General features: G+C 37.3%; 3 protein-coding genes, 1 long non-coding RNA gene and 2 pseudogenes across 4 annotated transcripts; 1 reads left to right on the forward strand and 5 right to left on the reverse strand.

The window, feature by feature from the left end:
* The first annotated feature begins 17,702 nt into the window (after nucleotides 1-17,702).
* On the forward strand, nucleotides 17,703-19,306 carry LOC146899553 (uncharacterized; annotated as a pseudogene).
* A 3,535-nt stretch (nucleotides 19,307-22,841) lies between these two features.
* LOC146899554 (uncharacterized) lies at nucleotides 22,842-39,411 on the reverse strand. Its single transcript, XR_015023944.1, has 2 exons — nucleotides 39,096-39,411; nucleotides 22,842-22,973 (listed from the first exon to the last, which is right to left on the reverse strand). It is a non-coding gene; the product is annotated as an uncharacterized LOC146899554 (long non-coding RNA).
* LOC146899555 (secreted RxLR effector protein 161 pseudogene) lies at nucleotides 29,789-30,592 on the reverse strand (annotated as a pseudogene).
* A 23,107-nt stretch (nucleotides 39,412-62,518) lies between the features above and the next one.
* Nucleotides 62,519-64,557, reverse strand: LOC146899556 (transcription factor PRE6-like). Its single transcript, XM_085735539.1, has 2 exons — nucleotides 63,942-64,557; nucleotides 62,519-62,951 (listed from the first exon to the last, which is right to left on the reverse strand). Exons 1-2 carry the CDS (start codon nucleotides 64,065-64,067, stop codon nucleotides 62,796-62,798), a joined length of 282 nt encoding a protein of 93 aa, XP_085591665.1. The 5' UTR covers nucleotides 64,068-64,557; the 3' UTR covers nucleotides 62,519-62,795.
* A 1,311-nt stretch (nucleotides 64,558-65,868) lies between these two features.
* Nucleotides 65,869-66,550, reverse strand: LOC146899557 (uncharacterized). The gene is made up of 2 exons (XM_085738627.1): nucleotides 66,523-66,550; nucleotides 65,869-66,299 (listed from the first exon to the last, which is right to left on the reverse strand). Exons 1-2 carry the CDS (start codon nucleotides 66,548-66,550, stop codon nucleotides 65,869-65,871), a joined length of 459 nt encoding a protein of 152 aa, XP_085594753.1.
* A 791-nt stretch (nucleotides 66,551-67,341) lies between these two features.
* Nucleotides 67,342-68,598, reverse strand: LOC146899558 (uncharacterized). Its single transcript, XM_085736808.1, has 2 exons — nucleotides 68,197-68,598; nucleotides 67,342-67,764 (listed from the first exon to the last, which is right to left on the reverse strand). The coding sequence occupies exons 1-2, from the start codon at nucleotides 68,596-68,598 to the stop codon at nucleotides 67,342-67,344; spliced, it is 825 nt and encodes a 274-aa protein (XP_085592934.1).
* Nucleotides 68,599-72,089: the final 3,491 nt, after the last annotated feature.

Below are 72,089 nucleotides of genomic sequence, written 5' to 3' on the forward strand. Positions count from 1 at the left end.
AGTTCATCATATAACATCGTATTCAAACATCAACAATTCATCATGCAATTTTGTAAAAACATAATAAATTATACATAACATATTTCCATGTCAAACCAAGGATACTAGAAAGATATCACAATTATCAACAACTTTCATGTTTATACCAAAGACCAATTTAAAACAGAGACGTGTGAAAAAGACGCAAAAACATGAAACAGAGAATGCTGTCACCGTACAATTTCGCTAAGACCTCCTCGGAGTATTTTCATCATAACTCAAAAACTAAAAGTCATTTTCACGTCAAACCAAAGCCACTGGAAAGCTAACAAAATTATCTAAAACTTTCATGTTTACAGGCCAATTCTGTACCGATCAATACCAGTTTTCGTTTCAAATTCGAAAAAGTTGTGCAGAAAGTCCATAAAAATTCACTGTGACCTACGTGCAGTAATTTGACCATAACTCAAGTTCTATAAATCATTTTGACATCAGACCAACGACATTAGAAAACTAACATCCATACCTACAACTTTCGTGTTTACACCTAAGACCAATTATGTACCAATCAATACCAGTTTCTATTTCAAAATTCGGGACAAAGATAAGAAAAAATCAGGAAAAAGAACTTATATTATTCAAACTTCACATTCATTCAAAATCATCACAATCAACAACAACAACTCAACATAATTCATACCCAATTCATAATATGACATTAACAACAACAATCATCAATAACCACAAATCAACAACAACATAACATAAATCATCAATATCACTCTTAACCCTAATTCTCCAATTCTCAAAAACTAAACCTACAACATGTTAAATGAAATTTCCAGAATCATAGACTCAAAATTATTGAATGATAGTCCCACCCTTACCTTAGATTGATTGATTGCAAGGATTCTACAGACTCTTCTTCTCTGGTTCTTCTCTTCTCTAGGTTTCTCCTCTTTCTCCCAAAAACAGTTGCACGTAATTCTTATTTTCTAACTCTGACTCTCCTCTTTATATAAACATTAACCTATTTATTTTCTCTTAATCCCAATTCTTCCCCAAAGCCTCTTTATTCTAAATAATTATATTTCTCCACTAAATATATTCTTCCACTAAATATATTTCTTTACTAAATAATAAAATAAAGCCACTCAATAAAATATCAACATATCACATAATTAAATAAATCATATAATTCGACTCTATCTCAAGAAAAATAATTAAATAACAAGGAGGGCGTTACACCTGGAGCATGGAGCAACCAGGCACATGCTCCTAGAGCATGGTTGTGTGCTCCAGGTGCTTTAAGGCGGTTTACTTCTGAGGCACATTGGCCTCGGGGATGCTATGTGCGCCCCAGTCATGCTGTCTTGCTGAAAAAGTCACGATTTTATGATGTTTTTGCCCCTAAGGCCCGCTGTTTTAGCCCAAGTTCATGTGGAAACATTCCCAATAAATACCGCATCCCTCATTCATAATTTCTCATTCAAAACTATAGCAGTTCAAGAGGAAAGCGGATTATAGGAGCTTTCAGGAGGAGTTTTTCTCTCCTCTTCAAGTTTTTACAGTAAGTTTTATTTCTTTTGTAATTAGTCGTTTAGTTACCATGAGTAAGTAAACCTTCTTAGGTTATGGTTTTAAGATGAACCTGTGTTTATTTTGTTGGATAATTATTTAATATTTATGTCGTTTATTTAGTTATTCTCGATTCTCTATTAAGTTTTATTTGGTTTAGTTTATTTGTATTTTGTTCGCTATTATTTTTGCCCCTACGGTAGATTATTGATGCTTGTATCTTGATGTTTATATCCGCCTATCTACTGAATTTAAGATGTGACTAGTAATTCTTGATTGAGGAAACAAGTACTGCAAGATCCAGACTGAACCTAGTAGAACCATTCTCCTTGACCCTTGGTAAGGTAGACGCTGATAGGGATGCCCGTTTGTAGAACTAACAAGAAGGAGAGTGTCTGAAATTCTAGCGCACTTGTTTTAAACGTTCTGTCAGATGTTTTAAACGTTTGTAATGTTCCAGTTAATGTTTCAACATCGAACGATAAAACAGAAATAAAAACAAGAAAAATAAAGGACAGGAAAATAAAGAACACAGTGAGTTTGTTGACCCAGTTCAGCACAACACGCTTACATCTGGGGGCTACCAAGCCAGGAAGGAAATCCACTTGTGTAGTCCTTATTCAATAGCTCTTAGCAAACTCCTCGTTTACATTATATGACCTAGGACCTACCCGTCTAGACTTCAACCTAGGAACTCCTAGATCTGAGATCCCATCTCACTATCCTAATGGTCAGTCACTGCCCTAGTGACCTATCAGACCTCAAACACAAAAGGTAGAAGTTACCTTCCAACACAAACAACCAAACCTTGTTTCACAACTTCGGTTTGATGCACAAGAGTATCAATACTCACAAAACCAGTCCTAAACAAGAATCTAACACGACACTAGAAAGAACACAGTAAAGATTCTAGACTTGCATCACAAACGATACAAGAACAGAATACATGAAGACTCAAACCCTAAAAATCACAAACGATACAAGAACAGAATACATAAAGACTCAAACCCTAAAAATCTAACTTTTAGAATGACGGCTTGAATGAATAATTAGGTCTTGAAGTCTTCCTTTTATACTGAAGCAGCTTGGGCTAAATAATTCATTGGGCTTCAGTAAACTTGCAGATCGGTTCAGCAAACTTGCAAAACAGAATCAGAAACAAATCTGAAAAGTCCTAATATGTCGGAACCTATTTAGAAACATTCCAAATCATAACAAATATTTCCTAAAATAAAATATCTATTTTAGAAATATTCCACAACTGATTCTCATAAGATATGCGCGTTACTTGGTCAGTAAGTAAAGGAAATATGGTTTCCTTAAAAGATAAACTACGCGTGTACAGAAAAGGCAAAAACCCAGGCACACTGAACCGTGCCAGGATGTTGGAACATTGTATCCAACATCTTACAGAGTTTCCTAACCACATGCTGGAACATTGGTTCCAACTTACAGAACAAGGATATTTGTTTTATCAACAATGCAGCCAACACAAATACCCAACAATCTCCCCCTTTGGCAAATTTTTGGCTAAAACAAATCAAGGCCAATACTTATGAAACAGAGGGATATAAAAGATACCATTCCTCCAAGAGCATGAGCAGACACACCAATGAAGAAACAGCTAGCACATAGAGTCCAAAGAGACACCATAGATACACTTCCTCAAGTCATCACGAACACATATTCAAGAAGAAGAAGTAGCAGACAGTATCACTCTAGAGAAAGCAAAAGTGTGCATACATAGAATACCTCACGTATCTTCAATCTTAGCTTAAGCTGGCAGAGGTATTACACTGGATCAGAGACATGCAGCAGCGGATCAGATCAGTAACATAGTCTCAAGAGCTGAGGAATAAATTCCTAAGCTACAACTAGGGAACCTAAGTTCTTGTACAGAAGATGAAGAAAGAACCAATTTCTCTCAAGAGCAGAGGAAAAATAAATTCAAATGCTACAGTCAAGGAAGATAACTTCCAACATAGAAGTGGAGAGAAGCAAGATCTCTTAAGAGCAGAGGAAAAACAAGTTTCCAATGCTACAAACATAGGATGTTCCAACATCCTTTAGCACATCAGATAGGAGTACCTGCCACACATAGAGGCAAGGGAAAAAAAAATTTCCCATACCTACAGAGTACTGTCACCCACCAACCATAGAAGCACAGAAACCTAAATTTCTATACTTACATGTGACAGACTAGGATGCCTTCAGATAACTATCACCAACAGCAACAGAAGTCAGGAAACACAAGTTCCCAAACTTACAAGTGATAGACGTAGATGTTTAAACCTTTGACTCAACATCCTTCACCCAACTTGGACTTAGCACAAGCACACATAGAAGTATCACTCCCCCTGAATATAATATCTTATGAGTGACTCTTTACAGGAATACTCCATTACTCCCCCCTGAATACATGCATACAGAAAATATGAACATTTAAAAGTTCCCAATGCATAGACATAAAAGATTCAGGATCTGGGCATAAGAAATCAAAGGAATATTCACAAACTAGCAAGCTTATCAGCAGATACATGCTAGCAGGCCTATCAAAGGTCACACAAAACAACTTTGACTTTAAGAAGTCATCCAGACAAATTCCATAATATAAGACAGTAGTAGGGAACCTGTACACTAGAATTCTAAGAAAAATAAATTCTCAGAATTACAACAAGATGTTGCAGCTGAAGTGCCAACATCTGCACAGAGTCTTATAGACATGTTCCAACCTTTGGAACATGTACAACTTCTGAGAGAAGATTCCCAGAAGTATCACAGAGATGTTTTAGCACAAGTGCTAACATCTACACTAGTCTTCATAGACATGTCCCAACATATCAGAGAATGTCAGCAAGGAACATGTACAAACCAAAATTACTGAGACAGATTCTCAGATTATCATGAAGACCTATCAAAACATCAAGATGTTGCGACATGAGAGCCAACATCTACACATAACCTGAAATAGTTGCAAAATAAATGCAAATAACATAGAACAGCAGTAATAACATACAGGCATACACAACAGACATATTATAGATACATGCAGAACACATATACAAATAAGGAGTATAAGCAAGGAAACATCAATTTTTCTCCCCCTTTTTAGCCACAAAATATGGCAAACAGAAAGTGTTCAGAGCATCAGGAGTACATCATTGTTTGTATACCCCACATTACAAAGACGTGCAAAAGTAGAAGTTTGTCAGCACGCCTCACATTGCAGATGATTAGGCTTCCTCATGTAGGCAAATTCCCAACTTGCCTCTTAGATGTTCAAATTGTTTAGTATCCAAAGCCTTAGTGAAGATATCTACCAGTTGCTCCTCTATGTCTACATGCTCAAGTGTCACAACCTTTTCTTCAACAAGATCTCTGATGAAATGATGTCGAATGTCAATGTGCTTTGTTCTGCTATGTTGAATAGAATTTTTTGAAATGTTGATAGCACTTAGGTTGTCACAGTATAAAGTCAGAACATCTTGTTCCACATTATACTCCTGCAGCATCTGCTTCATCCAAACAAGTTGAGAACAACTACTCCCAGCTGCTATGTATTCAACTTCAGCAGTAGATAAAGACACACAATTATGTTTCTTACTAAACCAGGAAATCAGATTATTTCCTAGGAAGAAACATCCTCCAGAGGTACTTTTCCTGTCATCAGCACTTCCAGCCCAGTCAGCATCACAGTATCCTATCAGCTTAGTATCTTCACAGGATGAGTACAAAATTCCATAGTCACTGGTGCTATTGATGTACTTCACTATTCTCTTCACCTGAGTAAGATGACTCATTTTAGGGTCAGCTTGATATCTTGCACACACACCTACAGCAAAGGTGATGTCTGGTCTGCTTGCAGTAAGGTATAGTAAACTTCCAATCATGCTTCTGTACATGCTTTGATCAACAGATATGCCTCCTTCATCCTTTGTCAGCTTCAAGTGAGTGGCAGCTGGAGTTCTTTTGTGACCACCATTATCCAAGCCAAATTTCTTCACAATGTTCTTGGCATATTTACTCTGAGAAATGAAGATTGTATCCTCCTTTTGTTTAACTTGAAGTCCAAGAAAATAGGTCAATTCACCAACTAAGCTCATTTCAAACTCTGACTGTATCTGATGAATAAAAAGTTGAACCATCTTGTTCGACATTCCACCAAAAACAATGTCATCAACATAAACCTGGGCAATCATCAGTCTCCCATTGTCATCCTTTACAAACAAAGTCTTGTCAGTACCTCCTTTCCTGTACCCTTGACTTACAAGGAATTGAGTGAGTCTTTCATACCAGGCCATAGGTGCCTGCTTTAATCCATACAAAGCTTTCTTCAATTTGTACACATGATTTGGAAAGCTAGGATCAATAAATCCTTTAGGTTGTTCAACATAGACTTCCTCATTCAAGTACCCATTCAGAAAGGCACTCTTGACATCCATCTGAAACAGCTTAAATTGAAGAATACAAGATACACCGAGCAGTAATCTTATAGACTCCAGTCTAGCCACAGGAGCAATTGTTTCATCAAAATCCAGACCTTCTATCTGGGTGTAGCCTTGAGCTACTAGTCTTGCCTTGTTTCTGGTCACAATCCCATGTTCATCAGACTTGTTCTTGAAGATCCACTTGGTGCCTATCACATTTACACCTTCAGGTCTTGGAACTAAATCCCACACTTCACTTCTTTTGAACTGATTCAGTTCCTCTTGCATTGCTTCAATCCAGAACTCATCTGTCAGAGCTTCTTTGACATTTTTAGGCTCAATCTTGGACACAAAGCAAGAGTTGGAAATGACTCCAACTGATCTTCTGGTTGAGACACCTTCATCAGGATTTCCAATAACAAGTTCTAATGGATGATTCTTCTGAACTCGTGTGGAAGGACCCTTCTTAGTGGACATTTGATCTGGCTCAGTATCATTATTTTCATCTTTCTCTGGTTCAGACTCAATCACCTGAGTAGGTGCATTAGTTTCCCTAGTAGGTGTTGCAACATCATCATCAACATCAGGAACCCTCTCTTTAGGCACATCATCAATCACTACATTGATTGATTCCATCACAGTTTCAGTTTTAGAATTGTAGACCCTGTAGGCTCTGCTGTTAGTAGAATACCCCAGAAAAATTCCCTCATCACTCTTAGGGTCCATCTTCCTTCTATAATCTCTATTAAACAAAATGTAGCATTTGCTACCAAACACATGAAAATATTTAACTGTAGGTTTTCTTCCCTTCCAAAGCTCATAGAGAGTCATTGTGGTACTAGTTCTCAGTGTTACCCTGTTGTGAATGTGGCAAGCTATGTTCATAGCTTCATCCCAGAAACGGTATGGTAAGTGTTTAGCATGAATCATGACTCTAGTAGACTCTTGTAAGGTCCTATTCTTTCTTTCTACCATACCATTTTGCTGAGGAGTTATAGGAGATGAAAATTCATGTTTAATACCCTCTTCAGCACAGAATTCACTAAGCCTAGAGTTCTCAAACTCGGTTCCATGATCACTCCTGATTCTAATAATACCACACCCCTTTTCTCTTTGTAGTTGTGTACATAATTCTTTAAACACATCAAAGGTGTCTGATTTCTCTCTAATAAAGTTAACCCAAGTGAATCTAGAAAAATCATCAACAACTACAAGAACATACCTTTTTCCACCAATGCTTTCAACTTGCATGGGTCCCATCAAATCCATGTGCAGAAGTTCAAGAACTTGAGAGGTAGCTTGATGTTCCAACCTTGGATGAGACATCCTCGTTTGTTTTCCAATCTGACATTCACCACATATGTTGCCTTCAACTATCTTCAGATATGGTAAACCTCTGATGGCTTCAGATATCATGACCTTCCTCATCCCTTTCAGATGCAAATGTCCCAACCTTTGATGCCACAGCTTGATCTCTTCCTCCTTGCTCAAGAGACATGTTGAGATGAAAGATTCTTCCTGAGATACCCACAAATAGCAATTGTCTTTGGATCTTGTACCTCTCATAAGAACTTCTCCTTTCTCATCTGAGATCTGACATTCTAGTTTGGTGAAGTTTACTCTCAGACCTAGATCACACAGCTGGCTAATGCTGATCAAGTTTGCAGTTAGTCCTCTGACTAGCAACACATCATCAAGTCTTGGTAACCTATGTTTTATCAGGTTTCCAATTCCCACAATCTTTCCTTTAGCTCCATCACCAAATGTGACATAACTGGTTACATAAGGTCTCATATTCTCCAGATAAGTCTCAACACCAGTCATGTGTCTTGAACAGCCACTATCAAAATACCAGTCTTCTTTAGATGAGGCTCTAAGGGATGTATGAGCAATCAGACCAGCCTTGGTGTTTCTGTGATTCCACCCATTCCTGGATAAATTCTTTTGAAAGTGCATGAAATCACCTTTCAGCTTGAAGCAGTAGGGTCTGATGTGTCCCTTTTCTCTACAGTGATCACAAACCCATATCTTTGATTTCTTCTTAGTAGGATGTTCCTCTGCATATTTGAACATTGACTCTGCTGACTTCATCCCAGTCTGTTCATTAATCTGGTTCAATTGAAAGTTCAATCTTGACAGTTCATCATTGAGTTCTGAGATATGAGCCAGATTATCAAATCTTTCATCCTGCAGTTGTGCAATCTCCCTTGCTTGCTCTTCAAGTTTCTGGGTTAGTTCACTGTTTTTGGCCATCAGGTCATGATAGGTCATAGCAAGCTCTTCATAAGACATCTCTTCCTCACAAGACTCAGTGTTTGACATTATTCGACCAGCTAAGGCAGAGACATGATTAGTAGATTTAGCTTTCACCTCATCATCTGAATCATCCCCATCTGACCAGGACACATCCAAACTTTTCTTCTATTTCTTTAGAAAAGTGGCACACTCTGTTCTGATATGACCATAACCTTCACATTCATGACATTGTACCTCTTTGGTTGGTTAACTGTCAATGTTGGGTCGGATGTTCTGCCCATTTGGTCTGGACCTTCTGTCAAATCTTTTGAAGATCCTCTTGAACTGTCTCCCAAGTAGTGCCAGAGACTCAGCCATGTCTTCATCATCTTCAAAATTTGGTTGTGCATCATCAGGACTCATACTGGAAGCAAAGACAATACCTTTCCCCTTTTTGACAGACTTGCTATTGACAGTTAATTCAAAATTTTGCAGGGATCCTATCAATTCATCAACCTTTAGAATAGATATGTCCTGAGCTTCTTCTATAGCTGTAACTTTCATGTCAAATCTCTTAGGTAGAGATCTAAGAATTTTCCTCACAAGCTTTTCATCAAAGATTTTCTCCCCAAGGGACTCAAAAGAATTTGCAATGTCCATGATGTTTAAGTGATAATCCTGAATGCTCTCATCTTCCAACATTTTCAGATTCTCAAATTTAGTGGTAAGAAGTTGGATTTTAGCACTTTTTACCTTAGTTGTGCCTTCATAAGCAGTTTTGAGAATCTCCCAAGCATCTTAGCCACAGTACATTGCTTGATCAGTCTGAACATATTTTTGTCCACACCATTGAACAGAGCATTCAAAGCTTTTAAGTTTCCAAGAGCCAGTTCATCTTCATCAGCACTCCATTCTTCTTCAGGTTTTAACACATCAGTCCTGTTGCCATCAGCATCAAGTTGTACAGGATGTTCCCAACCTCTCAGAACTGCCTTCCATGTTTTGCTGTCAATAGATTTGAGAAAGGCACTCATGCGTGATTTCCAGTAATCATAGTTGGAGCCATCCAATAGAGGGGGCCTGTTAACAAATCCACCTTCCTTGTCCATAGTGCTAGAATAGAACTCCCTGGAGCTCACCCTAAAACAGGCAGGGTGCCTGCTCTGATGCCAATTGAAATTCTAGCACACTTGTTTTAAACGTTCTGTCAGATGTTTTAAACGTTTGTAATGTTCCAGTTAATGTTTCAACATCGAACGATAAAACAGAAATAAAAACAAGAAAAATAAAGGACAAGAAAATAAAGAACACAGTGAGTTTGTTGACCCAGTTCAGCACAACACGCTTACATCTGGGGGCTACCAAGCCAGGAAGGAAATCCACTAGTGTAGTCCTTATTCAATAGCTCTCAGTAAACTCCTCATTTACACTATATGACCTAGGACCTACCCGTCTAGACTTTAACCTAGGAACTCCTAGATCTGAGATCCCATCTCACTATCCTAATGGTCAGTCACTGCCCCAGTGACCTATCAGACCTCAAACACAAAAGGTAGAAGTTACCTTCCAACACAAACAACCAAACCTTTTTTCACAACTTCGGTTTGATGCACAAGAGTATCAATACTCACAAAACCAGTCCTAAACAAGTATCTAACACGACACTAGAAAGAACACAGTAAAGATTCTAGACTTGCATCACAAACGATACAAGAACATAATACATGAAGACTCAAACCCTAAAAATCTAACTTTTAGAATGACGGCTTGAATGAATAATTAGGTCTTGAAGTCTTCCTTTTATACTGAAGCAGCTTGGGCTAAATAATTCATTGGGCTTCAGTAAACTTGCAGATCGGTTCAGCAAACCTGCAAAACAGAATCAGAAACAAATCTGGAAAGTCCTAATATGTCGGAACCTATTTAGAAACATTCCAAATCATAACAAATATTTCCTAAAATAAAATATCTATTTTAGAAATATTCCACAACTGATTCTCATAAGATATGCGCGTTACTTGGTCAGTAAGTAAAGGAAATATGGTTTCCTTAAAAGATAAACTACGCGTGTACAGAAAAGGCAAAAACCCAGGCACACTGAACCGTGCCAGGATGTTGGAACATTGTATCCAACATCTTACAGAGTTGCCTAACCACATGTTGGAACATTGGTTCCAACTTACAGAACAAGGATATTTGTTTTAGCAACAATGCAGCCAACTCAAATACCCAACAGTGTCCTATGAGATACCTAAGATCATATATGGGAAACCGCTTTAAGAACATTGGCCTTAATTGCCTTTGGAAATTTAGGAATGTCAATATAAAGTCTATGTTTCAATTACCTTTGAGGGAGTAAGACCCCACACGTAAGGATCACCGTGTGACCGGTAGGTGAAACTCAACATTGGAGGGATAGACCAAAATTAACTGAGAGGGTAAGACCCCGCACGTAAAGATCACCGTGCAATCAGTTGGTGCAACTTGACGAACCGATTAGGTTAGAACGTCCCAACGACCTCACATGTTTCAATTACCTTTGAGGGAGTAAGACCCCACACGTAAGGATCACCGTGTGACCGCTAGGTGAAACTCAACATTGGACGGATAGACCAAAATCAACTGAGAGAGTAAGACCACGCACGTAAAGATCACCGTGCAATCAGTAGGTGCAACTTGATGAACTGGTTAGGTTAGAACGTCCCAACGACTTCATCACTTGTATAATCTACTTAAGATAACTAAACGCGACGTGAATGTTATTTAATTCCAACAAATGAATAGGGGGATTCAAAGATTCCTAACAGCTGCTTACTTTTCTGGAACCAAAAACAAGTAACTTGCTATGTTGCAAATAGATAAAAATTGCAATCTCTATCCTTCAACTCTTTTATTTTAATTTTGTTAAACAAAATAAGTAACGCGAATTGTTTGGACGAAACGACAATCCATGTGGATACTATACTCTACTTACACTTTATTACTTGGTAGAAAAGCAATTAATTGTATAGACGTTTTATTTATCATATCTTTTAAAAGAGAACAAACCCTATATTGATATTAAAAATTTAAATGTAAGAAAAATATAAAGTTAAGTGTGCGAACAATTACAAAAGTAGAAAAATTATGATATAATGTATAAAATAAAAGGCTTAGGAAAAGTACTAAGAGAGAATAAGACAATCGAATATCATTATTTTTTGCCTTATTTTATTTTTTACCGCCATCTTAGAGTACAAAGTCATAATGAAAAATTATTCAAGATGTTTGTGTACTCTTTTAGGTATGGTAAAAAAACAAAATTATGTAAGCACATAATCTTCTTGGGTGTACACTGCTATGCATTTACAATTGGTTCTGTACATACACTTTGATTTTAAAGGAGGTCGACAATACAGTTTTACACAATCTGAATCTTTAAAGCATCTAAAATGCACTCCTGAAATGAAGAGAGAATAAGATAATGTAACCAAAATACGATAAAATATCGTGTGAAAACGATAAAACGGCATACCTTCAATATTCGTTGCAACAAGAAATAGAGAAAAAGAGGTAATAATAACATAAATAGACTTGAGAATTTCAGCCATATTCACCCCCTTGTCATATTGGAAATAGTTTTATCACTAAATAATTTATAAACCCATGCTCTTCATACATCAATTAAATATATTTTAGACCTTATAGAGATTTAAAAGTCATCCTAATATTATAATATTTATTAAATGTCTCGTAAGTATATTAATTTTTTTCTCAAGTTATCACACTTGGTGTTCACCAAGAAAAAAATTATCACTTTTGGTAAACGTGTCATATAAAAACTAACCACCAAAAGAAATCATATATTTTTTTTACTAAATTTCTATTATTTTATATAAAAAAAATTTTATACGAAAGGGAAAAATCACAAAAGATGACCAATATTGTTGTCAAACAGATATATGTATTAATGGAGTGTCTTTTGAACTGCTCAAAAGCCTACTCTCGCTGCAATAAAGAAGTGAGGAATTAAAATAGTGAGTTGTTATTGCTTCTTTCATCACCATTAAGTTGTTAGAACAAAATGAGTTTAAACAATGCCTCTTAAATTTTGATGGTAACAAAGTATTAAAAGTTCAATTGGATATGCTAATATTTGTTAAAGTGTGAAGGACCTTAGACTAAAATGTATATGTCTTAAAGCAAAGTATTGATTCTAGAAGAACAAATTGGAGCAGAGGAATTTTCAAGAGAAGGCAAGTTGCAAGTCAGAATCTGAAGAAGTTAGAGTCTGAAGACTATCTAGAAGCTGATTGTCAGAGTCTGAAGACCACCCAGAATATGAAGTTCATCAGAAGCTGAAGTGAAGACCATGAAGTCAGTTGTTATGATTATTTGAAGACACCAAGATGCAGGGGATTAGAAGACCGGAGCAACGATGATTCTGAAGAATTAGAAGGCTATGGATGCTTATTCTCAGAGAAAGGATAATGAAGGACAAATAGTACAATTGTACAACCACTACCTCCACTACTCAAACATTTCCTTCGTATAGTACAAGCTACAGTTGTGTCTCTACTAGATTGGAACAGTTAATTCCTTATCAAGGAATGGTTTTCAAATTATTCCTTCATAGAATATTAACCAAATCAAGAAACAAATTAATGATGTTTGATCAAGCTTCTCCAACGACTCTTTGATGCGCTGGAACCTCTACAACGTCTCTTTCCCACCTCTATATAAATGAATGAAGACTTGAAGATATGTAGAGACTTTGCAATATTTTTACGTGTGCCAAAACTCTGTCAAAATTATTGTGCATCAAAACACTTAGAATTTCTTATAAACTTTGATATCTTAGAAATCCTTAAGTTTTAGAGTATGAACTGTTTTGTATTGTGAACACAACTGATTGTATATCAAGTGTTCAACAAAAGGTGTAAGAGTTACGGTTGCATTGGTGAAAATGGGACCGAAAACGGAGCTACGAGCGGATTTTTACGCTCGAAAACGCGCAAGTGTGTTTTAATGACTGGTGCAAAACGCACGGTCTAGTACGGGATGTGCACAGACAGTGCGTTTTCTTCTGGATCGTGTGTTTTGATGTGCACAACTATGAACATGTTGTATGGTCCCGAAATTTCATTTTTTCGCATTTTAAGGCCCTGTTTGCACCTCTAAAATTCCCTAACCCTTATACCTACTCGAATAGGGTTTAAATGAGCTTTAATAAGTGGTTTAACATGGCTTAATCTTGAGGAAAAGTATGTTGGAACAAAATGTGTTTAACATTACCCTTTTGAGAGTTTTGTTGATAACAAGGTATTAAAAATTGACAATTGGGTATGCTAATATTTGTTCAAGTGTACATGACCATAGACAAAAATTTTATATCTTAAATAGGTTCTGGAAGAACAAAAGAGAGCTAAGGACTCAACAAAAAGGAAGCTTGAAGCATCTGAAGAGAAGTGCTCTTGAAATATAGTGCTCCTGAAATGATGACGTCATCAGAAGCAAGACTTAAAGCTTCAAAGGTTGTTCAATGGATTTAATCTCGTCTAAGCATTGCAGAAGACTAGAAGAGTGAAGCAACGACTATTTTGAAAGGATTTGAAGGCATTGGATGCTTGTTCTTTAAAGAGCGTTGAAAAAGTACAGTTGTACGAAGTGTACAACCACTAGCTCCACTACTCTATTTTTGTCTCTGCTACAGGACAAGAAAAAATAGCTCTGCCAACAACGATGTTCCTTCACAACTAGAATGGATTTGAAATTGATCCTTCATAGGACAATAACCATAACCTGCAAAAGATCATTGGTGATTGATCAAAGCTTCAAACGACTCTATTTTGATGTGCTGCCAATTTCACAACGTCTCTTTCACACCTCAATATAAAGGAGTGAAGACTTAGAGATTGGCAAGGACTCATCAACAATTTACAAGTGTCAAAACTCTGCTGGAATTGTTTTGCATTCAAAAGTTCACTTAGAATTTCTTAACAAAGATCATATCTTAGAAATTCTAAAGTCTTAAGAGTCTGTATCTGATTTGTATTGCGAACACCACTGATTGTATATCAAGTGTTCAACCTCAAACATTTTTCTTTGTAATTCTGTTTGATTAGAAGTCTCTTGCAGTTGTGCTTGAGCACTAGAAGTCTCTTGATTGTGTTCAGGAGCATAGGAAGTCTCTTGCAGTTGTGCTTGAGTAAGTTTGAAGTCTCTTGCTAGTTGTAGCAGTGAGCAGTTGTAATCAGATATTACATTTTAGTGAACTCTCCCTGGAAGTTCAAGGGGGACAGGACTACTTTCGGTTTGTGGAAGGAACCTGTATAATTGCTTTGTGACTTTCTTCTTTATCTCTCTCTGTTTTTATTCACTGTAAGTTAGTCCTGAACATCACTTCAGAAGTAGAACTCTATTTGCTTCTGATCATTGTTTTCAGCTTAGGAGAAAAACGAAGAAAAAGCTAACACAATTCAACCCCCCTTTCTTGTGTTTTTCTCACTTTCAATTGGTATCAAAGCTTTGGTCTGTTGTCTTAACACTTAACAGTGTAACAGAAAAAGATCTGAGAAAAACATGTATGGTGAATGCTCCAGTTCTAGATCTGGGAACAACAATGTTGTTCCATATGATTATGGTGACAACAAGAAATCTGACTCTGGAAAAGTTCCTAAGTTCAATGGAGATCCTGAAGAATTCTCTTGGTGGAAAACCAACTTCTACAGCTATGTCATGGGTTTAGATGAAGAACTATGGGACATACTTGAAGATGGTGTTGGTGACTTGGTCCTTGATGAAGAAGGAGCTGCTATTGATAGAAAGAAACATACTCCTGCTCAAAAGAAACTCTACAAGAAGCATCATATTATCAGAGGATCACTTGTCACTGCTATACCTAAAGCAGAGTATATGAATGAAGGATGATGAAACTATTAAGGAAATGTACTCAAGGTTTCAAACCCTAGTCTCTGGATTAAAAATACTGAAGAAGAGCTATGTTGCTTCTGATCATATTAGCAAGATACTAAGAAGCTTGCCTGCTAGATGGAGACTTAAGGTTACTGCTATTGAGGAAGCTAAAGATTTAAACACTTTAAGTGTTGAAGATCTTGTCAGCTCTCTCAAGGTTCATGAGATAAGTCTAAATGAACATGTGCCTGCTAATAAGAGTAAATCTATTGCTTTACCATCTAAAGGGAAGGCATCAAAAGCTCTTAAAGTTATTGAATCTGAAGAAGATTCACCTGATGGAGACTCTGATGAAGATCCTACTGAGAAGATGGCTATGCTCTCTAACAATCTTGAGTATCTGGCAAGGAAGAACATGAAGTTTCTGAGTAAGAGAGGTGGCTACAAGAGCTCCAAGAAAGAAGATCAGAAGGGTTGCTTCAACTGTAAGAAGCCTGGACATTTAATTGCTGATTGCTCTGATCTTCAGAAGGAGAAATCAAAGGATAAGTCAAAGAAATCAAGCTTCAACTCAAGGAAATTCAGAAAGCTGATTAAGAAGAGTTTAATGGCAACCTGGGAAGATTTGGACAGTGAATCTGTGTCTGAAAAGGAAGAAGCTGGAGATAAAGTAAACGTAGTTATGGGGTTAGTGGTTACTGTGACTTCAGAAGTAGAACCTGATTCAGATTCTGAAGATGAAAATGAGGAATATTCTAAAATTCCCAAAGAAGAACGTATTGAGTCTCTTAAAGAACTTCTTACACACTTTGAACTTAGAACCAATGATTTGAAAGATTTAAAAGAAAAATATTTTGATTTAATGAAACAACAAGAATCAACTCTATTGGATCTGAAAGCTTCTGAAGAAGGACTTAGAAGTTTTGACTTCATTTGTAAAACTTATGAAGAAAAGCTTAAGTTTCTTTGTCAGAAGCTACAAGAATAGTGTAATGGAAAGTCTTTAAGTAAACATGAAATTGCTCTTGAGGATTTTATTATATCCGGTATTGACAGAAGCAAAGTTGCTTCAATGATTTACAGCATTTACAGAAACAACGGTAAAGGGTTTGGATTTTCAGGAGGGAAACCTAATGAAATCAGTATTAAAACATGTTATGAATGCATCAAGGAAGGATTGAAAACCTTCTTTGTACCTGAAGGTGCTAAGTTTGAAACTGTAGTTTAGTCAGAACTTTAAGCATCCAGCTCTAAGGCTAAGATTACTTCAAAGCCAAAGAACTCTAAGCCAAAGGGGATGATAAACTCTGATTCTAAGAATTCATAGATCAAGATTCTGAAGAGATTAGAACCTGTTCCTCAGAGTCTGTTGAAACCTGAATCTAAAGTCCTGAAGTCTAAGTTTCAGAAGAACAAAACAGTTATTGCTCCTGGGGAATCTAAACCAAAAGGTGTTAAACCTAAGGTAATGATTAATCAGAAGTTATCAAACTTACAACACAAGGTACGAGAAGTGAAGAATAAAACTTCCAGTACTAACCTCAAAGGACCATAAAACATTGGGTACCTAAATATGAAATTGTCAATGCTACATGTAACACCCCGATTTTTAAATATTAATCCATTAATATTATTATAGGATAATATTAGTATTATTGATTGATAATATTATTATTATTATTATTATTATTATTATTATTATTATTATAATGTATTAGTTGCTAGATATTTTTAAATTAATTAGCTAGGTTACAGAAGTTATGAATAATGAGGAAGGGGTGTATGTAGTAAGTGTGTAGCGTTTATTGATATGGACGGAAGGTTGCATAAACAGCAAAGTTATATAGTTGTAGAAGGAATAAATAATCCAACTAGCGGTGCAAATAGAAAATCTGCTTAAGATTATGTGAGGAGGGCAAGGCCCATGTGGTGACTATATAAAGAGGAAAACATAGGAGAATTAGGGTTACAGATAACTTTTGTTGAACTTGAGAAAAGAAGAGAGGAGAAGAGGAAACCCTAGCCAAGGAGAAGAGAGCCAACGCTGCAGTTCCGGAGAATTCGAGGTAAGGGGGAGATTCCTTTCACTTTAGGGTATCTATTCTATGATGGGGGTTGTTTGAACTCTTTAAATATTAATGATGTTATGATGTGAATTTTGATGAGAAAATAACAATGAAGGTACATGATGATGACGTTGAAGGATTATATTTGAGGTAATCTAATTTAGGGTTTATGTGAATAGCAGAGTTAGTGGAAACGTTGGAAGTTACTTTTTAGTAACACCTGTCCCACTAACTTGGCAGTTACTCTGAGAAACTCTGACGTAGCTTATATGTACTGGTGTATAACGTAAGAGGGCAATGATGATTCTAAGTTTTGAATGTACTATCTCGCACGCCCCTATGTCATTAATGTTATGTTTGTTTGTCCCCTTCTGAATTGCAAACGTTTTACTCAAAACACTCAGACAAATCACACACTACTCACTTCACAACCTACACTTTCCTCTTTTCACTCTGTTTCTCTGCGAAGTAAGCTCGTCATCTTCAAACAAAACCCTAGAACCCTAAACTTTTATCGTCAACAATGGCATCCTTAAGCTCCATTCCAGAATCAAATATGCAAGAAGTAGTTCCAGAATCAACTACTCAAGAAACTCCTGCACATGAAATCAGAGGAAGAAGTATGTCTCTAGTGGAATGGGAACTCAATGTTCAGACTGAGAGTCCTGTAGATTTCATATCCTTGGCATATCATGGATGCGACATCAGAAGCTACTACGAAGCTCAAGGTCTGATGGATTACTTCACTATGTTGAATGGTCCAACTTACAAGAACCTAGTAAGGCATTTCTGGGTAAGAGCTCAGGTGTATGATCACAAAGCTTCTCAGGCAGAAATGGATGAGAAGGTTCTGATTGATCCCACTCTTACTGGGAAATCAAGGAAAGAAATGGGCTTGGTCCTTTCACGGTTACTGAAATTAGGTCAAGCATCATGGGAATTCCTTTCTTCATCTCTCAGGAAGTGATTGCAATTGTTTTCAGAAGACCATCAGGAGGAAGTTTCAAGGATGGTCTAGACAATAGCAAGAATAGTCCCTAGAATGAAGTTGTGAACAGGTCAATGTTCAATAGCAGGAAGAAAGGGGCTTACTGTGATTTGACAATGGAAAAGAAGCTGCTCCTGAAGATACAAAATGAAAATCTCCTACCAAAAGGTGGTGGTGGAGATCAACCTTCTTTGGAGCACAGAGTATTCCTTCATTACTTCATCACGAAGGAAAGTGCAAATGTGCCTAAGTATATCTTCAAGCACATGATCAAAGAGCTCAGGGAAAGCCATGATAACATAAGGTGCTGGATTCCTTATGGAAGGTTAATTTCAGAGATTCTTCATCAAGGAGGAATTCTGAAAGTACTTAAGGAGGTCAACATATTCACTGATGATCAGCTTGGCACTGAAATAGGCAAAGTAATCAATGGACAAACCCTCAGGAAGATGAAGCTGATAGAGAAGGGAGGTTTTAAGAAGCTGAGCACAAATCTGAAAGAATCAAATGTTGTATCTGCTCTAATGGATGAGTTTCCTCCAATCTGCAAGCAAGACCCCATTGATGTTCAGATGAACTACATTGTGGATCACTTTGAAAATACTGGTGAGACAATTAGGTTGTGTGATGTTCCAGACACCATGTATGGTGGTGCCTTGCCTGTGGCCAAGAGCAGAAAGACCAAAAGGAAAGCTCTTACAAAGGAAGAGTATCTAGATGATGCTTCTGAAGAACCTCAGAAGAAGAAAGCCAAGAAGGCCAAGAAGGAGAAAGTAACAGTTCAGGAGAACATAGTTGGCTCTGATGTGCCAACTCTCCTAGAAGAAGTTCAGGACTTAGATGCTGGTAAGGTCCTGAACAAAAGAACTAGAAGTGGCAAGACTGTTAGCACTTCTCAAACTTCTCAGCCATCATTACCTCAGAAGAAGAAGAAACATGCTATCAGGAAGCTAAAGATAGTAGAGTATGTATCTGAGGATGAAGAGCAGATTGGAGCTGCAACTAAGCTTGTCTCAAGAGAAGTCAAGAGCAAGAAAGCTGCAGAACAAGCTTCATTGCAGAAGGCTGATGAGATTGCTCAGGAGATGAGTGTTCATGCTGAACAACTCCTGAAGGATTCAAATGTTAAAGCAACCTAGATAGGAATTGAGCTCACTGAAAATCGTTAACAATTGGTAGTGGCTGGTGAGCTGTTGGAAGCTACTGAAGAAGTCTAGGAGGAGAGAGCTACTGGTTCAGAAGCTGATGCTTCAGGAGCTAATCAAGGTAATACTGTTTCTCCACATACTGCTAAGGTTATAGAAATAGATTCTAGTACTACCCTAGACTCCCACTCAACCTCTGTATCAAACTCCTCAATCTCTTCAGACATGGATGATGTTCCTCTGAACAAAATCTATGAAAAACTACATAAATCTTTATCCCCATCATTATCTACTAAGCTCAAGGAAAAGCCTGCTGATAACACTCCATATGAGCCCATGTATCCTTATGTTGATGATAGAATACATGACATGGCTCAAATGAGATTCAAGGTTTGTGAAAGACTGTTTGCTAACCATCCTTTCGAACCACCTATGATTGAACCTTTACGCTTTGTTCCTGCTGATGCAGATGTAATAGGTGAAAAAGTAGGTTCTGAGTCTGCAAACCATAATGTGTCCTCATCATCTCATCCTACTTCAGAACCATCTGTTTTAGAGAATCTGGTCAATCACTGCTCAGGTGAACTACCAGGTGTTGAACCTAACTCAGAAAAGGCCTCTGAAATAGCTTCTATGGAAGTTGTTTTAGAAGAAGCCCCTCAACAACAACCTGCACAAAGGCCACACTCTCCAAACCAATCTCAGCTAGAGTCTTTTCAATCTGAATCTGATGCTATCACTCAAGTATCAGAGGATCAAACTCAACATGTTCCTGAACCAGAAGTTACAATGGTAGCTGAACCAAGCTCAACCCATATTGGAGAAACTCTTAGTCCAGCCTTACCATTTGTATTGGAACGTGTTGATGATCCACCTTTTGTTTCCATCTCTACCCTGCTGTTGAAACAATCACATCGACCTCCACAACAACTGATTCAATATATATACCCTCTTCCTCAAACCTGGCCATTCAACCTTGTGCCCCTGCTAAAACAAATGTCCCTTCTCCACCCACCCTGTTTCTAGAATCTTATATATTAGCAGATGTGTGTGAGAACATATTTCAGGAGCTGAACAAGTTAGTTCAAGCAAGGAACAGTCTGGTCCATGAAGACAGCTATGAGAAGCAGTGGAAAAGATTAAAAGAGAGTAGACTTTGTCTTGACTGAGCTACAGAGAACTTGTCTTGATGCCCAAGACACTGCTCAAAACAAGTTTCAAGAGTGGCTGAAAGGGGTTGACATAAATTTGCAAGAAGTGAAAGTTCTGAGAACTTGGGTGCAAACTCCTTTATGCTTAAGAGGAAGAAATGCTACAGATTTCATTCCAACAGGAATTCATCCAAGAGAGCTGAATGCCAACTGGTTGACAAAGATGAATGTCAATCCAGTCTCCACAGAACTAGCCCTGCTGCAAAGGAATGCTGAATTGGAGAGTGAAAACAAGAAGCTGAAGAATGAGATTCTTAATCAGAAATTGATGCTGCTTGAGTACAAGGCAGCTTCAGAGGCTAAGCATGAAGAAGCCAGAATTAGAGAAGAGAACTTGATAAAAAGCAACAATGAGTTCAAGGAAGAAATGAGAAGACAATATGAGCTTACAAACAAGTTACTTCAAGAGTTGCTTCACAAACAAGTCAACCCTTAGTTGCACACCATATATTTTAGCTTGTTTAGTTCTCTCTTAAGTTTCTTTGTTTAACTACTTCTGAACAAGTTGTGCTTCTAACTTAATTTTGCATCTGATATAATTTTGCTTCTAAACAAGTTTTTGCGCTACTGATCAATTATTATGCTTCTGAACTTATGTTTATGTTTTTATAGAATATTTTCTCACTATCTTTTTTTCATCTCTTTCTTTTTGTCTTTAGTTTTTATACTTTTTGTTGATGACAAAAGGGGGAGTAGATGTATAGTATTTATAGGCTCTGAGCCCCATTAATTTAATTTTAAACAAGTTAAATTAATAGGACCTTCTTCTTATCTCTTAGTCTATTAATGTGAGATTATTCTGAGTGTTATTTCGTTCTTAAATGATGAATTTAATTAACAAGGATAGAATTAAGGGGGAGCTTACAAACCTCACCTTAAAGTACTATTAGACTCAGGGGAGCTTACAAACCTCAAACCCTTATAGTCAACTTGTTAATTAGATTAACAACAATTGCACATGTTAAATACTAATGTTTGTCATCATCAAAATGGGGAAGATTGTTGGAACAAAATGTGTTTAACATTACCCTTTTGAAAGTTTTGATGATAACAAGGTATTAAAAATTGTCAATTGGATATGCTAATATTTGTTCAATTGTCCAGAACCATAGACAAAAATTTTATATCTTAAATAGGTTCTGGAAGAACAAAAGAGAGCTAAGGAATCAACAAAAAGGAAGCTTGAAGCATCTGAAGAGAATTGCTCCTGAAGTGATGACATCATCAGAAGCAAGTTCATCAGAAGCATCTCATCAGAAGCTGAAGATCACCAGAAACTGAAGTTCACCAGGAGATGCAAGACTTAAAGCTTCAAAGGCTGTTCAATGGATTTAATCTCGTCTAAGCATTGCAAAAGACTAGAAGAGTGAAGCAACGACTATTTTGAAAGGATTTGAAGGCATTGGATGCATGTTCTTTAAATAGCGTTGACAAAGTACAGTTGTATGAAGTGTACAACCACTACCTCCACTACTCTGTTTTTGTCTCTGCTACAGGACAAGAAAAAACAGCTCTGCCTGCAACGATGTTCCTTCACAATTAGAATGGATTTGAAATTGATCCTTCATAGGACAATAACCATATCAGGCAAAAGATCATTGGTGATTGATCAAAGCTTCAAACGACTCTATTTTGATGTGCTGGCAATTTCACAATGTCTCTTTCACACCTCTATATAAAGGAGTGAAGACTTAGAGATTGGCAAGGACTCAACAACAATTTACAAGTGCCAAAACTCTGCTAAAATTATTCTGCATTCAAAAGTTCACTTAAAATTTCTTAACAAAGATCATATCTTAGAAATTCTAGAGTCTTAAGAGTCTGTATCTGATTTGTATTGTGAACACCACTGATTGTATATCACGTGTTCAACCTCAAACATTTTTCTTTGTAATTCTGTTTGATAAGAAGTATCTTGCAGATGTGCTTGAGCACTAGAAGTCTCTTGATTGTGTTCAGGAGCATAGGAAGTCTCTTGCAGTTGTGCTTGAGTAAGTTTGAAGTCTCTTGCTAGTTGTAGGAGTGAGCAGCTGTAATAAGATATTAAATTTTAGTGAACTCTCCTTGGAAGTGCAAGGGGGACAAAACTACTTCCGGTTTTTGGAAGGAACCTGTATAGTTGCTTTGTGTCTTTCTTCTTTCTCTCTCCCTATTTTTATCCGCTGTAAGTTAGTCCTGAAATTCTAGCGTACTTGTTTTATTAGGTTCTGTCAGATGTTTAAACGTTTGCGATGTTCTGATTAATGTTTCAACATCAAGCGATAAACAGATAACAAAACAAGAAAAATAAAGTGCAGAAAAATAAAGAACACAGGAAGTTTATTGACCTAGTTCAGCACAACACGCTTACATCTGGGGGCTACCAAGCCAGGAAGGAAATCCACTAGTGTAGTCCTTATTCAATAGCTCTCAGCAAACTCCTCGTTTACACTATATGACCTAGGACCTACCTGTCTAGACTTCAACCTAGGAACTCCTAGATCTGAGATCCCATCTCACTATCCTAATGGTCAGTCACTGCCCCAGTGACCTATCAGACCTCAAACACAATAAAATAGAAGTTAGCTTCCAACACAAACAACCAAACCTTGTTTCACAACTTCGGTTTGATGCACAAGAGTATCAATACTCACAAAACTAGTCCTAAACAAGTATCTAAACACGACACTAGCAAGAACACAGTAAAGATCCTAAATCTGCATCACAAACGATACAAGAGTAGAATACATGAAGACTCAAACCCTAAAAATCTAAACTTTTTAGCGTGACGGCTTGAATAAGCAATTAGGTCTTCAAGTCTTCCTTTTATACTGAAGCAGCTTGGGCTAAATAAATCATTGGGCTTCAGTAAACTTGCAGATCGGTTCAGCAAACCTGTAAAACAGAATCAGAAACAAATCTAGAAAGTCCTAATATGTCGGAACCTATATTAAAACATTCCAAATCGTAACAAATACTTCCTAAAATAAAATGTCTATTTTAGTAATATTCCACAGCTGATTCTAATAAGATATGCGCGTTACTTGGTCAGTAAGTAAAAGGAAATACGATTTCCTTAGAGGATAAACTGCACGCGTACAGATAAGGCAGAACCCAGGCACACCGAACCATGCCAGGATGTTGGAACATTGTATCCAACATCTCACAGAGCTACCTAACCACATGCTGGAACATTGGTTCCAACTTACAGAACAAGGATATTTGTTTTAGCAATAATTCAGCCAATACAAATACCCAACAATCTCCCCCTTTGGCAAATTTTTGGCTAAAACAAATTAAGCCCAATTCTTATGAAACTGAGGGATACAAAAATACCATTCCCCCAAGAGCATGAGCACACACCATTGAAGAAACAGCTAGCACACAGAATCTAAAGAGACACCATAGTTACACTTCCTCAAGTCATCACGAACACATATTCAAGAAGAAGAAGTAGCAGGTAGTATCACTCTAGAAAAAGCAAAAGTGTGAATACATAGAATACCTCACAGATCTTCAATCACAGCTTGAGCTGGCAGAGGTATTACACTGGATCAGAGACATGCAGCAGCGGATAGTCTCAAGAGCTAAGGAAAAAAATCCTGAGCTACACCTAGGGAACCTAAGTTCTTGTACAGATGATAAAGAGAGAACCAAATTCTCTCAAGAGCAGAGGAAAAATAAATTCCAATGCTACAGTCAAGGAAGATAACTTCCAACACAGAAGAGGAGAGATGCAAGCTCTCTCAAGAGCAGAGGAATAACAAGTTCCAATGCTACAGACATAGGATGTTCCAACATCCTTTAGCACATCAGACAGGAGTACCTGCCGCACATAGAGGCAAGGGAAAAAATAAATTTCCCATACCTATAGAGTACTGTCACCAAAAGACCATAGAAGCACAGGAACCTAAATTCCTATACTTACATGTGACAGACTAGAATGCCTTCAGAGAACTATCACCAATAGCATACAACAGTCAGGAAACACAAATTCCCAAACTTACAAGTGATAGATACAGATGTTTAAACTTCTGACTAAACATCCTTCACCCAGCTTGGTCAAAGCACAAGCACACATAGAAGTATCACTCCCCCTGAATATGAGATCTTATGAGTGACTACTTACAGGAATATTCCAATACTCTCCCTGAATATATGCATATAGAAAATCTGGACTTATAAAAGCTCCTAATGCATAGACAAATAAATTTCAGGATCTGGGCATAAGACATTCTAGGAATATTCACAACCTAGCAACTTTATCATCAGATACATGCTAGCAGACCAATCAAAGGTCACACATATAACACAGACATGTTCCATAAAATAAAGAATTTGCAAAGAACATGTACACTAGAATTCTAAGACAATACTCAGAATTACACCAAGATGTTGCAGCTGAAGTGCCAACATCTCCACATTGTCTATAGACATGTTCCAACCTTGGATAGAGCATTTGTCAGGAACATGTACAACATCTGAGAAAAACCAGAATCTCAGAAGCAGAGAGATGTTTTAGCACAAGTACTAACATCTACATTAGTCTTTATAGACATGTTCCAACATATCAGAGAATGTCAGCAAGGAACATGTACAAAAAAAATTGTTGAGAACAAATTCTCAGACTAACATGAAGACCTAACAAATCATCAAGATGTTGCGACATGAGAGCCAACATCTACACACATGCCTGAAATAGTTGCTGAATGCAACAACATATAATATGAATAATAAGCACTCAGGCATACACAAATAGGTATATTATAGATACATGCAAAGCAGCACATATACAGAAGGGAGTATAAGCAAGAAACATCAATTTTTCTCCCCCTTTTTAGCCACAAAATATGCCAAACAATATAGAGTACACAACACATTGTAATAATCCAAGGTTTGCATGCATTAACCAAAAAAAAATGTAACACATAATAGCTGGAAAACAAAATAGAGTGCTGAAGAGAATACGGTTACAGACCAATTACAAAACAAACAATCATTCAGCTGCCTCTGAGCTGCTTCCAGTGGCTTCTGCATCATCCAGATCCTCATCACCAGTATCAGCCTCTTCCTCATCCTCATTGACAGCCTCAGCATCATCATCATTCCCAGCATCTTCATTACCACCAGCATCTTCTTCATCATTCTCAGCACCTTCCATTTCCAAGGCATGGATCATTAGTTCAAACTGGGCCTTCCTTTCATCCAGCATGACACAAGTATCTTTCAGAGCAGCAATGATTTCTTTCTTAGTCATGGTCCCTGCAGCAGGGTTGGAGGTGGATGTTCTAACAAGATCTGGAGCATGATTGTCTCCAAAAAGTTTTTGATGAATGGTGAGAGGGGAGTCTCTTTTCTTTGGTAGATCAGAGGCAGTGACAAGACCAGGATGTTGGTCAAGAATAATACTACACAACAGTGAGGGAAAGGCTATAGGAAATCTGACAGCATCAGTTTTTGCATGTCTCACGGTTTGATCAAATATGTATCTACCAAAGTCCATCTTAACTTTAGTGCCCACTGCATATATAAATTTAGCCAAACCTGTTGCAATATCTGATGTGTGAGTTGTATGTACCCAATTTGTTGCTCCAATTCTGTTGAGAATAGCATACTTTACACTCAGCTTTCTAGACTAGATTTTTCCTCTCTTTGGCCAAGTTCTTACCTTGTTAGCAGTCACCTCCCTGCACACTTGATTGTCAGTTGCTTCCAGCTCAACTACCCCTTCTTCAGCACTCCCCAGAAACTTGTTGATGATGTTGGGTGAAAAGTTGACACATTTGCCTCTGACATATACTTTATGATATTCCCTTCTCAGAGGGTTGTCACAATCTTCCGGAATGTTTACCACAAACTCTTTAACCAGTTTCTCATAACACTCTCTAAGACTGCACACAGTTTTCATAAGTCCTGCTTCTTTGATTAGTTCCATTTCCTCTTTGATTTTAACAGTCTCTTCACTCAGTTCTCTTTCAACAGCCACCCTTCTGTGATAGATAAACTTCCATCTGAGTGCAGATTAGGGAAAATGGAATGAGACATTGTCAATAGGCACTTTTTCAACAGTCTGTGCCCCCTTTTTCCCAGCAGACTTCATTCTTCCAGCAGTGGTGATGTTTGGAACATCTTCCTCAACATCATGGTCTGACTCACTTGAGGAAACCACTTTTCTTTTCTTTGAACTTCCACCAGTAGTTTTCACATGAACCTTACTCCATCCCTTCTTAGGACCTATTCCAGTGGTTTTTGTTCTCCTGGGAGTTTCAGTTGCTGACGCAGTCACTTTCTTAGGAACAGTGGTGGAGGGTGTTACAGCCACCCCTTTGTTGCTTCTTAGCCTCTTTGCCATACTACCAGCAGGAGTTTCTTTTATAGGAATGTCTTCCTGATCCACTTCATCCACATCAACCACATTATCATCCTTCTCTTTGTCCTCAGATTCTTCTTCCTCCTCCACTTCTTTAGAGACCTCTTCTGACTTTTCTCCTTCTTTGCCATCCTTTTTAGAGTTACCAGAGTTTGCATCTGTTTCTGGCTCAATCTCTTCAGTAGGATCCATACTCTCACCATCAACAGTAGTCCCACCAACAGAGTTCTCAGGTTGGTCCAAGGATGTTTCAACATCCGGTCCAACATTCTCTCGATCATGATTTTTACCAACAGAATCATCAGTCGTTGCCTTGTTAGCATCATCAGTGTCCATATTTTCAGTGCTTTCTATAGCATCATTCAAGTCTTCTAATCCTAGTTTTCTACCAGTCTCAGAAGCATTTATAGTAAAGGTTTCAGCGAGATTACCTTCTGTGATGTCAGGGACAGATTTTTCTTCCCGCAGAGTTGGAACATCATCTGATTCCTTAAGTGTTTCTTTGCCCTTATTTTGCATCATTTCCCGCTCAGAGACATTGGCCTGAGAATCTCTTGATTCGCTTTTCTTGGCAGATTTCTTCTTGTCAGCAGATTTGGAAATGGCTTTCTTTTTGGTAGGGATGGGAGCAACGGTTGTGAGAGGCTCAATCCTCTTAGGAACAGAGGCTTCTTTGTTATGACGATCTGAAGTACTCCTCTTTGAGGGTGTCAGGTCTGATTTGAATTTCATGGTGAGTTGAAGTGGGTATGAAGATTTAGTTTGATAGGATGAAAGATGGTGAATAATCGACAGTGAAGAAATGCAAGCGGTTTCAAGTAGTTTTGAGAAAGAACATGACAGACTAGGGTTAAAAGGGAAATGATTGCACATTGTTGGGAGTTGAATGAGGAAGTGAAAGAAACTTCTTGAAAAGTCGTGGACCAATGAGAGGAGAGAGAACCAGAAATTACCAGCACACTTCTTGCACAATAACTGCTTTATTTTTAAAACTAGTGAATAGTCTGTTTTGCCCCTAATCATCTCTGTGTTTTCAAGGAGTTTTGTGTCCATAGAAAATAAGATGTCTTTGGTAGAAATAAGTTCCTTTACAGTTACATCCTGAATAAACTGATTTTGAATCTTTACATGACTATTTTCAGAGGAGAGCCTTCTCAAGTTGTTCAAATTTTCAAGGTATGAGAGGTCATGACTTTCGCAACTCATATGAGGTTTCAACTTTCTACTCAACATTGAGTCTTGTTCTGAGATTTGATTCTCTTCACGAGGAGCCCATATATAGCAATCATTCTCTGATCTAATTCCTCTCATTCGAACTTTTCCTACTTGATCAGTAACATGAAATTCAGTTTTGGTGAAGTTTACTTCTAATCCTTGGTCACAAAGTTGACTGATACTAATTAAATTGGACACAAGTCCCTTGACTAAGAGAACATTTTCAAGTTTGGGGAATTTCTTGTTGCACATATCTCCCTCACCCTGAATTTTTCCATTTCTCCCATCACCAAAAATGACATACCCCTTTTTTCAAGACCTTATATCCTTAACCAAGTTTCTTACCCCAATCATATGTTGAGAGTGAAGGAAAATCGAATAAAAGAATGGAGTAGAAGCAGCGGAATAATTTCGATTTTCTTTCCTTGGATCATTACGAAATTCAAACATGAATCAGTGATTCGATTGTTACCTTGAAGTGTGAAATCTGAAAGCTGAAAACTGGAAACTGGAATCTCGATCACAGCCAAGCAAGCAGCAAGCAGCAAAGCCTCTAGCAAGTCCACACGAACAGTGCTCCTCCAAAACTCGGTGCTAGCCAAGGAATCAGAAGCGCAGAGAAGAGGGTTGCTTCAAAACGTGTAACCAAAAACTTCAGCACTAGAGTTCTATTTATAGAACTTCTAGTGTGCTCTGCAAGTCAGAAGTCACTATTGGGCTTCAGTAAGCCCAACAACGAGTTTAGTAATTTTGCTAACTAATTAGCGTTATTTACTAAACGCACCCCTTATATAAGTCATACTTATATATTTCTCTTTTGACTGTTCTTTGTGTGTGACCCTATAGGTTCTAGTCACGTTGGCAATAATATTAAATCTAATATTTAATATTATAAACAATGAGCGGTATCTAGCAACACATCATTGCTACCCAAGTGACAAGAATGTCAAGTGATCTGACGAAACCTTTCCATGATAATACTCATGTGTACACTTACTCCTTTGTCTCGATATCTTTATTGATCCCAAGGCATAGATATTTTGTCACCCTTGTATAGATCAATATTTATATTTCTTGATTCCAAAATATACTGAATAACGAATAAGTCCAATATCTTATATTGACTTAGTTCGGCATGGCCATGCAGTTTTACAGTCATATTTCATCAAGAGGCCTAAAGATATATCTCCTGTTTATGAGGAGGGACAAATCCCATCTAGGACACTCATGTCCCTCAGCATGATTCATCAAGTACCCATCAACCAACGTTATGGTTATCCTGTTACAGACAACGTTAGAATGGCAACAAAGCACTTGAATCCACATCTAGGAATCATAGTGGTTTCAGGTCTAAGAGCGATATACATTATTATCATTGTGAGAATATCTTATGACAATATCATAACATACTATGTAGTATTCTCACGGTGGGTCAATCCAGTATAAATATTACTCCTAATACTTATACCTATGTATAGACTTAATATCTCATATCTATGACCCATGAGATGCGGTCATCAGTCTACATACATAATAGTCTCGATGCTTTATTATTATCCTTTATTCATATTAAAGCTTTGACTACGGATGCATTTAAGAATAGCGTTCTTTATGATAATGTAATCTCATGATTAAGTCACACTTAATTATATTATTACACGAACTATCTATTCTAAGGACTTTATTAACATTACATAAATATAATAAAGAGTGCCATATATTATTCAATAATAAAAGTCATGATACATAAGATAAGTTTAACATAAATTATTGGCCTCTAGGGCTTACACCAACAATCTCCCACTAGCACTAGAGCCAATCAGGCATAAACCTAATACCCATAGATCTAGTATGACCATCATGCTTCTGCTGGGCAAGAGCTTTAGTAAGTGGATCAGCAACATTCTCTAATGTTGGTACTTTGCATATTTTAACATCTCCTCTTTCGATAATCTCTCGAATAAGATGATAGCGCCTTTGTATGTGTTTGGATTTCTGGTGAGATCTAGGTTCTTTGGCTTGTGCGATTGCTCCATTGTTATCACATAGTAATTCAATGGGATCCACAATACTTGGAACTATTCCAAGATCAGAAATGAATTTCTTAATCCAAACAGCTTCCTTTGCGGCATTAGATGCAGCAATATACTCGGCTTCTGTTGTAGAATCAGCGACTGTTTCTTGCTTTGAACTCTTCCAGCTCACAGCACCGCCATTTAAGCAAAACACATATCCAGATTGCGATTTAAAGTCATCATGATCTGTCTGAAAACTAGCATCAGTGTAACCAATTACAGAGTGCTCTTCTTGACCTCCATAGATCAAGAAAGTATCCTTAGTTCTTCTCAAGTACTTAAGGATATTCTTGACAGCAATCCAATGATCATTGCCAGGATTAGACTGGTATCTGCTCGTAGCACTCAAAGAATACGAGACATCTGGTCGAGTACATAACATAGCATACATGATAGACCCAATTGCTGAAGCATATGGAATATCACGCATTCGATCTCTTTCTTCGTTAGTCGAAGGGGATTGAGTCTTTGATAGATTTATACCTGACGACATAGGGATGAATCCTTTCTTGGAATCATGCATATTGAAACGTCTCAGGACTTTATCTATATATGTACCCTGACTTAAGCCAAGCAATCTCTGTGATCTATCTCTATAGATCCTGATTCCTAATATATAGGAGGCTTCACCTAAGTCTTTCATAGAAAAGCATTTCCCTAACCAAGTTTTGATTCCTTGTAATGTAGGGATGTCATTTCCGATTAACAATATGTCATCCACATATAAAACCAGAAATGAAACTATGCTCCCACTAACCTTCTTGTAAACACAAGGCTCATCTTCATTTTTAATGAATCCATATTGTTGTACAGTTTCATCAAAACGAAGATTCCAACTTCTGGAAGCTTGCTTCAATCCGTAGATTGATCGCTGTAATTTGCATACTTTCTTGGGTGCTTTAGGATCACCAAATCCTTCAGGTTGTGTCATGTACACATCCTCAAGAAGATTTCCATTAAGGAAAGCAGTCTTGACATCCATTTGCCAGATTTCATAATCATGGTATGCAGCGATAGCAAGTAAGATCCGAATGGATTTAATCATTGCAACTGGTGAAAAGGTTTCATCATAGTCTACACCATGAATTTGTTTGAAACCTTTAGCAACCAATCGTGCTTTGTAGGTATTAACCTTTCCATCCATGTCGATTTTCTTTTTGAAAACCCACTTGCATCCTATAGGATTAATTCCTTCAGGTGCTTCAATCAAGTTCCAAACTTGATTTGTGTACATGGAATCCATTTCAGATTTCATGGCTTCAAGCCACTTCTCAGATTCAGGACCAGTAATGGCCTCTGTGTAAGTCACAGGCTCATCTTGGTCCATGAGCAATACATCACCCTCTTTTGATATGAGATACCCATATCTCTCGGGTTCTTGACGTATCCTGCTAGACCTACGTGGTTCTTGTGTTACTGGAATAGGAATTTCTGTCACAACAGTTTGTGTATCCTGTTCCTGTTCCTCCATCGGTATGTCTTCACTTTGTGGGTCTTGAACTTCTTCAAGATCTACTTTGCTCCCACTGATTCTTTTGGAGACAAAATCCTTTTCAAGAAAGACTCCATTTCTGGCAACAACAATTGTTCCCTCAGAAGGTTTGTAAAAGTAGTATCCTCTAGTTTCTTTAGGATATCCGACAAAGAAACATTTATCAGATCTTTGTTCAAGCTTAGTAGACATAAGTCGTTTTATATAAGCTTCACAACCCCAAATCTTTAAATGTCCCACATTGGGTTTTCGACCATTCCATATCTCATATGGTGTCTTTTCTACCGCTTTGGATGGAACTCGGTTAAGTGTATAAGCTGCAGTTAATAAGGCGTATCCCCATAAGGAGTTTGGAAGTTTAGCATGACTCATCATTGATCGGACCATGTCTAACAAGGTTCGATTTCTCCTTTCGGAAACACCATTCCATTGTGGAGTTCCAGGAGGTGTGAGTTGGGACAAGATCCCGCATTCTTTTAGATGATTGTCAAACTCTAAGCTCAAATACTCTCCACCTCGATCAGATCGAAGCATTTTGATTTTCTTGCCTAGTTGGTTTTCTACTTCATTTTGAAATTCCTTGAATAAAGTAAATGATTCAGATTTATGTTTCATTAGATACACATATCCAAATCTACTAAAGTCATCAGTGAATGTGATGAAGTAGTGAAAACCTCCTCTAGCAGTTATGTTTAGGGGTCCACACACATCAGTATGTATGAGACCTAAAAGATCACTAGCCCTTTCACCTTGACCGGTAAATGGAGCCTTTGTCATTTTCCCTAACAAACAAGATCGACATGTTTCATATGATTCAAAATCAAAAGAGTCCAAAATTCCATCTTTATGGAGTTTAGAAATGCGATTCTCATTTATATGGCCTAAACGACAATGCCAAAGGTAAGTCGGATTTAACTCATTTGGTTTCATCCTCTTAGCATTAATGTTATAGATAGGCATATCAAGATCTAGGATATAAAGTCCATTAATCAAAATTGCATTAGCATAAAGAATATTATCCAAATAAACGGAACAACATTTGTCCTTTATTGTAAAATAAAAACCAGCCTTGTCCAAACAAGAAATTGAAATAATATTCCTGCTAATGGCAGGTACATAATAGCAGTTTTCTAAATTAATTAAAAGACCACTAGGTAAGGTCAATACATAAGTTCCAACAGCTAAAGCAGCAACTTTTGCTCCATTTCCAACTCTAAGATCGACCTCGCCTTTTGCCAATGCTCTACTCGTTCTCAGGCCCTGCACATCAGTACAAATATGAGAACCACATCCAGTATCTAATACCCAAGATGTAGAAGTAGACATATTAATTTCTATAACAAAAATACCTGCAGAAGTAGTAGGAACATTTCCATTCTTCTTGTCTTCCAGATACTTTGGGCAGTTACGCTTCCAATGCCCCTGCTTGTTGCAGTAGAAGCACTTGCCCTCCTTAGCCACGCCTCCAGTAGGCTTCAAAGCTTTGGTATATGGCTTGGCAACAGATTTGCCTTTGCCATTTCCCTTAGACTTATTAGGCTTCTTATGGTGCTTTTTGGACTTGCCATTATTAACCATTAAAACGGCAGCAACCTTTCCCTTTCCCTTCATATTTTTCTCAGCAGTTCTCAACATAGCTGCAAGCTGTGGAAGTGTTTTGTCCATGTCATTCATGAGAAAGTTCTGGACAAAACTGCTGAAGCTTTCAGGCAACGATTGCAAGATAAGATCAACAACAAGTTCCTGCTCAAGGACAAATCCCAATCGAGCTAGGTTCTCAGAGTACCCAATCATTTTGAGCACATGAGGTCCTACGGGACTTCCTTCTGACAGCTTGGTAGAGAAAAGGGCCTTAGAGACATCAAACCTTTCATGCCTAGCCTGCTCTTCATAAAGAGTCCTTAGATGTCCGATCATATCGAACGCAGCCATCCCTTCATGCTGTTTTTGCAGCTCGGGAGTCATGGTGGCTAGCATGATGCAAGAGACTTCTACGGAATCATTGAGATGCTTGGTATGAGCATTTCTTTGAGCCGCAGGAGCTCCAGCAGGTGGTGCCTCAGGAACGGGTCCATCAAGCACATACATCTTTTTCTCGTGGGTGAGGACAATCCTCATGTTACGGTACCAGTCAATAAAATTTGTTTCAGTCAATTTTTCCTTTTCAATGAGTGATCGCAAAATGTTGTTTGAAGCGTTATTGGCCATCTACAATTTTTAAAATATACAAAATAAGTATCATGAAAATAACATATTTAATTTGGCCTTTAATTAAATACGCTCCCACTATTTTACTCAAATCAAATGACCTTCAAACATTTGACTCGGAAAATCCCGTTGGAAGATTTTCTAGTGGATTGAAATCCTTATTTCACCTTGCTTTAAGTCAACGGGGGCTGTACTTAAAACTCAGCTATTTAGGTAGGAACATTTCCAATTGTATCATATACAACTTTCAAATCAATTAGGTGAATAACTCTTTATTCAAATCTATCATATAGACATTACCCAATTATAGCTTCTAAATTTATTCTAATCTTATTAAAATTAATTTAGTTAAGTTAGACCCAAAAGAATAACACTTGGGTAAATTGGATTACCGCACCGCAACTTACTAGTATAAAATATGCGCTTCACGGAGGCAAAACCCACATATTCGATATTAGTCTTGAAGGGTGTTAAACTTTTGGAAAGCATTGAACTTAATATTTTGAATTGAAGGATTTTTATTAAATTTGATCTCACCTCACCACGGCTTATATATCACATATATTCGCACTCCAATCATAACATGCATAACAATTATACAATAATAAAAGTGACATGATTATGGCCTCCTAACGTTATGACTCTCTCAAGCCAATGAGAGAATCTAAACTAATCCTAGAAACGACCTTGCTTCTCCAAGCTGGACCTCCAGGACTATCCTAACGCCTTCAGCCCTATTACCTACTTGTATTCTATTTACATTACATAATAAGAAACTCGTTTTACATACGAGGGAGTGGATGAGAAGAGAATGTACAAATAGAATATGAGAGAGAGGCACGACACGCAGGCCGTATTTCAAAATCCAAACAAAATAAAATAAAAAGGACTAAGGCCATAATCATTCACACACATAATAATAACAAACACACTTTTATTATTATTAAGGTCTTTATAATTAAAATAAATTAAATTAAAATTTGACATATGATCACACTACGCAGATTAGTTGGGGGTTTAATTGAGTACCAAAATATATTAAATTGAGTACAAAAATATATTATATTAAGTACAAAAATATCTCATATTATGTACCAAAATATATTTTATTGAGTACCAAAATATATTATATTATGTACCAAAATATATTTCAGATCAAGTACTAAAATATATTAGATTGCATACCAAAATATCTCAGATTGTGTTCCAAAATATTCTAGATTGCGTATTTTGCATCAACACTTGACACGTTTCTGATTACCCTAATCCCGCATAACAATCTGATCTTATTAAACAAGTACTCTGATTGTTTATTCATATATCATGATCGAGTCTAGGATGCTTCACCAGAGTACATAGAATCGGTTACGAAGCTCCATACATCAGATCAATTAATATAAACAAATATCATCTGACTTATTTAAACTATGATCAAATCCAGTATATCACATACACTGTTGTTATACAGAATTTACCAATCATGCTTCTGTCGATATGTATAATCGAAAGGTTTGATGTTTCACCAGAAACGGTTTCTGAAACATCAAAGCAAATCGAAAAGCCATGCACATAGACGTGTTTGATATTATTATTAACTGCATTTTATGATCGATCAATTATGTTCCTGTCGATATGTATAATCGAAACGTCGATGTTTCACCAGAAACGGTTTCTGAAACATCGAATCAAATCGAAAAGCCATGCACAGAAAACATAATATAATACGATGCCAATTTTTAATTCTCTTTATTATTTAATTTCGTTCAATATGTTTAATCAAATTAAAACATAAAGCGGTAACAAAGCAATCCGATTCAAGGTTTCGTAATTGGCTCTGATACCACTGTAGGAAAATCGAATAAAAGAATGGAGTAGAAGCAGCGGAATAATTTCGATTTTCTTTCCTTGGATCATTACGAAATTCAAACATGAATCAGTGATTCGATTGTTACCTCGAAGTGTGAAATCTGAAAGCTGAAAACTGGAAACTGGAATCTCGATCACAGCCAAGCAAGCAGCAAAGCCTCTAGCAAGTCCACACGAACAGTGCTCCTCCAAAACTCGGTGCTAGCCAAGGAATCAGAAGTGCAGAGAAGAGGGTTGCTTCAAAACGTGTAACCAAAAACTTCAGCACTAGAGTTCTATTTATAGAACTTCTAGTGTGCTCTGCAAGTCAGAAGTCACTATTGGGCTTCAGTAAGCCCAACAACGAGTTTAGTAATTTTGCTAACTAATTAGCGTTATTTACTAAACGCACCCCTTATATAAGTCATACTTATATATTTCTCTTTTGACTGTTCTTTGTGTGTGACCCTATAGGTTCTAGTCACGTTGGCAATAATATTAAATCTAATATTTAATATTATAAACAATGAGCGGTATCTAGCAACACATCATTGCTACCCAAGTGACAAGAATGTCAAGTGATCTGACGAAACCTTTCCATGATAATACTCATGTGTACACTTACTCCTTTGTCTCGATATCTTTATTGATCCCAAGGCATAGATATTTTGTCACCCTTGTATAGATCAATATTTATATTTCTTGATTCCAAAATATACTGAATAACGAATAAGTCCAATATCTTATATTGACTTAGTTCGGCATGGCCATGCAGTTTTACAGTCATATTTCATCAAGAGGCCTAAAGATATATCTCATGTTTATGAGGAGGGACAAATCCCATCTAGGACACTCATGTCCCTCAGCATGATTCATCAAGTACCCATCAACCAACGTTATGGTTATCCTGTTACAGACAACGTTAGAATGGCAACAAAGCACTTGAGTCCACATCTAGGAATCATAGTGGTTTCAGGTCTAAGAGCGATATACATTATTATCATTGTGAGAATATCTTATGACAATATCATAACATACTATGTAGTATTCTCACGGTGGGTCAATCCAGTATAAATATTACTCCTAATACTTATACCTATGTATAGACTTAATATCTCATATCTATGACCCATGAGATGCGGTCATCAGTCTACATACATAATAGTCTCGATGCTTTATTATTATCCTTTATTCATATTAAAGCTTTGACTACGGATGCATTTAAGAATAGCGTTCTTTATGATAATGTAATCTCATGATTAAGTCACACTTAATTATATTATTACACGAACCATCTATTCTAAGGACTTTATTAACATTACATAAATATAATAAAGAGTGCCATATATTATTCAATAATAAAAGTCATGATACATAAGATAAGTTTAACATAAATTATTGGCCTCTAGGGCTTACACCAACAGAGAGCATCCACTGTCAAAGTACCAAGTGTCACTAAAAGATGTTCCCTGAGATGTGAGAACCATTAGTCCAATATTGTTGCATTTTGGTATCCATCTATAACTTGATGTATCAGGATAACCATACAACTTGTAACAAAATGGTCTTATATGACCTTTCTTCTTACAGTGATGACATATCCAATGTTTTGCCTTATTGTTCTTAGTATTTAGATGTTCTCCTGAATGCTGTAACATTTTCTTTTTAGTAGATGAAGTATTGGTACTGATGTCCTGCTTTCCTTTACTTATTATCCTATGATCTTCTGGTGCATAAGCAATGTTACGGTTCAGTTGTCTTTGATTTAATGAACTATAATTGAACCCCATACCTTTTGGATTTTCCTTGACTTGTCCCTCTAGAAGATCATCCAGGATATTAGTACCAGTTGTCATCATTTTCATCTGCTTCTTAATATTCTTAAGTTGAGAGTTAAGAAGCCTTACCTTATCATTGAGTTCAGAAATATTTGCCAGATGATTTCCTCTTTCAGCCAGTAGTTGACTATTTGCCATTTTCTGATCTTCCAGCATCTGACATATCTCTGCACTTCTGTCATGCAATCCATTGTAGGAGATAACAAGCTCATCATAATCTGACTTTTCTTTACGTGTTCCTGTATCAGAAGAGATTCTACCAGTCATGGCAGTCACCTGCTTAGTAGCCTTGTTATCAAAATTTCTTTCAGATAAATCTTCATCCAACCAGGTGCCATTAAGGCTTTTCTTTCGTTTCTTGAAAGGTGTGGCACATTCTGTCATAGTGTGACCATATCCTTTACATTCATGACACTGATCCCTTCTGGAGTAATTAATCTTATCAGTAGTTCCTGCTTTGTTCATATCTTCTTGTTGTTTACTGATGTTGTATCGGATGTTCTGACCATTTCCTCTAGGTCCCCAACTAACTTGTTCCAGAACCTTGTTAAATTATTTTCCGAAAAATGCAATTGCTTTGGTGAGTTCTTCATCCGATACATATTCTTCCTGAGAATCATTTGTGTCACTGTTAGATGAAAAGGCTATGTTTTTCTCTTTCATCACTTCTTTGTGATTGATTATAATTTCAAAATTCTGAAGAGATCCAATTAATTCATCAATCCTCATATTAGAGACATCCTGAGCCTCTTCTATAGCAATGACTTTCATGTCAAATCTCTTGGTTAGAGATCTGAGAATCTTTCTTACAAGTTTTTCATCAGAGATTTTTTCTCCAAGAGATGCAAAGGAGTTTGCAAAATCTAGAATATTCAGGTGGTAGTCCTGAATGCTCTCATCTTCCAACATTTTCATATTTTCAAATTTTGTAGTAAGTAATTGGATTTTAGCACTTTTCACTTTAGTTGTACCTTCATGTGTAGTTTTGAGAATCTCCCATGCATCCTTGGCCACAGTACATTGCTTGATCAGTCTGAACATGTTCCTGTCTACCCCATTGAACAGAGCATTCAATTCCTTTGAGTTTCTAAGAGCCAATTCATCTTCATCAGCACTCCATTCTTCTTCTGGTTTCAACACATCAGTCCTGTTGCCATCAGCATCAAGTTGTACAGGATGTTCCCAACCTCTCAGAACTACCTTCCATGTTTTGCTGTCAATGGATTTGAGAAAAGCACACATACGTGATTTCCAATAATCATAGTTGGAGCCATCCAACAGAGGAGGCCTGTTTACAAATCCACCTTCCTTGTCCATAGTGCTATAATAAAACTCCCTGTAGCTCAACCTAAAACAGGCAGGGTGCCTGCTCTGATGCCAATTGAAATTCTAGCGTATTTGTTTTATTAGGTTCTGTCAGATGTTTAAACGTTTGCGATGTTCCGATTAATGTTTCAACATCAAGCGATAAACATATAATAAAACAAGAAAAATAAAGTGCAGAAAAATAAAGAACACAGGAAGTTTGTTGACCCAGTTCAGCACAACACGCTTACATTTGGGGGCTACCAAGCCAGGAAGGAAATCCACTAGTGTAGTCCTTATTCAATAGCTCTCAGCAAACTCCTCGTTTACACTATATGACCTAGGACCTACCCGTCTAGACTTCAACCTAGGAACTCCTAGATCTGAGATCCCATCTCACTATCCTAATGGTCAGTCACTGCCCCAGTGACCTATCAGACCTCAAACACAATGAAATAGAAGTTACCTTCCAACACAAACAACCAAACCTTGTTTCACAACTTCGGTTTGATGCACAAGAGTATCAATACTCACAAAACTAGTCCTAAACAAGTATCTAAACACGACACTAGCAAGAACACAGTGAAGATCCTAAACCTACATCACAAACGATACAAGAGTAGAATACATGAAGACTCAAATCCTAAAAATCTAAACTTTTTAGCGTGACGGCTTGAATAAGCAATTAGGTCTTCAAGTCTTCCTTTTATACTGAAGCAGCTTGGGCTAAATAAATCATTGGGCTTCAGTAAACTTGCAGATCGGTTCAGCAAACTTGCAAAACAGAATCAGAAACAAATCTAGAAAGTCCTAATATGTCGGAACCTATATTAAAACATTCCAAATCGTAACAAATACTTCCTAAAATAAAATGTCTATTTTAGTAATATTCCACAACTGATTCTAATAAGATATGCGCGTTACTTGGTCAGTAAGTAAAAGGAAATACGATTTCCTTAAAGGATAAATTGCGTGCGTACAAATAAGGCAGAACCCAGGCACACCGAACCATGCCAGGATGTTGGAACATTGTATCCAACATCTCACAGAGCTGCCTAACCACATGCTGGAAGATTGGTTCCAACTTACAGAACAAGGATATTTGTTTTAGCAATAATGCAGCCAATACAAATACCCAACAAGTCCTGAACATCACTTCAGAAGTAGAACTCTATCCGCTTCTGATCATTGTTTTCAGCTTAGGAGAAAACGAAGAAAAATCTAACACAATTCAACCCCCCTTCTTGTGTTTTTCTCACCTTCAAAGTATTGGTTAAAAAGCATGTTCAAAGTGAGACGAACTTGTGAGATTTTTGAAATTTAAGTAACTTTGAAATGTCGTGAATGTTTTCCCTAGATGATAGATGATATGTAGGTATGTCTTGGGTGTATGATTTATACTTGAAACTTCATTTTGGGTAAAATATTTGGAAATTGAAAATTTTAACGAAATAGAAGAACTTTACCGAAATTGAGTTTTATGATTCCAAAACTTATAAATGGAATGTAATTCATGTTTATATGATATAATGATTATGAATCAATGATAATTGAGTGTTTAAAATGATGGATGTCTTGACGATGTTGCTTATACGTCTCTGTGCGAAATGTGAATTCGAAACGATATTATTTCTTTAAAATGTTGGTTATTGATGATGATTATGAAGATGATTCCCTTGGTGATTTTAACTTGATGAATTGATGATGACTTGTTGAATTGTGACGATTTGATTGTATGAATGTAAATATTTGATAATGCAAATGTTCATGAAAAACATAATTGGTGATGATTATTATGTTGATACATACATGTTGGTGAGTTATGCATTGTTGAGTTCTTACTTGAAGTCCATGCATTCATACATTTTAAGGTGATTTGAAGAATGTAATTGGTGATGTTTATTACATAGCTTCTGCAGAACATAATTGGTGATGTTTTTTATGTTGGTGGATTCATTAACTGTAAGCTTATTCCGGAATCCTAATGGTACCATATGCATCTAGATGAGTCTAGAACATTGCATGCATTTGTTAATTGGTGAGTCGATTCATAATTGGATATGTGAATTGGTGTGTATGTGCATCGGTGAACTTGGTGGATTACGTGCTTGGCGATATTTGGTGGATATGTAACGATGTTGAATGTGTACTTGTATGATTATTGTGTTTGTATGCTTGATGTAAGACAATGATGTTGAGTTGTTATGAATGATCCAATTGAATATTGTTTAATCATTTGAATTTAATTGTGATGTTTTTAATTTCATTTGATTATGCTTTAATTATGAAATGTGAACTAACCTAGTGGTCGTATGGTTGACCGCCTACCTTATTGGTATGGATGGGTAGACGGTGTGCAGGAATTGTTTGATTTTCTTTGGTGAGTTGTTTGAGGATAACATAGATGCTACCTCGTCAATTGCTTGTGGTGTCGTAGTCCTTAGGACTCTGATTAGGTGTCAGCTGTCGGAGTCTGTTTATTTTTTATTGTTGAGGATCTTTGAGACTATGTATTGGTGATGATATATGTAGTATGATGACATGACTACTTCGAGATTTTTTTTCTTGTTGTTGAATTGTTGAGATGATTTATTCCGCTGTGATGTTTTGAAAAATTTAGTATGCATGTTTTAGGATTTATTGTAGAAGTAACATCTAAATCCTTCGTATGTTGTATTATTTGCGTAAATTATCTCTTTAAGGGTTTAGGAAGTTACACCGCTCACTGTTTATAATATTAAATATGTGATTTAATATTGTTGTCAACGTTACGGGAACCTATAGAGGTCACACACAAAGGATAAATAGATGAGAGAAATAAATAAGTATGACTTATTTATAAAATAATATGTAAGACTTATTTTTTTTGAAGGAATATTTATTTATTTTTTTGATAAGACCAGAGAAAAATGACATCAAACAGAGAGACTTCCAACTAAGTTGGTACCCTACTCTAATCTTTGTAAAATGCTCATAAATTTTATTAAAAAAAGGAAAAAATACATAAAAACAAGGGGGACATAAACCTAACTCAATAAAACCACAAAAGAGTGTAAGTTGTGCCCAAACGGATGATACAAAAAATAAAAACAACACACAAGTGTATCAACCTCTAATTAATCCTAACACTAATTAAAAGTCTTCAATGCGATGATTGAACCCTCAGTCAACACGGAGGTAGTTCATGTAACATCAGCTCCCTGCAACAATGGCAGCAAGTTAAACGACACCTTCGAGCCTCACAGTCCAATCAAACAAAGTGAATGGAGGTTCTTAGTTTCGCGTATGAATCGTCTGTCAACACAGAAACAATTCAAGATCCATCAACTCCCAGTAAAAACAGCAAAAAGCTCTACACGACTCTTTCGAGCCCTTGAGTCCAACATCAGATAGATAGAATGATGAGGATTTTAAAATAGTCAGAAATCAATCATGAAAATCGATACAGATATTAAGGCGACAACTATTCGGAGGAGGCAAACCTTAATCTTGACACCTGCAGATCTCAACATACCTGGATAATGATTAGAGAGTCAAAACATCGAAACGCCTACCTCGAATCGATAACACACTTTCGAAGATTAGAATCATGAAACCAACAACTTCCTTTCAAAAATGACCAGGAGAAAACTTTAGGGTAAACCACGGTGGCGCCAACGGTTGTGAGGACTACCCCTGTTTGGATTTTCTACACCAACCAAAACAGGCCACGACGAATGGAGTGTCTGCCGATCAAAACAGACGCGATGGTGGTCGAATCACACTCCAACGCATTATAGAAACCCATATGCCAGATTTCCAAAAAAGATAAAAACAAGCGACACCGCAGGCAGATCTGACGACTAAAAGGTGGTGCAGAGATAAAGTTACTCATCGCACCACCGCAACAGAATCTACATTTCGCCGGAGCTGTTTGAAAGAAAAATAAAGGAGAGGAGGAAGGAGAGTGGCGGCTGTTGTGTTGTAAGACTTATTTAAAAAATTATAAGTAGGACTTATTAGTAATTAAATATGACTTCTTATTTAATTTACGAAAAGTAGGGAAACGCCGTACACCATAAGGTACAGTGTATTTAAGTGAACTATGGTGCACCATAAGGTACAATCTACATAAGTGTTTAGCTTGTTGACCACACAAGTGGTTTTATAAATAGAACTCTTGTGGTGTAGTTTTATGTGCTTAACCTAATTCACAAAAGTTGTGAAACCCTAGCCGCCTCTCTCTAAACCTTGTTCTCTCTGAATATCCGTTGGAATTGGGTAGCACCGGTCATCGGAGAAGTTTTGTTCGTGTGGACTAAGTAATGGCATCGCTACGTTGCTTTGCTTGTGATCATAAATAATTCTGCTACGAAGGTTCTACTCTTCAAGAGGTAAACACATGAATTCTTAAATTGTTTAAGTATGTGTTAGATTTGTGATTAATGATTTATTCAAGATCTGTTTCAATAGTATTTGTTCTGCGAAGAGATTAAAAGTTTGAAGAACCTCTCTTGAAATTCTTTCAGGGGCGACCCCCAGTCTCGAGCCGTCCAAATCAACCTCGTCTGGATAGTTCGATGGAAAGCGACAGATGCACTCATGCACCTGCTGGCTCACGGGACGGACCACTAGGTACTTGTGCTCCGAATTATCAAGAGAATTCGCATAGTTCTCAAAGAACCCGATCCTCTGGTAAAGTTCTACCCAGCCACGAGTCATTATCACATCTGCACGACGAACCCCAGAGAGGGTGAAAAAGAGGTGCAAGTTGGGTTACCGACGTCTAAACTCACACCAGAACTGGTAAACCTTCACAAAATCCCAAGAAAAAAGGTGAAGCTGATAGGGCACCACCTTTAAATGATGAAGCACCCCCAGCTCGAAACTACTAAAGGGGGCGGAAGTATCCAATTCCCCATTTAAAATTTTCTAAGTGACAAAACCACAACCGCGAAAGCGGCTACACGCCCTTTTCGACCCCTTTGGACCTTCCAAAGCCCAGGATCCGGGGAAAATCCATGGAATTTCGTTCAATTGATCATCCGACTGATAGTAAGAGACAACCTCCGTGACGACGCCATCCACCCAACTGTAATCAGGATCAGAACAAAGACGCCTACCACGATCATCTATTGGCACAGGGTCACCCTTCCTCAAAAGATAGGGGAAACCATGAGCACAAACACTATAGCATACCTTTAGCAACCACACAATTTCCCTATGAGAAGGAGGATGCCTCAGATGACCAGTAAGGGAAGACCACATCTCACAATACTAATCATCCCCTTCGAAGTCATTAACCACGACGGGATTCTCCAAAGTGATATGAGGGAAAGTAAAACCATTACCTACCCTTGTAACCTTGTCCTCGCCACTAACCAAGATGAGACAGTCACCGATCAACGAATCCACTAAGCTATCAGAAATATCAAAATGTTTGCTTATTACTTACTATCAACTGCAAAAGTAAAACCAGAAGAAAAAGCAAAATATGCCAAACACAGAGGAGGAAGAATACCTTATGAAGTTGCATGGCCCATGAAGGAAAAGACAAACTGTTGATGCCAACTTCTCTCGAGAAACCCAACTAAGAGGGAAATTAATTTCACTCCGGAAAGTCGGATAGGGACAAAGTAAAACGTGAAAATATTTCTGAAAAGCAGAGTTAACCAAAAGACAGTTGCGAAATCCTTTGAAGACGGAGAGAATAGAAAATGAAAAGATGAGGAAAGGGATGAATTCTCCTTTTATAGACCTCAGTGACTGAGTATCAACGGTTACAGACGAAGGAAACCAAAGGTTTAAGATTCGACAGTTGCTATTGATAAGTGCTCAAAAGTAATATATTTCATGTGTTAAAAGAGGCATTTTTAGTGACTTGTTATGCAAGTTATCTATGGAAAAGCAATCAATTGTTGTAATTATACCATTTATGCTTTATATGCCTAATTCTACCCAATCTATGCAGGAAATGACAAGCAAGGACCAAAACTCAAGTGTGTGAACCAAGCAAATCTCGCTTAAGCGAGATCATCTCGCTTAAGCGAGATTCCTCCAGGGAGAAGCTCAACCTTCGCTTGCATCTCGCTTCCAGGGTCGCTTGTGGATTTTAGAATCTCGCTTACGCGTGATCATCTCGCTTACGCGAGATTTCTCCAGGGAACAATTGTAAATTTTGCTCCCATCTCGCTTCCAAGTCGCTCAAGCAGGATTCAAAGGCGGTTTAAGTTTGAAGCAACCTCGCTTACGCGAGTTCTAACTCGCTTACGCGAGATGCAACTTCATCAAGGATCAGGGCTACGTGGCAAGACTTCATTGGCCATGGCTAGATATTTAGGCTTCTCGCTTAAGCGAGATGTATCTCGCTTAAGCGAGATCACACGTTTTCAGCCCATTTAAATACAAGTTTTCCCTCTCTCTAGGATATTCACTATTCCATTAAAACATTTTATACATTTCTAGAGAGAGGTTAGAGCTATTTCAAAGAGAGAAACACAAAGCAAGTGATTAAGGAGTAGATTCAACCCTAGATTCATTGAGACATCAAGGATCTTGGCATGGAATCTTCATCTTTCCTTCATTCCTTGCATTAGTTTACATGTCTATGTGTAACTATCATCTTCTTTGTAGTATTGAGGTAACAATCAAGCTATTATGTAATCTTTTGATCTTTTAATATATATGGTTCTAGCTTAATGATTCAATATTGTTGTTATTCTTGCTTTTAATGCTTTCAAAGAGATTCAAGATGATTTGGACACAAACTCTTGAATCTAGAACTAGAATAACAATCTATCTTATGTTATATCACTCTTGACAAGTTTGTAAACCTTTGATAATTACTTTTAATCAAGATTTTAATGCTTTCGGATACTTAATCAGGCTGGACACGGTCGATTAAGTTATCCGATCAACTTTGTTATCGTTTAAGGAATTTGGACACGAATGTTTAAACGCTAACCTGGAAATAACGATGTCGCTTTAGACACGAAGGATGTTGTAGAAATGATTGTAATAATATTGGTTATAAAGCTAGAGTCTGTTAATCGATCGAGAGATTGCTGCTGTTATGCTTGCTCGTTATCTTATACCGCAAGCGAAATAGTTCGATCCCCTCTCGTTTTACGTTTATGTCATTTGTGGATATAGTGTTACAAACAACAAATTATATCCAAACCCTTAATGTGAAATATTGTGAAAATGCTTATGATATACCGCAACTCCCTGTGGAAAACGATCCTATATATACTCACGTGTACATAGTTATATGACATGTAGAAAAACTACATCAAAATGGCGCCGTTGCCGGGGAGTAGCGTATTTTATATTATAAGTTTTGAAACAATTTTGTCATGTTAAGTCAATTTTGCACAAAATTCTTTCATGCATATACTTATACACTTATATCATTCATTATTTTTTTATGCTAACCATCTGGTATAGTCTTGGTGAACTTTGTTTATGCGAGGTACTGTTTCTAAAGAAGACCTACAATTTGATCCTGAGATTGAGAAAACTGCTAGGTTACTTAGGAAGCAAGCAAAGGAAGCTAGGAGATTAGCCAGGCTGGCTCAGCCGGAATCTTTACTTTTTATTCCTTATCCTTCCGGTTCGGTGCATACTATTTCACTTAGTGGTTCTTCACACTCTTCTGAACTATCATCTCCAAGGAGTGAACCAGAAGTAGTCATGGCTAATGAAGGTGAAAATGATGCTTTACCAATGTGGGTTAGTCCGAGGAGGCTAGCTAATCTTGGAAATCAAAATGCCAAATCAATTGAGCTGAAGTCGGGGTTGATAAACTTGATAACTCATAACCAGTTTACCGGTATGGATCATGAGGATCCATATAGACATTTAACCAATTTCTATGGTATCGCCGGGACACTTGGTTTGAAGGAAGAGGGTATGTTTGTGAAATTGTTTCCTCATTCTTTGATCGGAAAAAAGGAGTGGTATATTGATCAACCAACTTCTTTGATGGAAAACTGGACGGAGCTAGAGAAAGCATTTCAAGAAAGATTCTTTCCGGAGGATAGGCATCTTGAGGCTAAAACTTCAATTACAACTTTTGCTCAAGGCCAAAGTGAGTCTCTTTGTGAAGCTTGGGAGCGCTATAAATCATTGCTAAGGAATTGTCCAAAGCATGGTTTTGATAGCCAAATGCAAATATATCTTTTTCGTCAAGGGCTTCAAGACATGTCCAAGACGATGCTAGATGCAAGTGCTGGAGGTTCTATTGCTTTGAAAAATCCAGCTGATGCTGTCAAAATCATTAACCAAATGGCTCTCAACACAAGAAAATCTTCTCACAACCGGAATCCGCAACAAAGGAAAGCCGGTATCCTTGAACTAGAAGCAAATGATGCGGTCTTAGCTCAAAATAAGCTTCTCACTCAACAATTAGAAGCTATGCAAAAGGAGATGAGAGCTATGCCAAAACAAATTCTTGAATCTCTCAAGCAAGAAGGAGGAACTGCTCAAGTCAATACTTGTGGACTTTGTACGGGGGATCATCCCACCGGCTATTGTCCCACTCCCGGTTCTTTTGAAGAGGAAGAGGTCAACTATGTGGGAAACCAACAAAGACCTAACCAACCACAACAAGCCGGAACCTCACAACAATCCCAAAATTCGGGTACTTCTAGCTTCCAAGGAAGATATCCGGCCAATCAAAACTATCAAAGGCCATGGAGGGCACCTTACAACAATAACTACCAATATCCGCAATCAAACTTCTACCAACAACCTTTCCCTCAATTCCAACAACCATTCAATAATCAATACCAATTCCCACCACCAAATAACCCCCAACAACCTAACAATTCCCAAAGCACCGAAGAAACCTTGAAGCAATTCATGCAAATGTCCATGGCTAACTAGAAAAACACCGACGCGTCCATCAAAGGCCTTGAAACACAAGTTGGTCAGTTAGCACAACAAATGGCTCAAGGTCCTCCGCAAGTGGGAACTTTCACCGCTAACACTCAACCAAATCCTAAGGAGCATCACAAGGCATAGCAGTCAAAAGCTATTGCTACAAGGAGTGGTAGAGTAGTAGGTAAATAGGTAGGTGTAGATATTGTTGTTGAAGAGAAGGATGATGAAGTTGTCATTGAGGAGGATAAAGAGAAGTTCGAGGAGGATAAGGTAGAGATAGAGAAGGAAGTGTATATAAAGAATAAAGAAGAATTAGTTGAAAAAGAAAAAAATCAGAAAAGAGATCTAGTGGAACAAGAGGAGATGGAGAGGAAGAATAAAGATGTGGGGAAAGATAAAGGGAAGAAACAAGAAGTTGAGAAGCAAGTGGTGGCTCAACGTTTACCATACCCACATGCTCCATCGAAGAAAGACAAAGAGCGGCAATACGCAAGGTTTCTTGAACTCTTCAAGAAGTTGCAAATTGATATACCATTCTCAGAAGCCTTGGAGCAAATGCCGGTCTATGCGAAGTTCATGAAAGATATCCTTTCCAAGAAAAGAAGAGTCAATGATGATGAGACAATCCAAATTGATGCCAATTGTAGTGCTATTATTCAAAGAACGTTGCCTAAGAAAGAGCAAGATCCGGGAAGAGTCACTCTACCGGTAGCTATTGGCACAACACATGTAGGTAAAGCACTACTTGATCTTGGATCAAGCATCAATCTCATGCCTTTGTCCGTTGCCAAAAGAGTTGGTGACCGTTGTATAAAGCGGACTAGGATGATGTTGCAATTGGCCGACAAATCCTTTGCAAAACCACTAGGTATGGCCAAAGATGTTCTTGTAAAAGTGGACAAATTTATTTTTCCGGCTGACTTTGTGGTTATGGATGTCGAAGAAGATGAGGATGTGCCTATCTTAATGGGAAGGAATTTCATGCAAACGGCTCGGATGATGATTGATCTTGATGATAATATCATGAAGGTCAAGGTAAATGATGAAGAGGTTACCTTCAACATCCGAGAAGCCTTGAAGTACTCGAAAGACAAGGGTGCATGTTTCAAAATGGATGCAACCGATGAAGTCATCTTGACTACTCGGAAGCAATTGCACAATAGAACACCCCTTGAGAGTGCTTTGGTGGACGCACTCAATGCTATTGATGAAGACGAAGCAAGTGCCATTGAAGAGTGTTTGAAGGAGCTAGATTCCTTGAAGGAGGTTCTTCCTAATCAAGCCATACTTGAAGATTTGAAAGAAGAATCCAAGGAAGAAGCAAAAGTTGATGACACCAAGGTAGAATTAAATGTTTTACCATCTAATTTGAAATATGTTTTTCTTGAGAAAGATGGTACAAAACCGGTGATCATTAGTAGCTCCTTGTCCATCGATGAAGAAACAAAGTTGGTAAAGGTCCTCAAAGCCAACAAGGAAGCGATAGGGTGGAAATTATCCGATTTGAAAGGGATAATTCCATCTTATTGTATGCACAAGATTATGATGGAAGAAAACTTTAAGCCGGTAGCACAACCACAACACCGCTTAAATCCAAACATGAAAGAGGTGGTGCGAAAGGAAGTAGTGAAGTTACTTGAAGCCGGCATGATCTATCCTATCTCGGATAGTGCTTGGGTAAGCCCGGTTCAAGTAGTTCCCAAGAAAGGAGGAATGACGGTGTTCACTAATGATAAAGATGAGTTGATCCCAACTAGGACCGTCACTGGATGGAGGATGTGTATAGATTATAGAAGGCTCAATCAAGCAACAAGGAAGGATCACTTCCCCTTGCCCTTCATGGATCAAATGCTTGAAAGACTCTCCGGTCAATCCTTTTATTGCTTCCTAGATGGTTACTCCGGTTACAATCAAATCGCCATGAACCCAGATGATCACGAGAAGACGGCTTTCACTTGCCCCTTTGGTATTTTTGCTTATCGAAGAATGCCATTTGGCTTGTGTAATGCACCTGCAACTTTTCAACGGTGTGTTCAAGCAATCTTCTCCAACTTTATTGGTAAATGCATGGAGGTGTTCATGGATGATTTCTCAGTTTTCGGTTCGTCATTTGATATGTGTTTGAATAGCTTGGATGCCGTGCTGAAGCGGTGCATTGAAACTAGCTAGGTGCTCAATTGGGAGAAATGTCACTTCATGGTTACCGAGGGTATTGTCCTTGGTCATAAGATTTCTGCTAGAGGTATTGAGGTAGACCAAGCAAAGGTCGATGTTATTGGAAAGCTTCCACCACCGGTGAATGTCAAAGGTGTTCGGAGTTTTCTTGGTCATGCCGGATTTTACCGGAGATTCATTAAAGACTTCTCAAAGATAGCAAAGCCTATGAGCAACTTGCTCAACAAAGATAAGTCTTTTATTTTTGATAATGAATGTCTTTTAGCATTTGAAACTTTGAAAGAAAGATTGACCACTGCACCAATAATCATTGCTCCTAATTGGAATTTAAATTTTGAATTAATGTGTGATGCAAGTGATTATGCTGTTGGTGCGGTCTTGGGTCAACGTAAGGATAAAATTTTTCATGCTATTCACTATGCAAGTAAGGTTTTAAATGAGGCACAAATCAATTATGCCACAACTGAAAAAGAGTTACTTGCAATAGTTTATGCAATGGAGAAATTTCGTTCTTACCTTGTTGGTTCCAAAATTGTTGTCTATACTGACCATGCAGCTATCAAGTATCTCCTCACTAAGTCCGACTCAAAGCCTAGACTCATCCGGTGGATGTTGTTGCTTCAAGAGTTTGACTTAGAGATCAAGGATAAGAAAGGCACGGAGAATCTTGTAGCTGATCACCTTTCAAGGTTGACAAATAATGAGGTAACCAAGAATGAACCGGAGGTTCGTGAAGAATTTCCAGATGAACGGTTGCTAGCTATCAATGTGAGACCGTGGTTTGCCGACTTGGTGAACTACAAAGCAACCGGGTTCATTCCGGAAGATTTTGAATGGCAACAACGCAAGAAGTTCCTCCATGATGCTAACCACTATGTGTGGGATGAGCCTTACTTGTTCAAAATTGGAGCGGACAATCTCTTGCGAAGGTGTGTGGATGATGAAGAGGCAAAGAAGATCCTATGACAATGTCACAATTCACCCTATGGAGGTCACTTCAACGGGGAAAGAACTGCCACAAAGGTACTTCAATCCGGGTTCTATTGGCCAACTCTTTTCAAAGATGCAAATACACATTGCAAGCATTGTGATGAATGCCAAAGAACCGGATCAATGTCAAAGAGAAATGAGATGCCTCTACAACTCATCCTTGAAGTGGAAGTGTTTGATTGTTGGGGTATAGATTTTGTTGGCCCTTTTCCTTCATCATATTCCAATGAGTACATCTTGGTCGCTGTTGATTATGTTTCAAAGTGGGTGGAAGCCGTAGCATCGCCTAAAGCCGATAGCAAGACGGTTGTGAAGTTCCTAAAGAAGAATATTTTCACCCGGTTTGGTACACCAAGAGTTCTTATTAGTGATGGGGGGTCACACTTTTGCAACACACAACTTGCCAAGGCCCTAGATCATTATGGAGTCAAGCACAAAGTAGCATCACCGTATCATCCGCAAACGAATGGACAAGCCGAAGTTTCCAACCGGGAGGTCAAACGAATACTTGAGAAGACGGTCTCTACATCTCGGAAGGATTGGTCGGCTAAACTTGATGAAGCTTTGTGGGCATATAGGACTGCATACAAGTCTCCTATAGGCCTCACTCCTTTCCAAATGGTCTATGGAAAATCTTGTCACCTACCGGTCGAGCTCGAGCATAAAGCATTTTGGGCATTGAAGTTCCTAAACTTTGATCAAGAGAAGGCCGGTGAAAGAAGAAAATTTTAAATGCATGAGCTTGAAGAATTGCGAAATCAAGCTTATGAATCTTCAAAGCTCTACAAAGAAAGGACCAAGAAGTATCATGACAAGAAGATCATTCTGAGACAATTCATGCCGGGGCAAATGGTGTTACTTTTCAATTCAAGACTAAGACTGTTTCCGGGCAAATTGAAGTCTAAGTGGTCCGGACCTTTCATGGTTAAAGAGGTCAAACCATATGGAGCTGTTGAGCTTGAGGATCCAGTCACAAAAGCTAACTGGACGGTGAATGGGCAGAGACTTAAGCCCTACTACGGTGGTGAAATTGATCGATGTTTGTTGACAATTTCACTAATTGAACCATGATTTCTTCGAAATGCGTCGAGCTCATGACGTAAAACAAGCTCTTGCTGGGAGGCACACCCAGTTTTGTAAGTATTTTTAGGTTTTATAGCATGTAGAATAATATCATGAGCATTGCAAAGCAAAGTAAGAAGCATATCTGGGTAAATCTCGCTTCAAGCGAAGTTCATCTCGCTTAAGCGAGATTGCTGCATGTTTGGACTTTGGTTACGGGAGAAATCTCGCTTAAGCGAGTTAATCTCGCGCAAGCGAGATGAGTTTTTAATTCAAAAAGTGTAACGGTTTCCAAGGGGATTAACTCCCCTTAACCACTCCCCCATCCACTCATTTTCCCCTTTTACGTTTCCCAACTCCTCTTCTCTCCACTTTCTCTAAACTTCTTTTCTCTCACAAACAATAACCCTAAACCACACCAAATCATTCCTCTTTGATTCAAGTTAAGCATTCATCATTAGCATACAATTTCATCTTGCACTTGCATTGTCTTTAATTGATTTAACAGGTTTGATTTCTCTCCTTCTATTTCATACTTTTCAATTTCAAAATTCATGCTTTATGCAAATTTAGAATGGCTAGGGTTAGATGTAGGTGTTTGTGATTAGAGACTGTTTCCTTAGGTTCATAACAATGAAAATGAATCAAAATCATCACTATTTTTCTTCAACATTCAATTTTGTAAATTTTGACCCATTTTGGAATCTTTGGAAAATAAGGGTTTTGATTTAATGTTGAACACAAGTCTTGATTTTGGTTTCTTTTTATGAGTTGGTTTTTGTGAGTAGAGAATTGAGATTGAATTTTGGTTGAATGTATTGTGGATTTGGTTGAAAATTCTGGAAATGGGTTGATTTTCGCAGGTTCAGAAGAACCTCGCTTAAGCGAAGTTCTTAGACACTTTTCTCGCTTAAGCGAGACTTCATAATTTTTGCCCAGATTTTCTTCAATATCTCGCTTCTGGTCTCGCTTAAGCGAGTTGCAAGCGAGATAGCCCAGTACTTTGTGTTGTTTCTGACTTTTGTGTTAATCTAATCTGTGTACTACCATTTGATTCCATATTGTGCTGATCAATTGTTGCTATACTGTATATGGTTTTTCTGGTTGTTTTGCAGATGGCCACCAAAAATCAACCAACCAAGAAACGAAAAACCACTGCTTCCTCATCCGGTGTTGTAAACCGTCCTGCACCCTTACCTAGAAACCCGGACCGTACCATTTACACTTCCAACAAAACCTATGCCAGGTTTCTCGAGCTGAAAAAAGAGAAAACTTGGCATGACAAAATTTTCCGGATTAACCCTGAGGGTGAGTATGCTGACATTGCAGCCGTTTTCACTGAGAGAAAATGGGAGAAACTCCTTAACCCATACCCCAAAATCAACCTGGATCTCTTGAGAGAGTTTTATGCCAATTTTTTACCAGATTGTGATGCTAAGGAAATGCATGCTGCGTTTTCTTAACCACCATGGTGAGAGGAAAAACCATCCGCTTCGATAGGGATGCGATTAATGAGTATCTAGGCAATCCTTACACCCTACCTGAGCCCGAGGACCCTGACACACCTGCCTTGTGTCCTTATGGGGAAAGAGAAGAGGCTGCTGATTGGAGTCTTGGTAAGATTGAGAGAGAGATTTTGCTACCAGGAAGGACATACACCGAGTCCAAAGCGGGTAACCGCAATTTGGCTGCTTTCACTGATATGAGGCCAAAAGCTGGGATTATTTTTAAGTTCTTGGTCCATAATGTCTGGCCAAAGAGCCATGTCACCACAACTCCTAAGAAAGTGATGCCTCCTCTGATTTGGCATATTTGCAAAGGAAGGCCGGTGGATCTGGCTGCAATTATTTCAAGAGAGCTGAAGCATGTAGCTCTCGGTGGTGTAGCAGGCCCAGAGACCAGACTTGCTTTTCCCGGATTTATTATGGGATTGCTTAAGCATCATCAGGTGCCAGTCACCGAACCTTTTTCAGAAGAGCTGGTTTCTCCCATTGATGACAAGTACATTCGGGGTTACATTTCCAGAGCACTAACCAAAGGTGCCGCTTCTTTTTCTCAAGTACCCCCACCTGAGGATGTACCACCACCTGAGGACTTTCCAGAGCATGAAGATCCTCACCAGACTATGCCACCACCTCAGCAGCCCGGCACTTTTGATTTTTCTTCTTTGCAGGCTTGGATGACTCAGCATGAGCAGAATGCGCAGAATAGAGCTTTCAGGCAAGAGTTGAGAGATAATCACATAATGGATCAGCAGGCTGCAATCTTCCGCAGCAACCAGGGCATTTACTCGCATCTTTACGATGCTCACATGGATCCTCGGTGTTTTATGTTCACTCCTGCACAGTACTATGATTCTTGCATGTGGCCTGGGGACAGGCCAACCTACCCAGGAGGGGGCAGTGGTGCAGCATTTGGTGGAGCAGCTGATGACCTTACTAGGACAGCCAGTGTCCACATTGGTGGTGAAGCGGTGAGGACAGCTAGTGTGCATGGTGTCGATGATGATCCAGAGAGGACAACCAGTGTCCATTTATCTCAGGATGATATGGATGATGATGCGGCACACTGACCGCATTCTTTTGATGTTTTTAGTGATGCTTAGTTTACTTTGACTTCTGCTTTGACTTTTTAGTTTATGTTTTTATTTTTATGCTGGAACAATTTTATCGCTTTTGAACTTATACTTTTTGAGCACGGTTTTGGGTGTTCAATATTTTGGTTTAATTTTAATTTCGTTTTGGGTTAAATAGCTTAGCTTGTTGTTTGGTTTTTAACTTATTGCTTTGGATGAAATTTTTGATTAATCTTGCTTGTGTTTCGTCAAAAGAAAAATTGTTCATGAACATCAAAGTTTAAAGTGCCCTATGGAGCCAATTATAGAGCAAAAGCAGGTGAGTGATAATGATATGAATTGTGAGAAAGCGCAATGCCAAGGTATTGGTTTCCTGTTGTTTTAGGTGTTACTATGAATGTCAAATTTGTACTTTGCACAGAATATATATCATTTAATTCTTTTCATAAACATAAATATTTTTGAACCACTTAGTACTTAACATAAATGTGAGGTAGCTTCAATCTGTTGTATATATGCTGGAGACCGATAATCACCGTCTAACTTGTTTTAGTTATGTTAAATCTAATAATTATTTTGAACTGTTTGAAAGCATGGAAAGGATCAAGGCACTTTTTGAATTGAGAGTAACCTACTTGACCACATAAAGCCTACCTGTGAGAAGAGCGAGTATCTGATACCCCAATCTGAGCCAAATGAATCAAGTCCTCAAACATGAACTGTCAATATTCATAAGCACAATGCTTGTTGAATTTGCCTGAAATTTTTCAAAAATCCAGTTCATGGTTGAATTTTATAGGACTATTATAATTTTACTTTGTTGAACCCTTAACCTTTTTGTACTTTGTCCCTTGCCTTAGGATAGGGGAACATTCAATTAGAGTTTTGTTGTATTCAAGTTGGGGAGAAAAAGGAGGCATTATATGTTAAGTTCTGGTGAAGTTGTAAAATAACCTGACAACATCGAATCAAAGAAAAAGTTGTACATTTGAAAAAGAAAAGAAAAAAAAAGAAAAAGAAAAAAAAATCAAAAAAATCAAAAATAGAATAAGTTGTCAAGGTTATTAGTTTGATTGTTAATCATCAAAGGTTGTAATTATTGGTAGGGAAGATTTTGAATTTCAAGTTGTATTACAAAGAATGTTCCTCTTTGATAGGCTTTCTGATCAATTGCCCCACATATGACATTTCTTTTGTAGCCCGGCCAAGTTATAACCCTTGCAAGACCTTTTGATCCATGCTTTTATGCTTTTTGAGACGATATTTGGATAAACACCTAACTTAAATAGGATGTTAGCATGATTGTTGGATGTGTGTTTATTACCTTACTCATTGTTATCTTGGTATTCCATTTACTTTTAAAGAAGTGTGTTAGGTGTGGTTCATAGATAGTTAAGTCTATGTTTTGAAGTTTATGATGTGTATTTTGTGCTTAGGACTTGTTTCACATTTATAGTTGTGCTAGGAATAATGGAGAACTTCATGCTTGCCGGTGCTTTCACATTTGAATCACCACTTGAAATTTTTTATTTGATTTGAATTGTTTGGTACTGTGCTAGAAAGCTTGTCCAAAGCCTTGTGAGTTTTCTTTTGATTCTTTTGTTTGAGGACAAACAAAAAGCTAAGTTGGGGAGAGTTTGATAAGTGCTCAAAAGTAATATATTTCATGTGTTAAAAGAGGCATTTTTAGTGACTTGTTATGCAAGTTATCTATGGAAAAGCAATCAATGGTTGTAATTATACCATTTATGCTTTATATGCCTAATTCTACCCAATTTATGCAGGAAATGACAAGCAAGGACCAAAACTCAAGTGTGTGAACCAAGCAAATCTCGCTTAAGCGAGATCATCTCGCTTAAGCGAGATTCCTCCAGGGAGAAGCTCAACCTTCGCTTGCATCTCGCTTCCAGGGTCGCTTGTGGATTTTAGAATCTCGCTTACGCGAGATTTCTCCAGGGAACAATTGTAAATTTCGCTCCCATCTCGCTTCCAAGTCGCTCAAGCAGGATTCAAAGGCGGTTTAAGTTTGAAGCAACCTCGCTTACGCGAGTTCTAACTCGCTTACGCGAGATGCAACTTCATCAAGGATCAGGGCTACGTGGCAAGACTTCATTGGCCATGGCTAGATATTTAGGCTTCTTGCTTAAGCGAGATGTATCTCGCTTAAGCGAGATCACACGTTTTCAGCCCATTTAAATACAAGTTTTCCCTCTCTCTAGGATATTCACTATTCCATTAAAACATTTTATACATTTCTATAGAGAGGTTAGAGCTATTTCAAAGAGAGAAACACAAAGCAAGTGATTAAGGAGTAGATTCAACCCTAGATTCATTGAGACATCAAGGATCTTGGCATGGAATCTTCATCTTTCCTTCATTCCTTGCATTAGTTTACATGTCTATGTGTAACTATCATCTTCTTTGTAGTATTGAGGTAACAATCAAGCTATTATGTAATCTTTTGATCTTTTAATATATATGGTTCTAGCTTAATGATTCAATATTGTTGTTATTCTTGCTTTTAATGCTTTCAAAGAGATTCAAGATGATTTGGACACAAACTCTTGAATCTAGAACTAGAATAACAATCTATCTTATGTTATATCACTCTTGACAAGTTTGTAAACCTTTGATAATTACTTTTAATCAAGATTTTAATGCTTTCGGATACTTAATCAGGCTGGACACGGTCGATTAAGTTATCCGATCAACTTTGTTATCGTTTAAGGAATTTGGACACGAATGTTTAAACGCTAACCTGGAAATAACGATGTCGCTTTGGACACGAAGGATGTTGTAGAAATGATTGTAATAATATTGGTTATAAAGCTAGAGTCTGTTAATCGATCGAGAGATTGCTGCTGTTATGCTTGCTCGTTATCTTATACCGCAAGCGAAATAGTTCGATCCCCTCTCGTTTTACGTTTATGTCATTTGTGGATATAGTGTTACAAACAACAAATTATATCCAAACCCTTAATGTGAAATATTGTGAAAATGCTTATGATATACCGCAACTCCCTGTGGAAAACGATCCTATATATACTCACGTGTACATAGTTATATGACATGTAGAAAAACTACATCAGCTATACGACTTCAAGTCATCACATCACATCACCAACCAGACACCGGGAAAGCAAAACAGAACAGTCACCACATCACCAACGTTCCGTCTGAAGCATTAAATGCCAACTACTCACACTGACTCACAGTCGGGCGCCACCTAACCGCAGACGGAATCAAAGTTTCATGACGAAACGCATCAAGGGTCATCCGGCTTAGACCATCAACGGACACCACCTCTTTACGGATGGACTTAAGTTCCCTAAAAAAAATCATCAAAGGCAGCCAAACTAAGCCGTCAACGAGCGCCCTTGTTAAACGCCTCTTTTTTCTGCTAAAGCCATTGAGCCATAAAGTCATCAACGACTTGGGGGGAAATTGTTCTAAACCGATCATAAGACCAACCGCACGTCGATACGTGGCCTAACCTACACCGTCTTATGGCTCCGCACTCAAAGGAGCACGCCAACTTTCCTGCACCGTGCCACACAAGAGAACGCCACCACATAGGGATCACACTACATGTGTCCTTCCCCACTCCTAATCACACGCCGCATAACCCAGAGACAATTATGACTCAAGCGTGCCTATATAAGGTTGAACTTGCTTCACCCTCAAGGTACACATCACTTTCGACAACACTTCTTACACATATTTCTTAGTTCCATTACTGACTTGAGCGTTGGAGTGCTAACGTGCCTGTACACACCTTTCCTTCCACCGCGAAGACTCAAGCATGCCTATATAAGGTTGAACTTGCTTCACCCTCAAGGTACACATCACTTTCGACAACACTTCTTACACATCTTTCTCAGTTCCATTACTGACATGAGAGTTGGAGTGCTAACGTGCCTGTACGCACCTTTCGTTCCACCGCGAAGACTCATCGCCGCCTTATCGGAAGCCGTTACTGACTCATCGGAGAATTCTCTGCCACCGTTGCTACTCAACTTTCGACACCGGACGGATCACTTCATATTACTTCCTATGTCGTTTCCTTTTTTTGGTCTCTTGTATACTATGTTTCAAGGGGAGCTATACCAACATAATCAACTTGGTTTGAAATCATCAAAAAGAGGGAGATTGAAGTTTTTTAGCTTTAGGTTATGTTTTGATGATGTTAGTTAGATGTTTAATTTGATGATTGTTTTGCTTTGGTATTATAGCTTAGAACTATGTTAAAGCACCTAGCAACTATGTCTCATTATGTCCTAGGATTCTTTGGCGTCTTGTGCATTGTTCACATATATGAAACTTAGCCAAATTCACCTTTTTAGTGTCTGAATCGATTAATTCGTGTCTGAATCATATCATCAGAAGTATCTAACTTCTAATGCATCGATTCACAAGATTTTAATCATGCCACTATTGAATCGATTCAATATGCTCGAATCGTATCATGGATTCTCTCTGACTTGTACTGAATTGATTGATATGAGTCTGAATCGTATCAATCTTCATCCTAGGAAATGTGAATGGAATCAAATATAGTCTGAATCGTATCAATCATCATAGTTCATCTGGCTTGTCTTTTTACTGTCTGAATTGATTCATACATTTAGTGAATCAATTCACTTTGTTGTTTTTGGACAAATTTTTACACTTTCCACCCCAATCTATATATACCCACTTCCTCATAACTCTCAAGCCATTGAATCATTTGCAACTATTCTCTCTAGAGTCACAAACCTCAAAGTTCATAAATTCTTCAAGATTAAACAATTTTTCTTAGAATCACTTAGGTCTTTGAGTCATAGATTGCTAGGGTGCTATAGGGATTGTAAGTTGGTTCTTTCAAGGAAATTGATTGAGCTTAATCAAGGTTCTAAAGTAAAGTGAATAATCTCATTCCACCTCCAAAGGTCTTCGGGGTTCTTTCTAGTTGTTCTCGTGTTCAAGGGGATCCAATTGCCAGACGGAGCATCGAAGAGATTGAGTGAAGAGCTTGAAGGGTTGCACGGGTGATTGAGGATTCGAAGACATCAAGAAACACCAAATTCACAGGGTATTTGAAGTTTGGGGGAATGGTTACATATGGGTTGAAGAACTAGGGTAGTTTCAAGGAACTCTTGTCATCACATTTGTAATTCAACATTGTTACTATTAGTGGAATTCCTTGGTGGAGGCATTTTTCACCAAGAAGAGTAGATGTAGCCCGAAGTGAGGACGAAAGGGTAAACTACTATATAAATCTCGGTGTCGTTTCTCTTCCTTATCCTCTTAATTTTGATAATTGTATATGCTTGAATTGATTAATTAATAGGATAGAAATTGATTGTGATTTAAGTTCTTTTTTGTTAAAATTGGCCTAATTTCTTGAATTTGTTTTTCGCTATTTCACTTGGATCAATTAGTCTCAATTTTTAGCCAGTTCATCAATTGCATAGACATTGTGTTCTTGGTTTTTAGCTTGTTTTTTTTGCTTATAGATTTGGTTTTGAAATTGTCTTGTTTTGTAAATTGTTCAAGTATTATTAATAAATGACTGAAATAAGATTTAGCTTGTGAATCTCTCATTTCTCTTGTATATCTTATTAGTGCATAGTCTTAACAATTTGTCATAATTTGTGAATGTTCAAAGCATATTTCTAATAAGTCAATATCTTTTCAATACGCTTTCGCTAAAACTCCGCAACTTTTTTTAAGCGCTATTCACCCCTCTAGCGCGCATCCTTATTGGCCATATAGACCAACAGCCCGCCCCTCTGCCTCTGGTGTTGGAGGATCCATCAGTGAACATGATCCATTTTGAACATGCTTCAGACGTACGACGATGATGAGTCTTTGAGGTTGAACGAAAGGTGCCTGCAGACACGTTAACACTTCGACGCTCAAATCAGTAATGGAACTGAGAAAGAGTGTGTAGGAAGCATTGTGTAAAGTGAATCGTACCTTGAGGGTGAAGCAAGTTCACCCTTATATAGGAGCATGTTGGTCATAACCGTCTCCAGGTTACGCGGTGTGTGATTAGGGATGGACATGTGTATGGTGATCCTTGCGCGGGGGAGCACTTCTGTGTGGCACGGTGCATTTAAGCCGGTGTGCTCCTTCAGGCATGGAACCTTAAGACAGTGTAAATCGTGCCACATGTTGGCGTGCGATTGATCTTCTGACCGGTCCAGAACAATATATACAAACTGAAAGTCTTAAACAAACACGTAAGTATCGACTAATTAAGGAGAAGCTCAACATGTTAGTAAATCAATTGAAAATTGCTTCGGATAGGAGTAAGAACTTGCATGAGACCTTAAATTTTAATTTTTTTTTTTTTACTTTTAAAACATATTTAGGAAAATGTTTGTCTTCAAAATCAAGTGGTTGTCTCTCATACACTTTCTCAATTATGAAACCATTTAAAATTACAATTTTTACATCCATTTGATAGAATATTATGCCATGATTTGCAGCAAAGATTTCATTAAAGTCAACTTTCTTGTTGACAATATCCATGTGCAACATTTTTGCTATAATATTTGAGCCTCTATTGAAGGGTGGTTTGGAGGTGTGGATATTTACTTTAGAAGTATTGTACGCCATTATATATTTTAGAGCAATGATATTCTAACAACCAAAAATCAACAACTTTTGTGACAACCACCAATTTTCAAAGGAAAAGTAGATAGTGACACGGAAACCAAAGCAATAGAGAGAGAAAGTAAAAAGATAATGTGAGTATGAGAGATAAAGTTGTCACATAGGTTGTCACAAAATGGTTGTTAGAATATCATTTCTCTATATTTTATGTATCATGATCATTTTATCCAAAGTAATACAATGTATTCTTTTGCACCTTATACTTTGAGCTAGTTTTATTAACACAACTCCATTTATAATTTTAACAATAGTTATTTGGAATAAAACGATCCGCCAACTATCTCTAACATTTCATTCTTCCTATTGCTTTGAAAAATGCTCATCCTTCACTTCTATTCATTCTTCATATGTAATTTTTTCTTGAAAAAGTTATGTTGTTTGTGGCTATAGACACACCATGCTTAATGGTAGATCTGTCCATGATTGTATTAGCTGATGCAATTGGTCACAATGATCATTACGCAATAAGATTTTTTCTGAAGGGGATTGATGACTGTATTGCAACCATTAATCGAATTAAAATGCTATGTTGGGGATAGTTTTTTGTTAGAGAAGAGAAAATCAGGTTGTTGATCATTTTCTGATTGGTAATCTGATCTGGTGGCATGCATGCAATTGTTACTATTTCTATTGATTCATGATGTAAGTGGTACCCTTTATACACCTTTAATGAAACTCTTTGCTTATGAAAAAACTAGGTGATGAGAAATTCCTAGTCATTAAAGCTTGTTTGCGATTAACTATTTTTATTCTAAAAAAAAATTGAATTTTTTTTTTAAAATAATAGTAAAATTTATTCAAAATTATTGTTAGTGACGACCTACGAGGAACCTTCCTATAATCAAATTTTCACAACTATGGATAATATATATCAATTTAATATTTCTGTCTTTAGATAAATTTTGGGGGAAAGTAAAGATAGTAAAATTTTAGTATTTAGTAAACATTTAGTCTATATATATCTTATCTTTATTATCCTTGTACATATATGGTACAGATGTAACTAGTGATAGAAAATAAACATACAATGGTTCAACATGAGTAATTATTATTATTAATTGTAAATAGTGGTCCAACAAAAAAAAAAAAAAAAAAAAAAAAAAAAAAAAAAGTATCACGGGTAGGCACTTGGCAAGAACAACTAACCGAAAATGGTGTGGGGGCAATATCACATGTAATACGTCAGGTTCAAATTTGACCCTTAAATGGGTCCACGCAAAACCGCTGAGTTTCTCTAATAAGATATAAATTGCTAAGATCAAACTATAACATGTTGCAGATCCAAAATCGTAAATAATTTGACATATTCATGTGATAGATTCTCACATATATTACTCAAACTAATTAGAAATTACTTCATTATATTAATAATATTGATATAATGATAGTAGTTACAAAATGTCTAAAGAACGGGGTCAGTGCATGAGACTTCCACTAGGTGAAGTTTGTGATCTCCATTTCACACTAATTAACACTAATGTCTTATAAAATTTAAAAAAGAAACGAAAACGTTACCCATAAGAGAGGTTGATGATAATATTATAAAGTACTAGCTAGCTAGTGAGACATATTAAAAGGCATGTGGACGACACAAAAAACTAAGATTAATTAATTAGACATACTATTGCATAAGTAAGCTCCTAATGATAGCTGCTTGAGCACTGTTTGGGTCTATGGTGTCCAAAAGTTGTGACAATCGGTCACTAAGATCATCAACCTCTCTATGCAAGTTTTTGATGTAATTGCAAGTCTCTTGCAATACCTTAGCAGCTGAAACCTACAATACAATAAACATTATAATAAATAAATGTTAATAGAATTTAATGTCATTTTCAACAAATTTTCAGTTGCTATGGATATTATACTCGACAATGATGTATGCTTTGCAAGTGGGAATGTCCGAATTCCACAGCCCTACAAGTTTGTGGGTAAACAAGTTAAGGATTCAGGGCACAAGCGTGATGACTTATCTAGCAAATCCAACCAAAGCCACACATAAAATATGTGTGTAGTGTGTGTGTCATGTGCATGCATGTGACTACTTTGTATAATTAATTCTTTGATAAACACCCTTTCTTGAACACAACAAATTTAAGATACTTTAAGTTAGATTAGATCTTGTCAACAAAAAACTTTAGCTTGGTAAAATATCTAGATTAGTTGTTTGCATCACATAATAAATATATGTTTATCAACCAAAATTGAAGATATGTTTTTAGTTTCTACAACATAAATATTGTAAAATTACTTTGAAAAGTTAAATTATTTTTGATTAAATAGATCAGTCTATTGAGTTCTTGAAATTATTACGTAGGAACCAGAAAAAATTAAAGATCATTTTAAAATTTAATTAATTCTAAGGATGAAAATGACAATAGTTACAGTTTAAAGTCTAAAATTAATGATGTAGTGTGTGTTCGTTCTACAGGGATAACCATTGATTTTGAATGAAATAAATTTGAGGAATTAGATTTTGATTAATTAAAAAATGAGATTTTTTTTGTTGTTGAAGAAATTAATTAAAACTGAGTTGAATGTAAGTTATTTATATTTGAATATGTTTACATAAATTCAGTTGAACAATAAATTTATTGTAAAAATTATGTTTGAAATAAAAAAAAAAACTACAAATGTTAATCCATATCATGTAGAAATCAATTTTATGTGTTTAGGGTATCAGCACAATTAAAAACACATATATATGATGATGTCTTTCACATTTATGTGTAAAAGAGAGAATACAGAAAAGGAAAGAAAATTATTATACCTTATGGGAACGCCTTGAGAGTTCAGGTACAAGTTGTTGTAACTTGGTGACGAGATCATTAATTTGAGCATCAGAGATCTCAGTGGAAACACCAGATTGTCTTGAACGAGATCTTCTGCTAGACATTGTTAAGGTTTTTGGGCTAGGTATAGGTATGTCAGAAATATTTTTTGTTGTTTAGCTTCTAATATCTTCAATGTAAGTGAAAGACTCTAGAGAATGTTGCTGAGAAATACACTAGCTAGAGTCTAGCTTTTTTTTTTTTTTGAAGGAAACCTATAGTCTAGGTAGCTACTTAGGTATATGGAGCTCTTATATAAAGTGAATATTTTAGAGAAGAAAGAAAAAAATAATGCAAAAAAAGAAAATGTAATTTTTTTCTTTTTCTTTCTCAGCTGAGACAAGTGATGGACGAGAGAGAGAAAAGGGTAGCCATGAAAGAGAGATTAGGTTGTTGAGAGAATGTGTCAGTTGGTGTTGGAAGTTGAAGAGGATAAAAGTGTTTGAGAAAGGTATTGGGCTAGGCAAGTTATTAAATAGGGATATTACGTGAGGGAGACAAGTAAATGAAATAGGAATGGGAGAGATACACCATACTGTCCTTTTTGCGTATGTCCCTATGGGGTTAAAGGAAATGTGAGCTTGTTTGTTGTAACACCCCCCCCAACTGCATGGGGACCTCTTTGTGTCAGGCTCAGCACACAAGCCCATGTTATCTTATTACTTCATTGTCATTTTAATCATTTCAGTTTCATATAGTTTTCTTAGTTTAGAATTTAGATTGTTACCCCATGTGGAGTGGCGGAGCCAGGAATTATATCGAGTCTGGGCAAAATTTTGACCGCAAATTCACATAAAAGAGGCTCGTCATTTTGTGGAGTTAAATTTCTTGTAGCGATACAAAGAAAGTATGGGCAGTGGCTATTCTTGAGTTATTTTCTTGGGAGTGTCAAACGTTTGTGAAATATATATTTAGCCATTTGTAAATTAAATCAAAATTGTTAACTGGTTCAGAGGTAGATTTTAATTGATTGAATGGTAGGGTGTGCTTGTTCGATTCCCATCTAGGACCATTTTTTGCACAAAATCGGAAAAAAATATACAAAAACAGAATAAAGAAGTAACCAGGACCATTTTTTGCACAAAATCGGAAAAAAAAATATACAAAAACATAATAAAGACCCATCCAGGACCATTTTTTGCACAAAATCGGAAAAAAAATATACAAAAACATAATAAAGAAAAATCGGAAAAAAAATATACAAAAACATAATAAAGAAGTAACCAGGACCATTTTTTGCACAAAATCGGAAAAAAAAAATACAAAAACATAATAAAGAACAATAATAAAGAAGAAGAAGAAGAAAAAAAGAACAATAATAACAATAATAAAGAAGAAGAAGAAAAAAATAACAATAATAAAGAAGAAGAAGAAAAATATGGAGGAGTCGAACACGCGACCTCCGTGAGAAAAACACACCAGCTTCCCACTGCGCCAACAGAAACATAGTGTTAATATTACGCCTAATCTAGTATATATAGAAACCTTGGTGGATGCCATGGCTCCCATATAGGTCCCAAGGAAATCCGCAACTGAGTATGGGTTGAGCCTGGGCGCGTGCCCAGGCTAGATGGGCGGTAAATCCGCCTGAGATCAGCCACTGCCCATACTTTCTTTGTATACAAGAAATTGAACTCCAGAAAATGACGAGCCTCTTTTATGTGTATTTGCGGTCAAAATTTTGCCCAGGCTTGATATAATCCCTGGCTCTGCCACTAATCATAAATTAATGGTTTTAACCTTAATAAACAGATCCAGAATATATTATCAACTCAACATATGCATTCAACAGTTTGATCAAAACAAGGACCATAATAGCTTTTAATTTGCGAAAATATGGCTACTATATATCTAATATCTAACTAGTTATATTTCCACGACAATTCTAAGATGCAAATTGAACCGACGAGCATCGAAAGGTCCAACTCCATTAGCAAGATCAGAACCAACTATTCTCTCATCGAAATCGAACAATTCATGAACTTCTGATGCGAGCTTCGGTGCTAGTTGCTCAAGTGAATCAGAGGGAAAGTCTTGGTGGAACAAGATAGACTGAAACCAATCTTTACACTCTCGAAAGAACCTTTTGCAGCTAACTTCTTGATAATTGTGGAGTAAGGTGTTAAGACGTGTAACTGAGTTAGAATCAACTGAATGCGAGAGAACATCGATATGAAAATTTAACCGATCGGTGGGCATGAGCTTGGGGCGCTGTACCTCTAGATTGTAATTCATGCTTCGAAGATATTCATATTGCTCTTGATATTGTGCAGATAATCGATAATAACGTGCTGGTTCTAAACATTGTGAATAAAATATAAGACTATAAGTTATGTGTATGTGTATGATAAATTAATATTAAATTATTTACAATTTTATGAATCAAAATAATGATTTTAAAGCCTTAAATTTTTCATGCTTGAATTCTCATCAACTTTTAATTTAAATAATGGTTACGATAACACCATAGTCACAAAGCATATATTAACTTTCTTAAAATTTTATTTCATATGATCATACCTGATTGTGCAGAGAAGGAGGAAGACATGATTGTTTCTTTTTCTTCTGAACGCTGAACTTCTTTATCCCGGTGGATTTTTTTTGTGTGCACTTTTTTCATATGGATGCAAACCAATTTATAGATAATGAGGTTAGGGTTTGTTTTCGAGGTTGCTTTATGGACAAGAAAGTAATTTGTTGAGATTTTATCGGCTAGAATAATTAGTTTAGATTTGGATTTAACAAGATCCAACCGTGCACATCATCAATCCTCACCTAAACCAAATCATGCACCCAATTAAATCACAGAAGAAAATTGCTTTTCTGACATAGAATACTTCCTATTGACACAAGTAAATGACGTTAATGCCCCCAGCGGCAGTTAACAACAGCTCAAAGACACGCCGACCGTTAACAGCCGCTGGGACTCAGCGGTTGTTAACAACCGCGAAGCTGAGGCCAGCGGTTGTTAACTGCCGCTACGTGCTTGATCAGTTTCCTGAACCTCATTTTCATTTTCCAATGTCTTTCCTAACCAATTTTAACTTTCATTTTAATTTTCATCTAAGATTTTCATCAAATAACCAATTGGAAATTCTTCTAAAATTTTCATCTAATAACCAATTGATACCTAAACATATTCATCCAATATTTAACATGAACATGGTAAAATTAAAACGCAAGAAGGTAATATAAAACGTACGTACGTACGTACGTATATGTCATAGAAATAGGAAAATGTACGGAACATGTCATGATAATACATCATCATCATCATCATACTAAAAAAATACATAAAAAATTCCTAATAATAATCAGCCCCTGCTGCCTACCCTACCTCTACTGCCCCCTGCGCCGCCTGGAAATCTGATAAGTAAGGGCAAGGCCAGTAGCACTAGCTATCCGCATGACCTCCTGGACAATCTCCTCTTTGGTCATCTCGGCTTGCCTGGCCAAAATATCATTAGCGATGTGTGCCACATCCCGGACGATCGTCAGTGTATCAGGCATCTCCCTGGCATGCTCCTCCTCTATGATCTGCTCCACGTTCGCCGGCCTGGGAGGAGATCCTTCATCAGGTGGGAGAATGCGAGGGTGAGAGACTTTGGCATACCAAGCCAAGTAGCCAAGAGCATGATGCCATGGTCTCTCACACCCATCTCCCCAAGCAATGAATAACCAAGCCTGAGCGTCCATCAACACAGTGGTAAGCAACTGCGTAGTAGGCACCAGAGGGACAGCTGAAGGATGTCTGGGAACGTCCTGGACAAAGGAGAACTATCTCTTCACCCGGTCAGGTAAATGACGGTACACCCTCTCCTTCCTGCACATGAGCCATCCGAGTAAGTGCACAAGATTTGAAATGGGTGCACGTCTTTGTGATCACCATAAGTAGAAAACCTGACGTCATCCACCTCCAAGTGATCCAGGCGTGAACGGTAATGGTGCACATTCGTATGCCTTTTGCTAGTAAGTCATCTCCCAGCACATGGTCTCCACGGATCCCACTCCGGGTTAGGCCTCCTTGGGTAAGGACCTGACAAATGCTCCAAAATCCATCCCTGCAACAAAATAAATAATACACACAAAAATAATTATTCGAGTTAAATATTAAATAAATCTAAAACATTACAAAATAATCTAACATTATAAAATAAATTCATAAAGAAATTAAGATAAATATTAAATTATTACCATAAAAAGAGTTGTAGAGCCAGTCATCGTTCTGTTATTCAAGATAATAGAATCATCCAGATAATCGTACAGGTAGGCTAAGGCCATCCCTCCCCAAGACCACTTCCCAATCGCCCCCAAGTCCGCCAAGCAATCAAGATATATCAAGTCGATGTTTCTGTTCGTTTTGTTAGTGAACAACGCACAACCGACGAGATATAGAAGGAAACTCCTCACACACCATGCCCTCCTCTTGGCTCTCTCCTGCAGCTCCTCCCTCGTCTGTGGCTCCTCAAGCCGTCTAACCTCTGTCAGGTGCCCCTCATAAACCGGCTTCAGTGTGGGATAACTGATATGACCATCAGACTCAGTCCTAACCTCAGCCCTGGCATCAGCATCTGACATGCCCAACAACCTGGTCATCATATCAATCTAACGGTCCCGATCCATCGCATCGTCGTGCTCTAGCATGCGGCCGTGAATAGGAATGTGCAGAAGATTTTGTACATCGTCTAAAGTAATCGTCATCTCCCTCACAGGTAGATGAAAACTACTAGTCTCCGTGTGCCACCTCTCGCAAAGAGCACATATCACTGCATGGGTCACAGTGGAATACCCAGTGTGTATCAAACCATGGAGGCCAGACCCCTCCACATGCTCCCAAAACCACCTCAAACCCGGCTTCGGCTTATCAAGCTCTTTCAACCTTTTCCCTGCATTTATGCTCTTATAACCCACTTCATCATACCACATCTGAAATTCAAATTAATTAAGACATTGTCACTATTTTAAATAAATAAATCACTTACGCTACATAATATTTAATAATTAAAACACTTACGCTACATTATTTTAAATAAATAAATCACTTACACTACATAATATTTAATAACCAAATTACTTACGCTACATTATTTTAACTAATTAAATCACTTACGCTACATATTATTTAATAATTAAAACACTTACGCTACATTATTGTAACTAATTAAAACACTTATGCTACATTATATATTAAATAATCACTTTAAAGCATTTAAAGAATTTTAAACAATTATTAAATAATCACTTACGCTACATATTATTTAAGAATTTACAGAAGATTTGGTTAAAGTGATTTGGGTTGGACCGACTGGTGAGAGTGCCACTTGGGAATCGGAGAGTAGGATGAGGGTTGCGTATCCAGAGTTATTTCCTTCAGGTAATTTTCGAGGGCGAAAATTCTTTTAGTAGGGGAGAGTTGTAACAGCCCGATTTTCGCTAGATTTATTTTATTATTTATTTATGTGTTATATGTGCTTATATGTGATTATTTGTCTCTGTGTGCATTTTTGGTTGGGATTTGTAGAATTCGGTGTTAGAAGGGTATTTTAGTCATTTTGGACTTAGGGGCATTTTGGTCATTTCGAGAGTAGGAGTATTTTGTAAATTTTGCTGAAGGTTATTTTTAGTGCTTAGTGAGAGTTATTTTTACCAAGTTACTAGAGAGTGTAGTAATTATTTTATTTACCGGTAAGTGACCTTTAGTGTTATATTTTACAGTTAAGTGAGTAATAACATTTTTGGGGTTAGAATAGAAATGGGTTAGGCCCATTAAGGTGTTGTGAATTAAGCCCAATTAAAGGGAGCCTATATAAACTAATGTTAGTAGAGAAATAGGGTTTTATCACATTTTTCATTTGAGAAGAGAAGAGATAGAGGCTAGAGAGAAGAACAAGAACAAGGGTTAGAGCTAGAAGAGGGGATTCATCATCTAGGAGCTAAATTGAAGCTTGGGTTGGAGAATCTTGGTGTTAGAGGTAAGAGGGTTAGATTTCAACCATAATTCATAATTTTTCCTTTTTACCCATTTTGTGAAATTGATGAATTGAGTCTACATGTTGTAAATTCGTGCATGATTGTTGTTGTTATGTTTGAGAACATGATTTGTATGATAATTGTACGTTAGTATGTGAATTAACATGTTGAAATGCATAAATGTTGGTAAATTGTGTTCTTGAGCAAATTTGATGAAAAATGAAGTTGTGGTGATGATTTGTGCATGAATTTGTGTTCATTAGTTGTTGTTGATGATTGTTGAACTATTGGAATCAAATTATTGTGACTGGAATTGTTGTTGATGGATTTGTGAGGAGATTTGTGTTTGTGTTGGTGTTTTGAGAAAATTTCATGATTTTGATGAAATGAGCCAAATTGTTGTTTCTAATGCATGATTCATGTTTGTTTAGATGCATTATAACTATTTTGACCCATAAACACTTTCTGGAACTTGGTTTGGGAGTTGGAGATTTGAAAAATGGGATTTTGGGTGAAAATGGTGTGAAAACTCGTAACTACTGAAGAAATTCGCCAGAATTTCGCTAATAGCGAAACTGTCTGGACCTTTTTCACTAATAGCGAAAATTTCGCTAATAGCGAAATTGTCTGAAGAATTTCGCTAATAGCTCAGATTTCGCTAATAGCGAAATTGCCCAGAAACAGTCTTTTGTTTTGAGTACTTGAGGACCAATCTGATACTTCTAAAATATTTCTTTGGACGTAATTAACCTCTGTTTATACCTTTAATACTACTGGAACATGATTTGAATTGGTTTGGACTTGAATTTGTGAGAATCGTCTAACTTTTATAAAAACGGTCCAAACGTCGATTTTTCCGAAAACTCGTTTTTCTCCGGAGTTTGAGGTGGGATTAAAGTTGTATATTGTTTATATGATTTCTAAAATTGGTTGTGATTGGTTTCATCAAGCATTAACTTGTTTTGCTTTGAAAATGAGAATTTTTGTGAAAAGTGATAAAGTGAGACGAATTTTGAGTTTTTCATGAATTCATCGTATTTGGCCGATGAAATGCTTATGTAACCTCTACTGCACATATATGTGACTTGTGAGAATACATGGCATAGGCAATTGAGCTTATTTACTTGGTTTTGACTTAAATGCTCAATTACTTGAAATATTTTGACTTTGAGAGACGAATTTGATTAAAAGTGATTTTTGAGAGCCTATTGCTTATCAACCTTTTATGAATGGATTAATATGATTATGAGGTGATGTATGAATGGTTGTTGAGTGAGGAATATGATGTTTGTGATCATATGTTGTATTTGTTCCTTTATTTGGATTGTAAGGAACTATGTGGAAATGTGGCAACTATATGTTGATTTATGTGAAGATGATTGTTGGTGTATTTATGTGACAACTACATGTTGCTTGTGTTGTGAATGTATTGGTGATTGTATATATGTTATGTGGTGGACTGTTGTTAATTACATATATACAAGTATTGTTGATGTTTAGGTGAATTGTTTGTGTGAACATATGCATTGTAGTTGAGTCATATGTTCATGCATACATGATTGATGGTGGTGGATTTTATATCAATTGAGGTGATTACGATGTTTTTGTTGCATCGAAGGTGACGACCTAGAGGTGTTTTGGTACCACATGCATCTAAATGAGTCTAGAGCCTTTGCATAAATTGTTGGTGAATTGAATTGCATTGAGATGTGCTTGATGGTTGAATTGCTAGTTGTAATTGTGAAATTGAATTGTTAATTGTTAATTGACAAGGTAACGTGGTGATATGTGTATGATACACTTATTGATATGAATTTGGAATGATGGTAATGAATGATATGAATGTTGTGAATACTTATGAGTATGTGTATAATTTGTTAATCATCATACTTAAATGTATCTTTCATTTCCAATATTCTTATTATTTCTTTTTGGATTATTATGATGTAATGCTAACCCTCAGTGGTTTACCACCTACCTTTACGTATAGACGGGTAGATGGAGTGCAGGATGCTTAGATTGTTTTGCTTGATGTCGCCGAGGAGTGGAGTTCCTCTTTTATGTGCAAGTGTCTAGATTAGGGCTCTGATCTAGGGTAGTACTTGCATGATGGATTT

Source organism: Medicago sativa, chromosome 8 (assembly GCF_051527215.1).
Source record: "Medicago sativa cultivar Bolivia chromosome 8, Bolivia_mono, whole genome shotgun sequence".
NCBI classification, from domain to species: domain Eukaryota; kingdom Viridiplantae; phylum Streptophyta; class Magnoliopsida; order Fabales; family Fabaceae; genus Medicago; species Medicago sativa.

Excerpts from the sequence above, each read along its gene's own strand:
- LOC146899556 (XM_085735539.1), bottom strand. The coding sequence starts at position 64,067 with ATGTCTAGCAGAAGATCTCGTTCAAGACAATCTGGTGTTTCCACTGAG. Across the intron at positions 62,952-63,941 it reads TCTCAAGGCGTTCCCATAAG|GTTTCAGCTGCTAAGGTATT; the intron begins GTATAATAATTT and ends ATTGTATTGTAG.
- LOC146899557 (XM_085738627.1), bottom strand. The coding sequence starts at position 66,550 with ATGTCTTCCTCCTTCTCTGCACAATCAG. Across the intron at positions 66,300-66,522 it reads CTCCTTCTCTGCACAATCAG|AACCAGCACGTTATTATCGA; the intron begins GTATGATCATAT and ends CACAATGTTTAG.
- LOC146899558 (XM_085736808.1), bottom strand. The coding sequence starts at position 68,598 with ATGACCAGGTTGTTGGGCATGTCAGATGCTGATGCCAGGGCTGAGGTT. Across the intron at positions 67,765-68,196 it reads GCTCTACAACTCTTTTTATG|GACGTTCCCAGACATCCTTC; the intron begins GTAATAATTTAA and ends TCCTTTGTCCAG.